General features: G+C 33.2%; 4 protein-coding genes and 2 pseudogenes across 6 annotated transcripts; 4 read left to right on the top strand and 2 right to left on the bottom strand.

The window, feature by feature from the left end:
* Nucleotides 1-7,899: 7,899 nt before the first annotated feature.
* On the top strand, nt 7,900-9,294 carry LOC145570904 (zinc finger BED domain-containing protein RICESLEEPER 4-like). Its single transcript, XM_081630027.1, has 2 exons — nt 7,900-8,162; nt 8,703-9,294. The coding sequence occupies exon 2, from the start codon at nt 8,713-8,715 to the stop codon at nt 9,292-9,294; it is 582 nt and encodes a 193-aa protein (XP_081486153.1). The 5' UTR covers nt 7,900-8,162; nt 8,703-8,712.
* Nucleotides 9,295-12,517: 3,223 nt separating this feature from the next.
* On the top strand, nt 12,518-20,540 carry LOC145570370 (nuclear transport factor 2-like). 2 transcript variants are annotated; one of them, XM_081629425.1, is made up of 9 exons: nt 12,518-12,815; nt 12,947-13,081; nt 14,523-14,829; nt 15,196-15,473; nt 15,776-15,962; nt 17,277-17,401; nt 17,486-17,551; nt 18,554-18,635; nt 20,033-20,540. In XM_081629425.1, the coding sequence occupies exons 1-9, from the start codon at nt 12,786-12,788 to the stop codon at nt 20,158-20,160; spliced, it is 1,338 nt and encodes a 445-aa protein (XP_081485551.1). In that variant the 5' UTR covers nt 12,518-12,785; the 3' UTR covers nt 20,161-20,540. The 2 variants fall into 2 exon arrangements, with proteins under 2 accessions (XP_081485551.1, XP_081485550.1); XM_081629424.1 differs by having other exon boundaries at nt 12,519-12,815; nt 20,027-20,540.
* A 145-nt stretch (nt 20,541-20,685) lies between these two features.
* On the bottom strand, nt 20,686-22,176 carry LOC145570371 (uncharacterized). Its single transcript, XM_081629426.1, has 3 exons — nt 21,308-22,176; nt 21,053-21,222; nt 20,686-20,974 (listed from the first exon to the last, which is right to left on the bottom strand). Exons 1-3 carry the CDS (start codon nt 22,082-22,084, stop codon nt 20,866-20,868), a joined length of 1,056 nt encoding a protein of 351 aa, XP_081485552.1. The 5' UTR covers nt 22,085-22,176; the 3' UTR covers nt 20,686-20,865.
* Nucleotides 22,177-26,753: 4,577 nt separating this feature from the next.
* On the bottom strand, nt 26,754-29,185 carry LOC145572051 (putative inactive receptor kinase At1g27190 pseudogene; annotated as a pseudogene).
* Nucleotides 29,186-37,117: 7,932 nt separating this feature from the next.
* On the top strand, nt 37,118-40,600 carry LOC145572050 (hypothetical protein At1g04090-like; annotated as a pseudogene). The gene is made up of 2 exons (XR_014096677.1): nt 37,118-37,600; nt 38,825-40,600. The product of XR_014096677.1 is annotated as a hypothetical protein At1g04090-like (transcript).
* A 6,348-nt stretch (nt 40,601-46,948) lies between these two features.
* Nucleotides 46,949-51,938, top strand: LOC145572049 (uncharacterized). The gene is made up of 4 exons (XM_081631068.1): nt 46,949-47,093; nt 47,414-47,548; nt 50,739-50,926; nt 51,460-51,938. The coding sequence occupies exons 1-4, from the start codon at nt 47,035-47,037 to the stop codon at nt 51,645-51,647; spliced, it is 570 nt and encodes a 189-aa protein (XP_081487194.1). The 5' UTR covers nt 46,949-47,034; the 3' UTR covers nt 51,648-51,938.
* The last annotated feature ends 20,151 nt before the right edge of the window (nt 51,939-72,089 follow it).

Raw genomic sequence — 72,089 nt, 5'->3', positions numbered from 1 at the left:
ATTTCTTGACAAAAATGGCCTCTGGTGGTCGGATCTTGCTAGTGATTCCAAATTTGACACCACCACGATTAAATTCGGCCATTATGATGTCTGATTTTGGATGGTTGTGTTGGAATTGTTGGGTGAAGGTTAAGGTGAGGTTTTGTGGTTGGGTTTGGATCGAAGTTTGGGTTGCCTATGGTATAAAAGGGATGATATTTTTTATAAGGGTGTTAGGGTGAGGTTTCGTGCTTGGTGGTTGACTAGTTGTATTACCAAATCAAAAGTAATCTTAGAGTGCACTAACAAAGTAGTCAGGGTAGTATAGTAAAATCTATAAGGAAATAATCAAGAAACATAACCCCTAACCTCTTTATATCTCTCCCCCTTGGTGCGTACGTGTGGTGGTGGTGTGGTGGTCGGTTTCTCCCTCCTCTTTGTAGAAGGTGGTTCAAAGGTTCTTCGTGTCTAACTGTAACACCCCCAAATTGCTCTCCAATAATAATTATTATAAAAAATGATTTAGAGAGTAACTTGAAAATATTACCGGCACGTGATTACGTAAGGCTTAACAGAGACTTGCAGCGGAAGAAAAGTACTTATCCTTTATTAATAATAATAGTAATAGTTTTGAAACACTTTTGGAACAATTAAACACTGATGCTATGTTTACTAAATCAAACTAGGTGATCACCGCCCATCATTCTCAATGCAGCACAAAATTCACGTCGTCAGTTCGCCATCACCTATCTACTCATCATTTATGATAAGTAGGGCCAAGCCAAAACAAAAGGAGAAATACGTATTAGCCAAAATGCTAAGTACATATAAATGCTAGACATGTAAAATCAATTTAGTTAATTAAACATGCTTTCGAAAAGATCCGACTTTAATAAATCATAATTTATTCAAACCACTCTTGAATAAAAATTCCACAATTGACATCTTTCAAAGATAGTTCCGAATAAAATATAATATAGGTTCAAACCTCATTTTCGCAAATCATTTTTCCACCTAAGTGTGCATACTCCCCAAGCTAGTAACTCCTTTACATAGTGCTATCAAGGGGAAAGACTAGGTCATACATAGTCCATAATATTCAATTTTATCTCCGCATAGTGGGAGTCATAAATCCAAAGTCCAATAAATAAATCCGATAGGTAAACCTTCCAATATCCCATACTCGGGATAATTTGAACAATAAAACTTTCCTTTTTAAACATCTTGAATATCAATACAGTTTATAATCAACCATATAAAATATTTAAACATTTAAGATCAAACAATTAAAAACATGTTTCACCGAAATATATTTCGTAATCATTTAAACATTGTTCGAAATCACTTAACATGTAAATCACGTTGCATATAAAAGTCACTTTAAAAGATCTAGCCACATGTACATACCTTGATCTTTGCACACAAGTATGGAACTCCTACTTACGAACTCCAAATTCTTCCTACAACAAACCAATAATCGTAATCAAATACTTTTCAACTTATGGACACAAGACTTAACATATCGACTTTACTAGTTGTGCATGGACAATTTATTATTTTAACCGCCTTTTTAAATTTAATACTTAATTTTATAAACTAATCTTTAATAATCCATTAAAGATAATAATAATAATTCTAATAATAACAATAATAATAATAATAATAAAAGTAATAGGAAGTACATAGTAGTAGTAATGATATGTAGTTAGTAGTAGATAATGTTTAGTAGAATATAGTAGTATAGGCCATAGATTATAGTATTAGTAGTAGTAGTAGGCCATAATGAAAAGTTTAGCTTACCTTTCTATTACTACCAAAGATCAAAGACCAATTGGTCTTTTGAGTGAAACAAGTGCACGATAAAGAATAGGGGAGTAGGAGAAAGAAAGTGAAAAGAGGAGTTTAGTGAAGGAAATACGGTGAAGCATGTAGTCCACCTCTCATGGATATTTATAGCTCTAACTTAGCACTATTACAACTATATCCATTAAGTAGCTTAAGGCCTGTGCCATGCACGGTTGTAGGGAATATTTTAAGCAATCCCACACTTGAGCCCTACCGTGATCATACACTTAAGCATGGTGGCGTCCAAAGGGAAGGAAGCTAGAGCAAAAGAGTCGCCAACAGGTTTTAGGAACTTGTAAACCGTTCACAGGGTGAAGGTTACACCCCTTAACGATCCATGAGATCGTTAACTCCAATAGGTCTGGAACCATGACTGGTGTTCGGGGATAAAGGTACAAATCCAACCTAAAAGAGATTGAACCTGCCCTAAAAATAGGCCTCTACTTTATTCTTCTCGTATTCATGTGCGCTTTCTGACTAACATGCAATCAATAGGTTAACCCTAAACCTGTTTAGTCTATGTTGGTTGAATTTAATGCACAAACAAACCTATTATTGGCGATCACTTGAATTATAATCATATTAACCCTAAACAAGATTATTAATTATCTTATTAAGCGTAATTACAAGTACAAATTCCCTTTAAACATTCATAAAAGGCATGATCAAGCAATAACAATAAATAAGCATCAAGCGACATGATAATCATAAATCATAATAATTATAATAATAATCATGTTAAAGCATAATAATAGCAAGATCCTAGGCATGATACTAACAAGATTAATAACAAACCCTAGCATGTCACTAAACATTAAAGATCAAAGCTTTATTCCTAACATGACACTAACATGATATTAGGAAAGAAATAGGAAGCATCATAATAATATACATGATATTAGAAATCTTAATTAACCCTAAACATGATACTAGGAATTAACAAAATAATCTAAGCATGATTTCTATATCAAAAGATCAATAAAACAATTAAATTACTTACTTCGATGCCTCGTACCTCTTTCTAATAACAAAATACACACGTTAGTAACTTCAAGGAAAATAATAAAACAATTAAATCAAACTAAATAATTGAAATAGGGATTTGGGACCAAACCCTCAGAAATATCAAACCTTTCACGTCTAGGGCGAAGGCAACTTCGAACTTGGCTAGGTGTGTCTAGTGCTAATGTATGAGGAATTGTGTTCGAGGGAAGGTTTAGAAAAAGAATAGAGAGAGAAAGCTTATAGCTTTTAGGGAGAGAGAGAGAGATGATGATTGTTGATTGTAGATGATTGAAAACGGAGGTCCTGGGACCCTATTTATAAAAAAATAGTCCGGAATAGATAGAAACGAATCAAAGTTCGAAAAGGAATAAAACACGCTTCTGTCGCCAACGACAGGGCTCGTCGCTAGGCGACGAAACTGTCGTTTGGCGTTGCAGAAGGTTTTCCACGCGTTTTCAACGCGGAATCTATTTTTCGATAAAATCAAGTCGTAAAATCCGTACGATGGGTAAAATCATAATTTCATTTAAAACACTTCTTTTATTCCAAATAAAACTCATAAAACATAATTATCAATCCTAATCCCTTCAGGATTCAAAAGAACCTCCTAGAAGATTCTAGAAGACTATAATCAATCCTAATTGCATTAGGAATGATAATTCATAATAGGCCCTCCTCTAGATCATTAGGCCGCATATAAGAACCAAACCGGGCCCAGTTTAGTATTTTGGCCATAACTTCCTCAATATTCATCGGAATTGGGCTTATAATATATCGTTGGAAAGCTCTTTTCGAGCCCAATCCAACCACACCATTATTGGAACCTTGTCATGGACCAAATTAAACTGGATTGGCTATTTTCATAAAAATAGAGCAGGTTTTTGAAAACAGAAAGAAAGATTTTTAAAATAAAAACTAACCACAGCATTAGACTTTCCACACTTTCACCTTATTCGATTATGATTCGACGCGAAAGGCATTCATCACTGGGTTTGGTTTTGGGGAGACATATTTGGGTGTCTACAACGGTAAATCTAGTTTTTGTAAGAATATCCAACAAATAAAATTTGATAAAACACACACATCAAATATAGAAATTATAATGTCATAATCTATCTATATTAATAAGCAAGCAAAATATTAAACAAAAATGGATTTTTTGGGCTGCCTAATGTAGGGAATATTTCAAGCATCCCACACTTGAGCCCCACTGTGATCATACACTTAAGCATGGTGGCGTCCAAAGGGAAGGAAGCTAGAGCAAAAGAGTCACCAACAAGTTTTAGGAACTTGTAAACCGTTCACAGGGTGAAGGTTACACCCCTTCACGATCCATGAGATCGCTAACTCCATAGTGGTCTGGAACCATGACTGGATATTCGGGGATGAATGTACAAATCTAACCTAAAAGAGATTGAACCTGCCCTAAAAATAGGCCTCTACTTTATTCTTCTCGTATTCATGTGCGTTTTCTGACTAATATACAATCAATAGGTAAACTCTAAACCTGTTTAATCTATGTTGGTTGAATTTAATGCACAAACAAAATCTATTATTGGCGATCACTTGAATTATAATCATATAAGCCTAAACAAGATTATTAATTATCTTATTAAGCGTGATTACAAGTACAAATTCCCTTTAAACCTGCATAAAAGGCGTGATCAAGCAATAAAAATATATAATATCAAGCAACATAATAATAGCAATCATCATCATAATATTCTCAACAAAGCATAATAATATTATTAACAAGATCCTATGCATGACACTAACAAGATTAATAACAAATCGTAGCATGTCACTAAACATTAATGATCAAAGCTTTATCCCTAACATGATACTAACATAATATTAGGAAAGAATAGGAAGCATCATAAAAACATGCATGATATTAGAAATATTAGTTATTACCCTAAACATGATACTAGGAAGCAATAAAACATCCTAACATGATACTAGGAATCAAAATAATCAAAGCATGATTTCTATATCAAAATAATAATAATTAAATTACTTACTTGGATGTCTCGTATCTCTTTCTAATAACAAAATACACGCGTTAGTAACTTCAAGGAAAATATTAAATCAAACAATTAAATTAAATAATTGAAATAGATATTTGGGACCAAACCCTCAGAATTATCAACCTTTCACGTCTAGGGCGAAGGCAACTTCGAACTTGGCTAGGTGTGTCTAGAACTAATGTATGTGGAATTTTGTATGAGGGATGGTTTAGAAAAAGAATAGAGAGAGAAAGCTTCTAGCTTTAGAAAGTGAATAGAGAGAGATGATAGTTGTCAATAAAAACGGAGAGATACGACCTCTATTTATAGAAAAATAGTCCGAAAACGATAGAAAATACTTCAAGTTCTATATGGAATAAAACTGGCATTTGTCGCCAGGCGACAGACATCAGCCTTGGCGACAGGATTAGCGCCAGGCGACAGACATTAGCGTCAGGCGACAGACTTTGTCGTCTGGCGACAAACTCTGTCGTTTGGCGACGAACTCTGTCGTTTGGAATTAAAAGATAAGACACGCTTTATACGCGGAATCCTCTTCTTAATATGATTAAGCAGCAAATTCCGTGTTTATCAAATTAAAATCGGATTTATCATAAAACACTTATTTTATTCCAAATAAAACTCTTTAAAATATAATTATCAATCATAATCTCATTAGAATTTAAAAGAACCTTCTAGATTACTCTAGAAGATTAAAAACAATCCTAATAACTTTAGGAATAATAATTAATAGGCCCTCCTCTAGATCATTGGGTCACATTCATTTCGGGCCCAAATTTAGTTTAGGCCATAACTTCCTCATTATTCATCGGAATTGGGCTTATAATATATCGTTGAAAAGCTCTTTTCGAGCCCCATCCAACTACACTATTATTGGACCCATATCATGGACCAAACTAAATTGGACTGGCTATTTTCATAAATAGAGTGTAAAAAGAAATATTTTCAAAAAATAGAAAGAGAGATATTTTAATAAAAACAACCACATCACTAGACTTTCCACACTTTCACTTCGTTCGATAATCAAATGACGTGAAAGGTATTCATCACTGGATTTGGTTTTGGGGAGACACATTTGGGTGTCTACACCTAAACTCGAGTATTTTTTCAGGTGAGGCTTGGCTTAATCTAGTCTAGCTAGTGGCTATATTAGTAAATACTTATTTATAAATAAATTTTAATAAACATAAAAAATAATCATACAACATATGATATTTTACCTTCTCCTATAATTAGACTACAATTAATTGATATTTTACCTATTTCCATAATTAGACATATGATATTATTGTCAAACACAACATTTATTTTATAGTTATACTATACTCTATAAGTCCTTAATTTGTAATAATATATACGTAGTAGTAAAATCTCAGAAAAAAAAAATTATAATTAATTTGAATTTATAGTCATATTGACATTGAAATAAAATAGTAGCTTGAGGAATTGGAAAAAAAAAATTATGTATTTTTTAAAGTAATTTCTTTAACATCTTATATGAATCAATTTACTATTACTTTTTTTGTAAAATTTAATAATACTCCATTTGAAAGACAATTAAAAATAATTGTGTATAAAAAAATTATGAACATGAAGTAAAATAAAAGAATATATTTGTCATAAAGACAACATAAAAGATTTAGAATGGTATTATTATAGAAACAAAATCAAATATTGACAAAAAAAAATTATCATAAAAATAACATAAAATATTTGGAATGATATTATTATCGAATCAAATGTGAACAAAAAAAAAAGTAAAAAGGGAAGGGGAGTTTTGGAGGGAAAAAACAGCACCAGGATGTGACACGTGTCACTCTCGATGTCTGTTTAGTATTAAGTTATTGATTGATTGGAATGATATTATTATATAATCAAATGTTAACCAAAAAAAAATGTAAAAAGGGAAGGGGAGTTTGGAGGGAAAAACAGCACCAGGATGTGACACATGTCACTCCCGGTGTCTGTTTTAGTATTAAGTTATTGATTATTACTTTTTTGCAAGATTTAATAATACTCCACTTGAAAGGCAATTAAAAAGGATTGTGTATAAAAAAAATTATGAACACCAAGTAAAATAAAGGAATATATTTTCCATAAAGACAATATAAAAGATTTGGAATGGTATTACTGTAGAAAAAAAAATCAAATATTAACAAAAAAAAAAAATTGTCATAAAAATAACATAAAATATCTGGAATGATATTATTATAGAATCAAATGTTAACATAAAAAAAAAAGTAAAAGGAAAAGGGGAGTTTTGAAGGGAAAAAACAGCACCAGGATGTGACACGTGTCACTCCCGGTGTCTGTTTTAGTATAAGTTATTGATTGAATATAATTAATTTGAATTTATAGTCATATTGAAATTCAAATAAAATATTAGCTTGAGGAATTGGAAAAAAAATTAAGTATTTTTTAAAGTAATTTCTTTAACATCTTATATGAATCAATTTACTATTACTTTTTTGCAAAATTTAATAATACTCCATTTGAAAGACAATTAAAAAGCATTGTGTATAAAAAAATTATGAACACGAAGTAAAATAAAGGAATATATTTGTCATAAAGACAACATAAAAGATTTGGAATGGTATTATTATAGAAACAAAATCAAATATTGACAAAAAAAATTGTCATAAAAATAACATAAAATATTTAGAATGATATTATTATCGTATCAAATGTTAACAAAAAAAAAAAGTAAAAAGGGAAGGGGAGTTTTGGAGGGAAAAAACAGCACCAGGATGTGACACTAGACCTGGCAATTTCACCCTAACCCAACGGACATCCGATCCACCCGACCCGATTTAATGGACGAAAATCCGAAAAAACGCGGATGTTAAACGGGTGGCGGGTGGGTCGGGTGGTGGATCGGGTCGGATTCGGGTTGAGCTTCATCCGACCCACCACCCGACCCACCACCCGACCCATCCATCCATCCATCTAATATATATATATATGTTTTTTTTCCTTATATTTCTAAAAAATTAAGGTTATTTTTGTAATTTTAATTTATTAAACCCTAAGTAAACTACCCAAACCCAAGTACCCATTACCCAACTACTCATCTCAATTCCCAAATCTGAATTTGCAAAGCCCTCAAGGCCTCAAGCAGTCAAGCCCTCAACCCCTCATTTCTTCTCTCTCTCGCTGCTCACTGCCTTCACTGGAGGTCTGGAGTCACTGCCCTGCTGCGACGCCTGCTGCCCTGCACTGCCCTGCTGCGACGGACCTCCGCGAGCCGCGACACCGGCGACCAGGCTGCTCCAGTGCTCCTCCGGCGACCAGCAGCGATTTCCTGAGGTATTTTTTTTTTTTTGCTGTAAATCAGAAATTTTTGCGATTTCCTCTTGTTCTTTAGGATTGTTTGTTGAATATTGATATAAATTACTTGTTTTAGTAGATTAATTGTTCTTATGACTTGTAAATTTCTAATCTCATATTACTTAGGGTTTTAGGGTTTTTTATATGAACAATTAATAGCTTGTTTCAAAGTGATTATTTCACTTATTTGAATGATTATGAGTTTATGACTGTAATATGTATAATTATTCTTGATTTACTGTTTTTTGTCATTGTAAATGAATTATTTGAATGAAAATTAATGTTTGTTGTTCTATGAGGTTTGATTCTCTGATTAATCTATAAAAAATAAGTTACTTGTTACTTTAATTTGATATTTTTAATCTAATTCATTAACAAATTAACAATATAGGGTTTATATCAAAATTGTTTATTTGTAGCATGAAACTGTTACAGTGTTAGTGTGTTACTTGTTACTTTATGTATTTTTTATTTTTATCAAAATTTATGTTAATGTGTTAATTACTTAAATTGTTTTAGAAATGGAATAATGGATGGAGCAAGTAGTGCCGGATCTAAGTCATGCTCTTTCTCACCATCTCCCATTACTCCTGAAAATTCAACTCCTAATGATCAAACCAATGCTAATGTCCATGAACATGAGGGAGATATGCCTCCACCTCCACCACATCCTCCACGATCTACTAGACGAATGAAGTCGGAAGTGTGGAATCACTTTGAAAAGTTGACTATTAATGGTGAGCAAAAGGCCAAGTGTCTACATTGTAGTCATCTTTTTTCTGGCAATAGCAAGAATGGGACCTCTCATTTGAAAGACCATTTGGAACTTAGGTGCACTAAGAAGAATGTCAAAATTGATGTTCGTCAACAATTGTTGTCTTTTAATCGCAAACAAGATTCAAGTACAAGGTTGGAGAATTATAACTTTAGTCAAGAGGTGTCTCGTAAAGAGCTATCAAACATGGTTATTCTTCATGAGTATCCATTGTCCATAGTTGAACATATTGGATTTCGGACATTTGTTAATAGTTTGAATCCAAACTTCAAGATTATGAGTCGCAACACTTTAATTTTGAGACAAGCTTTGAACTTGCTCAACATCATTATGTAATATTATGTAAACTTTTAGGCTTTCAAGTTGCCCTTTTTGGACTTTGGCCATTGGCCATTTCTTTCATTTAGTTTAGGCATGATTGGGCGACGGCTTGTACGAGTATTGAATGGCTTATAATAGTCACAAACAATATCGTTTTATCGTATGAATATTTGAGTTGTACAAAGTTGCTTTTCATGTGAAAATCCATACAAATTATGATGCAATCCGCTAAAAATCCGATCCATCCGCTTCACCCGCGGATGACGGATGGATCGGATCTGGATGACGGATTTGACGGATGACGGATGGGTCGGGTGATGGGTGGAGTGCTAATGGATGGAGGCGGATTGAGCTCCATCCGATCCATCTCCGATCCATTGCCAGGTCTATGTGACACGTGTCACTCCCGGTGTTTGTTTTAGTATTAAGTTATTGATCGATTGATGATTGATGCAAGGAGTTGGACTTATTAATACAATTAGAAGACTTCTTAGTCTCCTACTTGCCGACATGAGTTTTTTTTTTTATTTATTTTATTTTTTAAGTATTGAAGAAGGATGCTAGGTTGACATATACTTTAGTATGTAGTACTAGTGTACTAAAAATATGATTTGGACTTGAGTATGTCAAGAATTAAATTTGATACTTTGTTGTTTGAATCGTGTACAAAGTATAAGTGGTTGAAAATCTGATTTGGATACGACAAATTTTAACTCAACTCGTATAATTAAAACCTTTATAAAGTATAATTATAAAATTATCTTCGTAAAATCATATAAATATTTTTGTATAATAATAAAATATTTCGGAAAAATCCATAGTTAATAATAAGTAAGTGGCTTAAAAATACGGGGTATTACACTAACTATCTAGAGAGGTTTAGTCCTACCATCATGTGGACTAAGGGCATGTTCTGTTCAAATTATTTTCAGTTCTTAATTTCCTTCTCTGATAAAATATTTAGTTCAATCAATCAGAACAGGCCCTAAGTAGAGGAATCAAGTCAATCTCACGTGGAAATCACATTTCAAAGGTACAATTATGTGAATCTTTATGTGTTATGCATGTTGATCCTAATTAAGTGCGAACAAATATAGTACCTAGATCCTTACATTGGTATCAATTAGCCTTTATTTATTTATTTATTTATTTATTTATTTTTGTGAAAATCAATTAGCATCTTGCATGTACGCATATTGATTATAATAATGTGATTGTTTTGATGTCCATGTTAATATATATATTCAATTAAAAGGGAGACTAATTTTTTTATAAGTCAATTATTTTTTTAAATGGTGATTTAACGATTGGAATCATTAAATACTATTTAATTTGCTCAAATTAGACCTAATTTGGACTGAAATTTTGCCCTATATTACTCGAAAAATTCGAACCCCAACCCTAATTTCAAAATTTTTGATGCTTTAACCCCCCAATTTTGATTTTGATGTTTTTGTTTTGATTAGTTTCGAATATTGTATACTTCATGATTTTAATTGGATTGCTTTAATACATAAAAAATTTATTTTATTTTTTTATTTTTTTATTTTTTTTTGTGTCACCAATGATTAAATCCGAGGGTTAAATTAGATTAGAATTAATTTCATGAAAAACCCTAAAAAATTTAAAGTTGTGTTGAGATTAATTTGATAAATTTAGCATAATTGCTATTTTAATTTATAGGAGTTTATAGGTACTATAATGCGGAAAAACATGAATCATATTCATAAAACACCTAATCCCAAGATTGCATACATAACACACAAGACACATAATCATACCTTTGAAGCGTGAATTCCACGAAGCTAATCGACTGGCAAATCAGAGAGGGAATAGAGCTCCAAGCGTTGATCTTCTACTTAGTCCACGGGATTTGAACGAGTCGTCCACCAATACTAGATTGGTCGAGTGAAAGAGGAAAACCGCGATCACCACCTTTAATGGACTAAACCGACCACCACGAATCACCACCACCACGAACCACCACAATCGGCGCCGAGGAGGAGAGAGAGAGCTGTGAGAGAGAGAAAGGAGTTTGAGAGAAGCTGATTTCGTGTTTGCTAATTAGGGTTTCAACTTAACAGTAGAACTACTCTATCTAATTACCCAGGCACCTAGTCTACTTATAATCATATTATAATTAGACTAGGTAAGGAAGCCCGAAACCTCTCTAAACCCTCCTTATGGTCGACCACTATAAGGGATGAGGCCCATCATGGGCCTCGTCCTCTCGTGCTCGACCTAGGCCCTTTGTGTGACCTTATATGATCCGTCCAATTGTGCTTCGGCCTATTTTACTAGCCCAAAGATGGTTAGTACCTCTAGTTATGATATAACGACGACCCAAATGAACGAACTTAATTATCTCTATAATTTGATCCATTTATATATTTAGTAATTGCACATGATGAAGACATAAATCCTTCATAATTCATAACCGACCAAATTATTTTAATTTAGCAATTGCTACTTATTAAATTAATAATCAAACTAAAAAAATGGAAATATTGAGGGCGACAGCCATGGCTGAGTGGCATGTTTTGGTCTGAGAGGGAGGGGCGGGGGGTTGGCCTGGGACGCTGGCTGTCTTGATCCAAGGAGAGAGCAGCAACCACATGGAAGTGTTGTAAGGCTGTTGCTGCAAGGTGCCCAGGCACCATGGCCAGCTTCGGTTGGCGACACATAAGTGGCTCTGCAACCTTGAATTTTAAAATAAATAAAATAAAATAATACTTATTTATTTTTTTTATCTCGATAAAATCAATACGAGTATTTTATTTTAGATAATTTCAAATTATTATTTTGAGTAAGATTCCAAATGGATAATAATTGATAAATTAATGGTAATAATCTCATAATTAAATTAGGATATAACTGATTTAAAATTTTTGATTAAAAATAATTTCAATTCAATAAAAATAATTTAAATTCATTAAAAAAATCAGTAATTCGAATTATTGACCGACCATTTATTATTGATCACCTAAGCACCTCTTATTTAAATCCGTATATTTTGGCCCAAAATTTCTAATGAAGTTAACTTTTATTTATTTATTTATTTTTTTTTGACCCGAACTTTTATTTTTATTTTAAGATTCTAGAAATTACCATAAATTGGAGTGTAGATACACAAAGTACCAAACTCCCAAAAATAAATGTTACCATAATTGTAATTTCCCCTTATAGAGTGTGACTGACTAGGAGGCGACTTTTACCATATAAATTGCTTACGAAACACTCTCCTCACTTCAGCAGACATTTAACACTCTCTCTCTTTCTCTCTCTAGATCTGAACTCAATTTCTACTTTCTCTCTCTTCCCAATCTTCAAGATTCTCAGCAAACTTGGACTCTTTATTAACAGAAAATTTTATTTATAAATATCCCCAAATTTTAATATTTTTATTGGGAATAAATTTTATATATTACAATCTATCTTATTCTGCAGATTGATTGAATTTGATTGAATTAGGGTTTTTTTTTGTTTTATAGCTTGAACCTTTAACTATGGCGGCTGGTTCTGCCTCTGCCTTTGAGGTTAATTTTTTTATTTAGTTAATTGTTTTTGGGTTTTATTCTAATTTAAATTTGAAATTTTGGGTATTATTTTAGCTTTTTACTCTGTTTTTTTTTTTCCTGATTTTTTTGATGGGGTTTTGAATTATCAGGTTGGTTCGTTCTTTATTACGAAATATTATCATGTGCTTAAAGAATCGCCGGAGTTTTCTCATCAGTTTTACAATGATGCTAGTACTTTGACTCGAGTTGATGGTGATGATACTCAAACTGTTTCTACTCTCTTGGTAATGATTTTTCTATCTCATCCTCTGTTTAGTTTTTATAAGAAGTAATGATGTAGATGGGATTCGATCTTATATTCCGAGGTCACGGGTTTTGTCCCGTGATTTTACTGAGTGTGATTGATTGTATAGTTTTGGAACATGCTTGGTTTTATATTTATATGATACGGTAGTATGAGTACGAGTTTAACTGGTGTGCATTCTTAGTTAAAAGTATAGTATTCTCAATTCGATTATTGTCACTTTGTATTATGAGTATATGTTTGTTGAGAAAGATTGAATTCTTAATGATTAAAGTGTTTAGAGTGGCTTAAAGGGTCATAATTCCTGAAAATATACTGTAATTTAGGTGAATTAGTCCTGTTTGAGACACTAAGGGATGGAGGAATTATGTGAAGAAATCCCAAATACAACCCATCACTTGATTATTTAGCTCAAAAGCTAATACGAGCAAGTTTAATACGGAACTCTCAATGATGTCCTGTCCAGCGTTTTAACGAGGAATGGACATCATGTAGATTTATGTCAATCATTGAGAAGTAATGGGATTTTGCTTTATAATACGAAGAATTCATCTTGGTAATAGTAAAGGTCGCTTTAGGTCAAGAAGTACTGCAGGAAAAAGACCATCCTATATTTAATGTTTGAGCCAAATTTTGGTATAATGCTATCATGGATACCCACCTAAGCGAACGGCTTAGTTTGGGCTTCTTAATGACCTAGCTTCGTCATCTACTCCTTATCAGTTGTCGGATTTGTCATTCAGTACTGAATAAGGTCATCTTTGGGTGCCTTAGATGACTTATCCCAGTTGCCCTTGGAGTCCTTAACTCAGGGGATTCATTTGATTAGGAAAATTGTGGATCGTAGAAAAGAAAAAAGAAAACAGGGTTGCAATTTGGTTATCAGGGCCACATTGTTGCAGAGGTGGCATCTTGTGGACTGACAAATTGGACAAAAAATCCAAGTTATCTTGTTAGTTTGTATACACTGTAATATGATCATATTTTAATAACATGTGAATTCAATTGCATCAATGTGGTTTTAATTATAAATTATTCAAATGGTTGACATATTGAAAATGTATGTGCAGCATTTCTGAAATTGCAGAATTCTTAAATTCTCATTTGCTGTTTAATCGGTTTGTTTAAAGAATTTATGATTGTCCTTTCATGACTATCCTTTTACTCTTTTATCAAATTTTCCAAAATTTACATCGTTCCTTCTTTCCCACCCCTTGTGTTATTGTGCTTTGTATTTATATAGATGAGTTGTTGCATTCATATTCATCAACAGATACATTCATATGTTCCCAAGTTCCTGAAGTACATTTCCTTAACAAAAGTTAAACTATGAAAGCATATATGGTAGTAAAGTTAAGTTATGCTTCAAATTTTTTTATCGGCCATTTGTCTTTAACAAAACTGTTGCAATTATTTGGCAGGATATCCATTCAGTTCTAACTTCTCTAAATGTTAGTGGAGTTGAAGTGACAAAACTAAATTGCCAAGACTCTTTGAATGGGGGCATTCTGGTTATTGTGTCAGGCTATGTGAGGTCCAGAAACTTCGGTGGCAAGAGGAGGTTTACACAGGCCTTCTTCTTAGCTCCTCAGGAGAATGGTTTTTACGTCCTAAATGATATTCTTCAATTTAATGATGAGGTTCTAGTCAACCAGCATCCAGTGCCAGAACCTGAAATCAAGGTTGATTCTGAAATTCCTGCATCCAGCCCTCGCTTAGACCAGCCAGGTACTGATGGAAGCTGTTATGTTTGTGTTCAGTCTGAAGGAAGCTTGACGTATTCTTGCTATCTGGATGTGATGAGAATATAAGTGACCATTTTTATATTGTTATTAAGTGCATGTGATTTTTTCTATGTATTGTTTAAATTGTAAATTACTGCTGCAAAACTGCGTAATATGCATATCAAAATTCTTGTTATATCACTCAGTTATTCCATGTCACAAGCAGTAAAACTAGAAGGAATGTCATTCATGTTGTATTTTTCGATGTTTTTTGGTTTATATAATTTATGGCCCTTCATTTCTGGATTTTATGTCAAGTATGGATTCTTGTTGCTTTTAAAACTTTGGGCAATCATGTTTTCTGCTGCAGCATCTAATTTCGAGCTGGAGGAAGAGACCAGGGAGTATGTGAATTCAATTCCCATTGAAGAAGATTATCCTGTGGACAAATATAGCCTTCCCGATGAAGAGCAACATGAAGAGTCTCATGTAGAAACCATTGTCCAGGAAACCCCTGTTGAAGAGTCTGCTCCACCTGAAAGTGCTGTGAACCATATGAACTATGTGGAGGAACCGATATCTGTTCCAGCTGATGAGCCTGCTGGGGAGCCCGCCGGGGAGCCTGCCAAACTATCATATGCTTCAATCGTAAGCCTTCTAGTTTCTAGCCATCTGTTTTAAGCTGTTTAGATCACCTTGACAAGTTGGTTCTTTTAAGTGTCTGTTTGAAGTATGCTTGTTTAAAAAATATTTTATTTCTGAATTGAATTTGATGCGTTATAAAAGTTTGATACAATAGAAAGTGATCTGATTTTGTGAAACTCCAATGTTATTAATTTTTGTCTGATCTTTTAATAGATAAATTATTTGGCCAATCTTATGATTTAGAGATAACATTCTGCATATAATAAAGTATCTCATTTATGATATTCTATTGTCAAATTTTGCAGTTGCGAGCATCAAAAGGGCACTCCTCACATCCAGTTGTTTCTAAACCTGCTGCAAGGCCTCGCATCCCACCTCCATCGGAGCAGCAACAGAAAGTGCAACCGATTGCTCCACAATTAAATGCATCAGCATCATCATTTGTTCCCGAGACAGCTAGTTCTGGGGCTGATGAAGGTTCTATTCAAGAAGGTATGTGTAAACCAGTTATCTACTTTGTATATGCCTCTTGTAGTCTTGTCTTATGTGGACTCGGGTTTTTTTTTGTGGCATGCATTGATAGTTGGGATCTTTAATTTTAATGCTGGCTGTCACACAACAGTTTGTACTATGCATACTTGGGTAGACTGACAACATGATAATTATTGCTGAAAAACAATTAGTGGGATGTTCTTTGGTGGAATGTTGGATGCTACACTTCCCAGAATGCAATAGTTTAGTCTTTAGTTGACTGCAGGATTTAGAGATTCCCTATATCAACCTAGGGTGGACTATGTACGAACTTGCACTTCCCAGTAAATAGTTTCTCAACTCTTTACTTGCAGCCAGGAATTTTATCAACCAAAAAGTTACAAACAAGGTGCTTTATCGGTCTTATTAGTGAATTTTTTTTGTTTGTTTGGACTATGCTTCTCATAATCCATAATTTATTTGTTTGGAGAATATATCTTGGTTTTGGTCTGGCAGCTATGATGTATTATTGGTTGTCAATTTAAGACTTCATGCAATGTATTGTGCGATGTACTGTAATATTTTTTGAGAAAAGTTATGCCATTATACTGTTATGTTACCTGAGGAAGGTTTACCTGGAGTCTTTATAAGTATATTTTTCAAATACATGTGGTCTATTTACAAGTTTCTGAGCAGCAGAACTGATTTTCCAGTACTCAAATGGAGAGTGTGAAGGTATGAGACTCTTGAAACATCAAAGCAGGTTCTCTAAGGAGTAATTGACAGTGCCAAACTCTTTGAAACAATATGGGTTTTGGTTCGACCCTTGTCAAAAATGATTGAATTTTGGTCTTCTAGTCAAAATTTAGTCAGTAATTGAGTGTAGGAGCTCATTGTTGGAGTTGAATATCAATTGCAAAATCACGTACTCCAGCTGAGAGGAGACACCCCTATTTTGGATCATGTATTGAATTTGTTGCAACAGATTTCTAGCACCTTCGTAGCTTTATCTCTGGTATCTCATTGTTTCTGTGGCTGTCATAGGTTGACAAATATCACCTAAATCCTCTTTTACTTTCTATTTTAAGTTTTGCGTACAAAGGCTCTTGCTCTGTTACATTTCCACTATTTCCAAGCACCAATAAAAAGTTGCATACGTCATATCCTGATATCCTCTATAATGAAAATATTTCCTTATCGATGTTTACACAGCATTGCTTGCATTGTCCATTAATTCTATCTAAAATCACGTGGAACATTTTTGTTAGTGCTATTGTTGTTGTTCTACATATCTCTTGTTCTCATCATATTTGTAATGGGAATTGTACAACTCAGGGGAGATGACATCTGTCTATGTGCGAAACTTGCCCTCAAATAATGTTACTACTGCTGATCTTGAGAAGGAGTTCAAAAAGTTTGGTAGAATCAAACCGAATGGAGTAGTCATTAAAAATCGCCAGGTGAGTGATATACTTGGTTTTGTGAAGTTGCTTATTGGATTTATTTGAAAATGCTTACTTGACTTTTTACTTCTGGACACGCAGGATCTTGGAATTTGCTATGCATTTGTCGAATTTGAGGACATTTCTAGTGCTCAAATTGCAATAAAGGTATTATGGCAGCTTCATTGTCATTACATTTACCGTTTTCGCCTAGTTTAGCAAGTATTGGATCATACAAATTTTTTATTTGTGCTGCAGAAACTTACTTATCCCAGTAATGTTAGTAATAAGTGATTTTTAGTACTCATCAGATATTAAATTAAGGTTAATTGTGAGTGTATCTTATGTTTACTGCTATGCTGGCCCTTTAACAACCACCAAAACAATTGTCGACTTGTAACAGTGTCATAATATGCTGAAATGAGTTCTCGACATAATGTGTTGCCATCATGTGTTTTAAAATTCATATTAATAAAATGTTTAATAATAATGCTGTTTCCTTTTACATTTAGACCTAAATTCTGTTGGTGACTTGGTAATTAGAAGTTTCTAATAGTATTTTCCTTCGAGCTGTGATTTTTTTTTTTTTGTCAATTCATCATTTTGAGTAATAGTATCTTATCTGAGAAGTGCGACCAGAAATGTGTTGATGTGAAATAAACTGCAGTGTGCTGTGTTGTTGACTTGTTGGGGAACCAGCTGTGTGCTTTTAGTAAAAAGATAATAAAAAAGGTGGGTTCATGTCCAAGTGTCATTCTGGAATTCCCTATTGTTTTTGGTAAACCCAATTTGTGTTTTATGAATTTATTGATTTCCTTTGCTATAGTTTTCTCAAACCTTTATGTTTTTTTACTCGCACGTATTTACTACTCCCATAAAACTTTCTTGAAATCTGTTCTTTGTCTTTTTTAAAACTCTCTTAATTTTTACTTGGTTGCTACTTTCCTTTTCTCACTTCACAAACCTTTTTTCAAATTCTTTCTACTGATTATCTTGTTACTATATCTTATTACTCCTTTTTTATATCAGACAGTTTCTTATGACGATTCATGTTAGCCGACCCCATATCATTTTGAGACTAAGGCTTTGTTGTTGTTGTTAATTTGTTAGAATTGTAACAATTGTATTTCTGAATCTAATTTTATCGATTTTTTTTTTTTTTTTTTACAGAATTCTCCCATAGAGTTGCTGGGTAGGCCAATCTACATTGATCCGAGGAAACCAGGTGGAAGTAGCAGTTCCCGTGGTGGAGGTATGTGCTATACTCTGTTCTAGTTCTGTTTATCATAAAATCCTTGTTAGGTTTATGTGGACCCCCATTTGATTACTCACGTTATGGAATAGTACAAAAGCATTTGAATAAATTAGTTGCTGACTGTCCGCTAATTAAAAGCGTAGTAACCTATATCTAGGCAAAGCAGCCCAAGAATGACCAGGACAAAGGGTGCTCCAGTTAGTAGCTAGCTTTTAAGTCAACTGAAATGCCATATACTATTTATAATGAGACTGTGAGAGTAGAATTTTTAGCCAGTGGAGCTGTTAGTTAAGTTATTGTGCTCACTTTAATTGTAGAAAAGGAACTTCATTGTCTCATAATTATCATTATCAATAACTTAACTAAAAGCGATACCTAGAGTTACACATGTCATCTCTAGGTTGAAAATATTCCCTCCATTTATTTATTTCCTTTTTTTTTTTTTTTTTTTTGGGCTACATTTTCATTATTTGTTTGTAACTTAAAATATTGTCCTTTCATTTTGAAAATTTTATTTCCAAGTACACTTAAATATAATAATTTGATATATTTGAGTAGTATATTTTAAAGATTAGTATTTTTTGGTAAATTATTATTGTTGAATTAACATTAGCAAAAATTATGCTTTGCACGGGATTTAAACTAGTTAAATTACAATTTTCATAAGTTTAGTCAAATATAATTCCTTTGCGCCATGAACTTTGCTACATTTGGACTTACACGCACTACACTTTAACCATTTATTATAGATTATGCGTGAGGAAAAGAATAGTCATGTGGGATCTCGGTAGAGTTTTCTCTATGTATAGTTTTTAAATTTGTTAATTTTTCTAAATTTATACAACATCTATTTTTTTTTTCTTTTCTTTTTTAATGTACCAATCTGCTTTTTCACACTTTTTATGTTCTTCTCTAATAGTCAATATCTTTAATTTTTATTATCAAATAATCATAAAAAAGTTGCTTTTTGTAAATTACATATGGAGACGGTAATGAAAGGGATTCCAATTGTAGTACGTTATCAATGATATGAAACTAGTATTTCAAAACTAGAAAAGTTCCCTAGATAATGCTTACGTGAAAATTTATAGTGATTGAACTCTGCGAAATAGCAAGGGTTGCAAATGACTTTAAAAGTAGGGGGTGGCATGTTCCAATGAATTACAGCATCAGTCTTGTGCTCAGATCAAAATATTGAATATAATTAAAGTGCATGAATTCGATATACATATATGGATTTCTTTGTTATCACAATATTGCTGTGATGATAGTTATGTGATGATTCAACATTTTGCTTATGTGCAAATGCTTTCCCATTTTACAACAGTGCCCCTTCTGAAAATTATCACGGTTCTAATTTCTCTCTTAATCTCATAAACAATTGGCAGCTGCAGCTAGAGGCAGAGGCCGAGGTGGTTACCAAAATAACACTTCAAGAGGACGTGGTGGGATCAGAAACCCTGGTCGAGGAGACAGCAGCGACTACAATAGGAGTAGAGGCTCAGGGAACGGCTTCTACTAGTGCGTACGCCCTAGCTAAGCGTATGCGACGCAATTATCTGGATCAGGGAGGAAGGGAGAGTGATGCTAAATTATTGCTCTTTCTCTGTAGGTGCTTCTGTCTTATTTGTTAGTGATAAACAATTAGGTCTCCACCCTTGATCTAGGGTATTGAATTATTTACCTGAAGGTCGAGGAATGAGGCGCATATTTAGTTTATATTTCTACAGAAGGTGCATATATGCCGCCTTCGCCCCCATGTGTTTTTCTTCTACATGGGGATTTTTTTGAATTTTCTGCCAAAGGTTTGGTTATTTGGCTGCCCTGAATTGAATTTGTGTTATCTGAATTTTGGTTAATTGAATTATGAGATGATTTCAAGTTTGTTCGGAAATATCAAAATGGCTTTTTTTAATAATTGATCGTATCATTCATTAGTAGTGTTGGAAGATCATTCCATATTGTGCATTAAAAAGGAATTTACATATATTGTATTTTACTAGGTATTTTTCAAGAAACATATAATTAGTCTGTTACATTATGCATATATGATACTGTGGTTTTACTATGAATCTTAAATTTCTTCTGAACATACATATTCTTGTTGAAGGGCATGAAATATATATCAAACAGGGCTCTAGCACAAAAAAAATAAACAGGAAAAGTATTCCCTAGGCTGGTGTTGCCAATACTTCCGTGTTTTTTAACCCTGAATGGATCGGAAAATCTAGGTTATTGCAGCAACCATGGCGCGCTGATGACGAGTTGCAGGCATTGTGCATAGATTTCCTTCTTCTATTTCCCAGAGAAAATTAGCATATGCTGCAATCACATGACTGCAGGAAAGCAATACAGAAAAAAATCAGTTGAAAATAAAGGGACACGAGAAACCAAATGCAGAATTTAATACCAACCTATTTTCAGGGGAAGCCTGAACAGATCTTTGGAAGTAGCCTAATGCTCGTTCTTCATCACCATGGAGCTCCCAAATCAGCTGGGCATATTGTGATAGGATTTCACCATCTCCGGGATCCATTAGTATTGCTCGAGAGTAATATTCTTCAGCCCCTCCAAGATCCTTAGACTGAAGGAGATAGATTAGCAATAAGAATATTTGTGAGTATGACATTGTATGCTACATGAAGAGAATATGAATGTTCGAGGCTAACCTTGTGAAGGAACTCGGCATAGTTTCTCAAGATCATTGGATTTCCAGGATTTTGTTCAACCATATTCTTGTAGTGTTCTGCCATGCTAGCCTTGTTGCTGCCATCTTCGCCGTAACCTACTGGTTTATATTCATTGTGTCCTCCACTGCCTCCTCCTCCTCCGTTGTTATATCCACCGCCACCAGTAACCACTCCGAGTCCCCTTGCAAGATGCATTTTAGAGGGTACATTTTCAATCTCCTCTTGAGCATAGATATATCTTTCTTTTAACCCCATGTTCATAAATGCTATGGTCTTATCTAAGCTTGAATCATCCCTTATTTCCTGTTGAACTTCTTCATCACTTTCTTCTTCCTCATCATCTTCATACCGCCTTTTGGAATTGTGCATCGAGAATGAAGGGATGGATTGCAGAATCGAGCAGCTGGGTTTGCGTGGAAGCTTCTTGGCAGCAGGGATAGAACGGTTGAATTCATCAAAACTGTTGCAGACTAATTCTTCCAAGTTTCCTTCAGATTGTACCCTTCGAAAACCATTGGTTTGAGATCCATCAGATGTGATTTCGGCGTTAATAGAAGGGGACGAGTTGGAGATTGACGAGGGGGGAATGAGATTCAGGGGACACGTAGGTGTTTGATGGAAGGAAAACTTCTTAGGTGGTAGGTGGTGTTTGGGAGAGTTATACTCCGAGTGGTTGCCATGGTTCGGAGATTCCGTGTACGATGACGAAAGAAGTGAGCCAAGAATAGGGGTGGATGAGCTTCTAATGAGCATCATCTTTGTGATATTTTTCTTGTATGAAAAAATATGGAGAAGAATCTGAATTCAAAGGGAAAAAAAGTGCTAAAACTATCCTGCCAGTTGCATAAATGAGATAATGGTAGTATATACTATTATTAAAAGTGATGATAATAGAAAATAATGTAATGAATGGCCTAAAAATGTTAAGAGATATTATAATTTGGGCCTACTATCTAAACAAAATTCAAGAAAAAACAAGCAAAAAATGTCATTTTCTTCTTTTACTAAATGTTGATATTTTGGCCCTTTCGTTGTGAATTTTGCACTTTTTTGGTCTAATTTGTGCATTCAATGAATTCACATGCAAACTCTTGTAATTGTTTGAGTGGGTGGGGTGTTGTTTAGAAAAGGGCAAGGACGGTTGAAATTTGAAAAGTTGAAATATGGCAATTTTATATGATAGACATAAAATTATTTACATATTAATTAATTAAAGAATTAAGATAAGAGGGGAAAAAAGAGGGAAAAAAATTAATTTGAGGTGAACATAAGTTGTGTTATCCGGTACTTGGTGGAGTATATGTGTAATGTGTTTAATAGACTTTCAAATAAATCAAGCAAGGTTAATGACCGCACATTACAAGTATTTTCTAGAATTATCATATCAATCAATGAAAATGGTGAAGGGGCTTAACTCTGCATTCTGCAACCTCTATATTGCCTATATATACTAATGTTGGGCATTCAAGCGTATACATTGTAAACTAGTACATGCATATAAGAAACCACACCCAAGTCTCTTTAAGTATATTTTTTTTTGTTGATATTTCCCCTCATCCTTTGATTTGAAAAACTTAATCACAAATCCTTATTGGCCTAGTCCTATTTCACCTCTCATCCATGTTGCTACCATGATTGCCATGAGAATATTTTTTTTATTATTTGCTCGATTGTTGTCTCTTTTTCTAATTCTACGATTTTTGAAAATAATTAAATCACATTAACAGTCTCTTGTTCTAATTCTACGATTTTTGAAAATAATTAAAAATACATTATTACTCTTTTCACCAAAAGAATTTAGTAATAATCACAGATATATTCATCAAATTACACAAATAATTTATTTAAAATTATTAATTCTAAAAAAAATAAAAATTCTTAAAGAAAATCGATCATAAAAATCATAATTATTATACTTCTGCACAAAAACTATTTTGTTGCTCTCAAAATGGTCATAACAGCAACCCAAAATCCTTCTTAATACCAAATCAACCTCCCTTCACGGAATCCTCATCATCCAAAAGTGGAATGGTTGATTCAAAGATTCCAAACCATATCTTTCAACCCACAACTCTTTACCCTCATTTATTCCGCGCTAATTTTCATTTTTTTTTTCTCGTAAATATTCATATCCTCTTTTTCATATGCTCACCAAATTTATTTTGGTAACTCCAACCACTCATTATTTCTCTTAGTCCATTTCCCAATCATCAAATTCTTTTATTTCTCAAGAACAAATATTCTATCTTTTACACATGTAACAACTAACAACAAAACTTATTAGCTAAAAAAAAAAATCTTTCAATAGGCTCATACGATATTTAAAATCTATGAGTAAATGGTTGATCCTTGGTTTTAGTGCATATTGTTGTACTGTACTTATATTCTTACAATTTTGCAGATTTTAATTGATGTGATTATGATATTATATCGTCAGAATTTGATAATTTTTTTAATAGCGGTACAATATTATTTTCGAAATTGGTGTATCTAAATTAGTTTGTCAAATATCAATAATCAATCAATACGGAGTATATATTAAAAGACACATTAGTAATGACATGTGTCATCTCCTGATAGTCCTTAGTTATTTGTTTTTTTTTAAAAAAAAGTATATAAATTAAGAAAACAAATCACAAGGTAATATTACTTCATATATATATATAAGGTAGGTCCAAAGAGCAAGCCGATGAAAGCTCTCGAAGGGTGTCTGCTCGTGGAAAACAGGAAAAAAGGGACAAATCGGCAAGAAAACCGCAAGAACGGCCCGGGCCAAATACCTCCGATCTCTACCGCAGGTGCCAAAGAAGAATGAGAAAAGGCCCAAAAAAAAGGTTCTCAACCCAATCAAAGCGACGAAAACTCTCGCGAAATTCCCACGGCCGCCCGAGGCTGGAGTACTTCCCTGGTACCTCCGAATAAGTGCCTCACTAAGCTCATAGCTAATAGGTTTTCTTGGTGAGTTTATTTTGATTGATCCATCACAAACAACCTTATATATATATATATATATATAGTTTTTATTGTATTTTAAAAAAATTCACAACTGGACAACTCAATCAATCAAAGCCTTAATCCCAAAAGTGGGGTCGGCTAACATGAACCAAATTTGATTATTCCGTGTAGTCATCAACATAAATCTTTCTCCTCCATCCCTTACGATCCAAAACTTCATCCTCACGTAAATCCATGCACTTCATATCCTTCCTCACTCCTTCCAACCAAGTCATCTTTGGTCTCCCTCTTCCTCGTTTAATCCCTCCATGGTCCCACTCTTCCACTCTTCGCACCGGTGCACCCTCGGGTCTCCGTCTTACATGTCCAAACCAACGCAGACGATTTTCCCTTAATTTATCTACAACTGGACAACTATAAACCAAAATTCATATTCTTAAAATAATTTATAACCTGTTTTACAACAATGAAAATATATTGCTATGTTTTTTGCCTACTTTTGTTTTAGTTGTGTATTAGAAGCTAAATAAAAAATGCAAATATCAAATTAACATATCACGAGACTTTTATTATTCCTTGACTAATTTATTATTATAATACTTAATTATCAATCAATAATCTATAATTATAGATCACCGTGCATGGCACGGGATCTAACCTAGTAAATACATAATAGTGAGTTGTAATTAAATTATGAAATTAATTAAAACTTGTTTAGTTGTGTATACTATATATCCTCCAATAGATTTTAATAAGTTTTGTATTCAGGTGATACTGGATTGTTGATTGAATTTTAAAATAAATTTTTTATTTTAATCAAATGTCAAATCCTAAAATACATCATTTATGTAAAGTTCCTTAAAACTCATATGATCCCTTCTCATTTATAATGTTTTGATGGAGTAGGATATCAATTATAAAAAAAACACGACCCCCATTTATAATGTATTGATGGAGTAGTATACCAATCATAAGAAACACGATTATAATTAGTAAGTTTAACACTTAAAAAAAAACAAAGGGTGTAATAAATTTGAAATATTTGTAAATTTTTTTAAATTTTTTTTTATTATTATTACTATTATTATTATTATTATTATTATTATTATTATTATTATTATTATTATTATTATTATTATTATTATTTTTTATGGTAATAAACAAAAGGGAATAAGAGATGGTAGATTGGTGGTAAAAAGGTTGGAATGTTGGATCTTTATATGGGAAAATGGTGAGCTAGATTGTGTGATGGTAAATGGGCCTATACAAATTGCCAAAAATTTGGCTACCAATGAAAAAAGTCAAAAGTAAAGGACTATAAAGGAGAATTTACCCCGGCTTCTAAAAGTTATGTATAACCTCCGGTCCAAATTACTCGCAACTTTAGGGTATTATTTGTGAGATATAAAATATTCCAAAGTTGCGAGTAATTTGGACCGGAGGTAGTATTAACTTATTTGAATACGAAGGAAGTATTAACTTATTTAAGTACCAATATAAAAATGTCCAGGCCTGGTACATTTTGGTCATTAGAGATCTTACAATGACTAACATGGTGCGTTTCTTAATCCAATGCAAAGTTTAGGGAATTTTAGTCTACATAAGAATGAACTCTAGCTTATAGAAGCATTCGAACTATCAAATTTAGGGAACTCCTAGTTTACATAAGCATCCAAATTCCAGACCATCAAGTTTAGGGAATCCATCTTATATTGTGTGGCGGCAGATGGTGTTGCTCCATTTCCCGGCACTACATATGTTACGCGAGCTCTTAGAAATGGAAGAAACAGTGAGAGAAAGTCGGATGGGTGCTCTGCTGTTTGATCTTGAAAAGAAATTCTCTTACTCCGTACAATCTCGTGATTGTGGCATTATTATATGTTCACTATCAATCATGCTATGATCTAGACAGTATGAACTTGGATGTGAATTACCGAGTTTGAGCTTGGTTTTACAGCTATATCCACTCTCTATCCCGTGGTAACTGTTACATATGCAGATAAGCCATTACATGTTTTCAATAACCAAAGAGGTTTTGGACTTTGGAGTATAGGGAGCAACATGGATCATACCTTTGAGTGGGAAAATCCGTACACAATTACTGCTCTTGTAGTGTTACTAACAACTTCGCAGTAATACATTTGAATGTTCCACTGGTACTTTAGTACAGCAGTACTGGTACAACCGTACAACAGCGTACTTCAAAACTACACAAGCTGAAACAAGGAGAATTCAGGTCAGAGAATTGGAGATGGTGGGCTTGGTGTTAACTGCGTTCACCTGATAATTCTGATCCATTATAAGCAGGACATCGAAAATATCAGATTATAATCTTTAAACAGAGGGAATGACTTGCCGAAATCAAAAAGAGGCAAGACAGTACAACTAGTTCTCAACTCACGATAGGTATAGGAACGATAGAAAGCATACTTGAGACAATCAAAGTGAAACCTGATTCCTGAGAAAGATGTTCTGAAAACAAGCCAATTTTTGCAATTGAATTAAGAGACTAAATTATTAAAGTACATTATATACGGAGTAATAAGCTTGACTAGCACATTTGGACAATTTTCTGCTTCTTTCCTCAAAGATTGAAGGAAAGTTTGATCCATCCTTTGATTTACACATAGTACAATGAAGTATGAAATTACATGCTACAATAAATTTCAGATTATGCATCTCAAAACAAGAGAGCATATCGCAGACATCAAGAGGCTCAAAGGTAGCTTTCCACCAAAAGTTGGGTATCTATTTTCGTTCGCAACATATAAAGTTTCAAAAGGGTTCATTATACAGGTGCATTATACAAATTCAACAGCACAAAAGAACCACGCTCTCAAATAATATCATTGTGAACCTGGGTAATATGCTGGTATAGAGGTGGCTAATCCATATCCTGTCTTCCGAAAATCAATGGAAAGTCATCAAATTGCTCGGAAGGATGGTCCTCAGTCAAGCTGTTTAGTGAATCATAAACCTGCAACATGGAACATCTATCCTTGGGACGAGAAACTATACAATTTGAGGCGATTGTGAAGACCTGAAGGATATCATTGTCATAACCTCTTCCACGTATATCTTTATCAATGGCTTCCACCATTCGCCCAGAGCTTGACAGCAGATTCACCCAATCTACCAAGTTGCCCTTGAACCCTTCCTCTACAGCACTCACTTCCAACGGTTTCACGCCTGTCAATAATTCCAAAAGAACTACACCAAATGCATAAACATCCCCTTTAAGTGACGCCACCATGGTGCTTGAGTACTCCGGTGCTATATACCCAAACTCTCCTAAATCCCCATTAACAAAACTACTCTGATTCTGCGATTCTGAGGCAGAAATAAGTCTTGCTAACCCAAAATCAATGATCCTAGCATCCAAATCTTCATCAAGAAGAATTACATGCGAGCTAATGTTTTGGTGCAAATGCGGAGGCTCCACTCCATGATGAAGCCAAGCAAGCCCTCTGGCAGCACCTAAACAAATTCTGAACCTCATTGGCCAATCCAATTCAATCGTTTTTCCATGTAGCACCGAATGCAAAGTCCCATTAGACAAGTACTTATATACCAAAAGCTTCTCATCTTCCACAAGGCAATAACCCAACAATGGCACTAAATTCGGATGCCTAAGCTTTCCCAACCTATTCATCTCCGTCTTAAATAGCTTCTCACTCAGCTTACACGTATTAAGACGTTTGATTGCCAAAGTAGAACCATCCGCCAACATAGCCTTGTATGTAATTCCCATCCTAGTCGAGATCATAACAGTCTCTACACTAAAATTATCAGTAGCAGCCAACAAATCCGATAATTTAACTTTCACAAGCGGTTTTTGAAACAAGGAAACCTGAGTTAGCTTATGAGCCCTCAACCTATCAATCCAAGTACCATCATCACCTCTCCCTAGCCCATACCCTTCCTTCCTCCTTCGACTCGCCCTCGAAAAATACCACCACCACACCCCAAACCCTACTAACAACGATGCAGCCGCCCCGAAAACACCAGCAGCTATAATAATCGCCAAATTCTTCTTACTCAATCCATTACAACTAGACCCAATTGGATCCCCACATAACCCATCATTCCCTTCAAACCCTGACTTGGCAAAACGAGCAAAAGACTCCGGAATTGGCCCAGATAATCCATTCCCAGCAACAGAAAAGTCATTTAATCGATTCAAACTAGACAATTGCACAGGAATATTTCCAGATAACTGATTATCAGACAAAATTAATTTATTCAAATACTGACATTTACCAAGATCAGGTGGAATTTGACCAGATAATTTATTACTAGACAAATCCAGAGTAACCAAAAAAGGAAGCCATGAACAGATCTTAGAAGGAATAGCACCAGTAAGAGAATTACCAGAAAGATCAAGGTTTTGAATGCTAGAGCAAAACTCAAGAGATTCTGGGATTTCCCCAGAAAGTTGAAAATCTCTAAGTTGAAGACTAATTAATCGATTTTCTTTGTCATTCCAACAAGAAGCACCCACAAATTTGCAGACAAAACTAACTTCAGCTGAAGAATTTTTGAAATTCCATGAATTAAGCTTACTTTGTGGGTCCTTCAAATTGTTTTTTACACCTTGCAGACACTTTACATCATCTTCAGCTGCAAAAGAGAGGGTTAGGAGAGAGAAAATGATGAATTGGAAAGTGGGTAGATCTGAATTTTGCTTCTTCTTCATCACTGAAAATTACCCAGAAAAATTAAACACATATACAGTAGATTGAAATGAAGAAGAAGAAGAAGAAGAAATGGGGGGTTTAGGTTTTAGGTTTGAGGTCAACCGGTTGAGTACTATTAGCTGGAAAATTTGAATGGTAGTAAAGAAGGAAAAGAGTTTCAGAGAGTTGAATGGTCTTTGCTTTGAAAGGAATGAAAGAGCATTTGACTGTCATTTGTTTTCTGTTTTTGTTTTGTATTTTCTGGAAATGGGGTCCCACTGGATGTGGATGGAGTGGGAGGGGTGATATATCTATCACCTTTCAAGGGCAAAACTGTCATTTTTAGGAGGGGAATGGAAAATAAATGAATAATCCTCATTTATAGAACGTGAAAAATACAGTAATATAAATGAGAATTGAAGTAAATGGTCTTGCCTATTATGAAGTATGTAACTCAATTTGCAATAAGATAGTACAAACTCTTAAATAGACCTGGTTCACACTAATTTATTGTGGATCGCTTATAATAGAAATACTATAGTCGTTTTATTTATTTAAAAAAAAAGGTCACCATGTTAAAATAATGGTCATTCTGTTAAAATAAAAGTGATTGTGTTTTATAAAGGTCGTAAGAGATAAAAAATTTTAAATGAAAATTTTAAAATACTAGTCAATATGAATAATATAGGTCACTAGATTAAAATTAGGATCATAACATCATACTTCAGGTTTGCAACAAATATTAAAAATCACACAAATTTTATTAAAGGTTACTATATTTAATATTAGGGTCACTATGTTCAATACTAAGCCAGTTACACACATGTAGAATTTCGGGTCTACAATAATATTATTGTGAACTAGGTTCATACAAGTTTTTTTGATAAGATAGATATATACTCCCAAAATGCTTATAACAAGACTTGAACTCAACACCAACAAATGTTAAGTTAAGAGTTTTACCATCTTAGCCATTCATTATTTGTGTTTTTTATCCAACAAAATTATAATTAACTTAGATAAGTTAATTTGTGTCTTATTATACTATTTGTTTCCATTATGTAATGATTGAGTTTGACAACTAAAAAATATTTATAGCAAGACTTAAACTAGAAACCAACAAGTCTTACTATCTAAACAGTCGAATTTGATTAGCAAATTAAACAAGTACAAACTAGCAATCTGGGGCATCGCTCGAGCCACACATTAGTTATTTTATCATTTCTCTCTCTTCTATGGTCCCCACTTAAATAATAAAAATATCTATCTTCTCTCACATATTTTCTCTTTCATGGTCACCATCTTACTTTTACCATAATAATTTATTCATCCACTCACAATATTTTATTACTCTCCTAAAACTTTGTGCATTGTCAAGTGATGCAAATAAAAAAACGGAGGGAGTATATAACTATATATTACTCCCTCCGTTTACAATTTTATTATTATTATTATTATTATTATTATTATTATTATTATTATTATTATTATTACTTCGTATCATGCTTAACTTAGCATTTACTAAGGCCTTTTTTGATTGGGAGGAATTGGGAGGAAAAGAAAAGAAAGGAAAGGAAAAATAAGCATTCCTATATTTAGTTCTAAAAATTAAATGGGATTTGAAAGGAAATGAAGGGAAATGGAAGGAAAGCTCCTTCACAAAATCTTCCCTTTCCTTTCCTCCCGAAATTGAAGGAATTTGACAGTAAAGAAAGAAATTAAATCTATTAAGCTTTAAATTGGTTTTCTCTTCACTTTCCTTCCTTTATTAATGTTATACGGAGTACCAAATAATAGATTCCTCCCAATTCCCTTTCTTTACTATTATCAAACCAAATATTGGATGATATTGTGTCTTTCCTTTCCCTTCTCTTCCCTTCCTTTCCCTTTCCTTCCTCTACTAATATTGAACCAAACAAAGCCTAAAGGAAAATATGACCATAATAATCTCAATAGGATTTCATCCTACATCCTAAAGTTAATTAGTGACTTTTCCAATCTTTATCCTAAAGGACCTATGGAAGTTGAGGCTCGTCCTAGGGTGACTCACCAATCTTTTAAGTACTTTTCCAAATATAAAGTTGTCATAGCTTTATTTACGATATTATGAATTTTTAACGATATGTAATTTGATCATTACTTAAGTAAGCTAGTATGTGCTTGACAAAGTTTACCTGAAAATAGCCTTACTCATTCTCCCTCTATTATTTTAACGTATGATAATTAGTCTCAAATTACATGCGAATTAATTTCCTAATTTTTCTTCGTACAAATGAAGAGAGAATATATCAAAAGTTCAAACCTCATTGTTTGTAAATACTAAAGATTGTAGTGGGTTATTTAGGGTCATGCCTCGTGTCGAGCTCATATATTTTAGGGTTATCTTGACGCGGGTGACACGACCTACAATCTATGTGTTGTGCCAAAATTTTTAAAAGGTTGGCTCATGTATGACCAAGTCCATATGTCATCATGTCATGCTTGTGTAACTAAGCTTAACGTGCCTTCATTAATTATAGTGTGTTTTTTGTGTCAAATCAGGATGTGCTTCTCTATAATAAAGGTAGTTAACATGTTGTGTAAAAAAAATTAAATAGAGCAACCAATTCTATACATGGAAAAATACAAATAAATGATTTTACTTGATATTATCCAAATAAAGTACTTCGATAATAATTAAGAAATAATTTTGTTTTTCTAAAATATTGATTTTTGACTAATTTCATTTATTACATAACACCCAAGTGTATATACTTTGTATAGCCTTTGAGGTTTAGTGGGTTTTTAAAAAAGTCGTTCATTTGAGGCAAAATTTAAATTCATAAATCCCTTTTTATGATCACACATGATTTCATGTCCACAACAATTATGCTTAGTGCTTAGGCAATCACCATCGATGCTTTGAAGGAAGCACTAGGAATAATGCTAAGTCAATCACTATCAATGTGAGTATCATTTGACGATGATCCCATCAATGACGAACAAAAAATGTTGAGTTGTAATCTTTATAATCATATAGTTTTGGTTGGTTATAAATGATTAAATGTAATATTTATAATATGTTAAATATACATTTTTAGTTGGGGTTACTCGTGTAAACTTCCCACTCGCACATTTGCATTGTTAAGAGTAGATTGTAATTGGGTTTAGGTCCTTTATTAGAATACATAACGTGGCATTAGGATATCAATTGTGAAGTGTTTAATTTCTAGAAGTTTCAAAATGGTTGCAATAATAATGCAACACGAAATTTCATGTGCACTCTATGTTTCCACAAAATTTCATGTGTTTATTTGGGGACCAACGTTGAAGAGCAGTATGTGTCTGGATATGATAAAACTGACTCATATCTAAATTAGGGTTGTTCATTGGTCTAAAATCGGGTTGGATTAACTCAGATCAGATTGAAGGTCGTTCAAGAAACGAAGATTAAATCGATAAGTTGGGACGGAATCGAAAAAATCGGTCCAAAACCCAGATCGAACCGATTTTAGAATTTTTATAAAAAAAATTTATAAATTTCAAATAATTTATGGAAAACTCAAAAAAAAAAATTTAAGGAAAAATAATATTTTAAAGTTTTTTTTTTTTGTATGTTTTGTACAAAAAATCTCATACGATTAAAGTTTTCCAAGCTTGTTAATATCTTAATCATTATGAAAGGTTTTATGTATAATTTTAAACAAAAAACCGGTCCATTCCAAGATCGGACTGATTAATTTGATTTGGTCTGGTCTGGTTCGAGTTCAGTCTTGATTGGTCCGGTCCATTTTTTCAGTCCGAACCAATTTTTGAACACCCCTAACCCGATAATTGTTAATGCCTCTAGGTAACAATGCCTACACTCCCTCCCCTAAATTACTATAATAACCCTTATAAATAAACCCATTAACCAAGTAGTAAAGAGTAACTGCTACTACACTACCCCAATACAAAAATATAAAACAAAAAAATTAAAAAACCATCATTTTCTCTTTCTTCATCAGTCATTTTCTCTCTCCATTTTTGCTTTTGAAATTGCTCAGTTCTGAAGAAAAATCTGTAAATTTGTTACAATATAAAAAACAATGAGTGATATACGAGATGAAATTGCACTAGCTAGCGAAAGAAAAATCTTCAACAAAATCAAAACCGTAAGTCTATTTGATTATATTTTACGATCAAAATTGAGTACAATAATCAAGAAAAATGTGTGATATAAGAGATGAAATTCCGCTAGAATTTGCAAAACAACCATGAAAAATGACGATTTTGGAGACATGTAAGTGCCATTTACTTGATTTGAAAGAGTTTATTTGATTAGTCACGTACAGTATGGAGTTATGTAATTGTTAATTGATTTTTTTTTAAAAAAAAGAAATTGTTTATGAACTGAGATGACGATTATATTCTTATTCAATCATGAGTGGATACGGTACAAAAAGAGTATTAAGCTAATTAAATCTCATGTAGTTGATTCTCAACTTTTAAAAGCTATAATAATATCAAGTAGTCGGTTCTGTTGAAAAAGACGTGTCTGCAATTGCAAGGTATAATGATCATTTATAATAGACTATATGTTCATTTTTACATGATGTTATTCTTGAAATTCTTTTGATATATATTTATGTTTATGGTTGTTCATTTAAGTATACAAAAATGTTCATTTGAATAACACTTTTGAAAATAGAGTTTAATTGTCCTTTTTTTTTTTTTTTTTTTTTGAAAGAGAGTTTAATTGTCCTTATTTTATGGATAATTTGATCTATTTAAGTAGGATTATACATGTAAAGTTAGTTCGTAGTAAAAATTATTTTTTTTATAAATGTTCATTTTCATTTACATAGATGTTCATTTATATATTAGTAAGGGGTCATTCACATATTAATAGACGATCTTCAGAATTCTAATAATGTCTATTTTTGGCGGCCGATTTCTTCACATATTTTTTTTATAGGTATAATTAATTTAGTTCTTAGTGAAACTATTTTTTATGCTCGTTTGAGTTTTAACACTTGTTCATGTTCATGTTCATATTGAAAGATGTTCATTTACATTTTAATAATTGTTCATTTTCATATTGAACTGTATATGATCATTTTCTAATAATGGGTTCATATTTGTATGCGTAAATGTTTATTAATGTTTTAAAAATTTGATCTCTTATTACACATGCCCTATTATTATATAAGAAAGTAGAAGATATCGATGTATATATCGAGAAAAGATATGAATCAAAAACAACACACAAGCTATCGTAACGCTAGAAAAGGATATAACATAACAAGGAACAAAGATGATTTTATGTACCTGTTATTTATACGAAATGTATTAAATGGCAATGTCATTTTGCAAGATGCATATATGTACATCTCAAAAGTTTATGATTTTCACTTTTAATTACAAACTAATATGTGTATTAGTATATATAGATTTGGTAATTGAAGTTCATTTTTATTTTGATATTATGTTTATATTTACAATAATATATGTTCATTTTCATATTGGTAAATGTTCATTCACATATATATATGCACATAATTATTTTGATAGATGTTTATTTAAATTTTATTAAATGTTCAATTGCACATTAAAAGTAATTCATTCAAGTTTAACACTTGTTCATTTTTTATATTGTAAAATGTTCTTTTAATATTAATACCACACATAAAATATAAGAGACTATGTTCATTTTAATAGACAAATTTTGACATTTTGGAAGCTAAATAAATGCTTATTTCTAATTTATGAATTTCATTATAATATTGATAGCTAGATGATACAAAACATCTTGAGTATGCATATGATATTTCTAATATTGATTTTTCTTCCTTATGGTCGTTAATGATCAATAATACAAAATCCAATGCTCATATTAGAAAAGCAATATGTTCATAAGCAAATACCTAAATGTTCAAACCGACTTCGTGTTAGTCTTTCGACTACCCAAACAATAATGTTCACTTTCATGTTTATGAAACAATTACATGTAATAGTATAGCTGTATGGAAATGTGTTATTATTATAATTAAATTGAATTTATTTTATATTGGAAATTATTTAGTAACAACGTTTTATTTATATAAATACAATTCTAAGACCGTATATATTTGCATACATCCTACTATAAAACTTATACATAGCTCTTGAAATGAACATTTGATGGTACAAAAATGAATATCTGTTGAAACAAGAATAAACAAAGATGAACATTGGATGATGCAATACTTCTAATAATAAAAATGATTTGAACACAGTAGTCCTTATAAATAAATTTGCTCTCATTTTTATTTATAAAAAATTCTTAAAATTCAATTCAAAAAATATATTAATTTGAACAAAAACTCCTTATTATAAAAATGAACATCTAATGATTTATAAATGAACATTTACCGATACAAAAATGAACATGTTATAAAAAATTTACAGAAAAATCATAAATGAAAAGGGGCGGGGGCGGGGCACGCGCGTAGGTTGTGGGGGTGTAGGTAGTGTTTCCTGCCGTGGGGCGTAGGTAAAAATTTATACTAACCCGAATAGCCCAACTAGTTTATCTAAAATACCCGATTTAAAACTGAAATCCATTCAAAATTACTCAATTCAATCCAAATCAATTGAAATCTACCTAATAATTATTGTTTGTAATAATGATTATTTTATTTAATGAATCATATTGATAAAGAAACAAAAAGGGGCCAATTTGACCCAAATCGATCCAACCCCGATATCAAATTGAATGAGCCTTAATGCCTTGTCCAAAAATAACATGACCAAAATTGACCAAATTCAAATTCAAATTCAAATTCGATCTAAATGCCCAAATTGTTATCTCTATACGCAAGCATCAAGGAAATGTCTAAATAATTGATTTTTTTTTTTTTTTTTTTTTTTTTTTTTTTTTTTTGAAGAAAGTTTTATATCTAAAGAATAAGTTGGATTTTTTTTTTTCCCCTTAACTAACAACAATAATGAATTGGAACCAATTTCACTATTGTTTTCTCCTGTCGAAAAAAAAAAGCATTTAGGAAATGTCTAAATAGTTGAGTTTTATATCTAAAGAATATATGGAGTAATATTTAACCTCTTGCAGTAAGGGCAAATACAAGTTTATCTGCGAGATAAACGAATTTTTGTTAATATGGTGACATTTCTGTAAATATATTAAAATGCGTGGTTATTTATCAGTACTTTTAGTGAGTTGTCCAATTACTGTTTGCAACTTGCTTTTACTGTTTGGTAAGGAAATTATACATGTACCCCTCAACTAGTACATGAAAAGACGCATGTACCCCTTCATTGGTACTTGAAAGACAATTAAACCCCTAATTTGTTTATCTGGGGAATTAACTGGGTACAGCTCTTGCAGTAATATACCCTAACAAAATAAAAATAATAATAAAAAAAAAAAATCATGCTTCTCTAGTAAATGAAACACAAATTGTTTTTGTTTTTCATTGCAGTTTTCTTTTATAAAAGAGATGGTTTGTTTATTGGACAAGTTTAATTTTTCTACTTCACTTGTATGATTAAAATTTTTAAATAAGACAAATTTTCTTCTTACAAAACTTCATATCATACTTTCTCCAATTTTTATTATTACTCCCTCCGTTTCATAAAGATGTTCCTGTTTCTCAAATCAATGCAAAATTTTACCCATCTTTGACCGCAAATATCTTTAATCTCACACTAGCAAAAATTATAAAAGTTAGATATTAATAATCTACTCACCAAGACGAATCAAACTAGATCCCACATGACTATATTTGCTCTTATAGATTAAGAGAAATTTAGAAGATTCTCTCTTTCTTAAAAAAGTCAAAGATTCAAAACAGGAATATTATTGTGGAGCGGAGGGAGTATTATTTAGAGTTACTAGGGCATGTGATGAGAATTGATCTCAAAATCTCCTAAATTGGAAAAAAATGTCTAATCACTTGAGCTATTTTTTACTCTCAATAAATAACCGTGTTTAAGACCTGTTCTGATTTACTGAAGTGAGCTGAATTAAACTGAATTTTTTATGAGAGAAGAAAATTAGAAATTAAACTAAATTAAAATGAAATTAAGCTAAAGAAAACAGTCAAACACATCGTTAATGCGAAGTACAAAGTATAGTCCATCACAAGTTATATTGGGATAACATTATTAATTTAAAGATTCTAATCATGGATTGGTGGGCATAGTCTAGCATTCTTCTTTACTTTTTGGTAGAGCAGCCCAACAAACAAAGAATCATCACTCAAGAAGAAAAGACCTCAACATGAACAAGGAATTCAATTGATTCCCTTTCCTTTCCTTTACATCCTGCAATTTGAAACCCGGATTTTCATTCGGATCTTCCTTAAACGGTTAAACCCATCTTCCCTCTCATTTCAAAACCAACACAATAATCCTGAGAATTCAACAACAATATGATCAATAATAATCTGGAGAATTCTTGATTGTATAACTTCTTAAACTTATCAGGGTAAATCCAAACCCGATTCCCCGGAAACTCGTTTTGTAAAAATGGGTTTGATCAATTAGAGTTGAGTTGAATTGATGGGGTTGTGGTTGAGCAAGATTATTGGGTATCCCAGAAATTATGGAATTAAATCTGTAAATATGTCCCCTTCTTTAAACACTTTTTTGTTACCAGCTCCATTGCCTAAATGGCCTGAAGGTGCGTTTCTTCTACCTGTCATTTTTGTTCTTATTATTTTGTTGAAGAATGTTTTTGTTGGCGTTGTTTGAATCAGTGATGTAGACGGGATTTGATCTCGGGACATGGCTTTGAGTACTTGGGTTAGGTGGGTGGGTGTATCACTCATATGAGCATGTGGGTGGGTGGGTGTAGTTGAAAATGTGGAACTTGACTATGTTTTTACCCTCTAGGTTGCTTATTATGTTGTTAGGTAAAATCTGTGTTTAATTGGGTTAATTGATCATGATTAATATAGTGACAAAATCTTTCTTTATGATTTAAGTAGGCAGAAAATTTCATGATCATACTAATTTTATCACTATGTCACTATGTACATTGTCAATGTTCATATAAGCGTATTTTACATAATCATATTAGACCGTGTCACACTATAATTCATATACTGTAATACACTAACTCGTAAAATGTTATAATGTGTATAAAGGGGTAAATGGTCGACCATGTTTCACAAGAAATTGTTGTTTGGGTAAATAGTTGACTATGGGTGTCCTTAAATGAAATGTACAGCAATTGAAGAAGCTGCCAAATGACAATACATGTTCTTTTCAAATTTTTTTTTTTTTCTATATTCAATTAAACAACTTGTTCTTTTGCAAATGTCTTCAATTGTTTTGTCAATAGTACAAACTGTTGCTTTCTTTCTGTTTTTGCTCTTACAATTATATGCTTTTTGTTGCAATCATCTAGATTCTAGAGTAAAAGATTTCATATTCAGAAATACATCAGTCAAATTATACTAAGATATGTTTAGTTAATAATTTTCTCGCCGTGCATTTATGACTATTCGAGTATTTGACTGCTTTCTATGATTTACAAAGATTGCTGCTGTTTGTGGAATAGATAATCAATCAGCATGGACTTTTAGACCGATTTTGCATATCGATAGTGATTTATCATGAAGAAAATAGAGCATCTTTTTCTGCCTTAACTCAGCAAAGCAAGGATAACAGGACTTGGCATGCATCATGTAGTTTCGTGTTAGTTGTAGCCCTACCTAGGATGAAAATAACTCAGTTTATTTTGGACATCCTAGAGCATGTTCGTATGGTTTTAACAATCTAGATGTAAGTAATTGAACTTAAGAGACACAAATTTAATTGACACTTTGACAGTGTAGTGTGACCTTAACATGTACCATAGAATCACATATTCACAATTATCACTTGTGTTGATATTCATCAGGGCAAGGATTTGCCACTGGGGTAATAAACCTTGGAGAGATAGAAGTTGCGCAAATAAAGAGGTTCGAGTTTATTTGGGGCTCTCATCTGTCACATGACCGAAGAAAAGGTATTTCTTTCTATAAGCCTGTGGACATACCTGAAGGATTCTTCAGCCTTGGTCATTACTGCCAACCAAATGATAAGCCTTTAAATGGCTATGTTCTGGTTGCTAAGGGATTGGCGTCTCAAGATCCTAGCTTACCAGCCATTGTGATGCCTGTTGATTATACTTTGGTCTGGAATTCAGATGACGGCATGGAAATTTATGATCAACATAGTTACTTCTGGCTGCCGAAACCCCCTTCAGGCTATAAAGCCTTAGGCTTCGTTGTGACAACCCAGCCTGTTAAACCTGATCTGGCTGAAGTAGGATGTGTAAGACAGGACCTTGTCAATGATTGTGAGACTTGTGATTCAATGCTTGAAATAAACTCAAAATTCCGGAATATCCCTTGCAAACTCTTTAAGACTAGGCCTCGTAACAGAGGTATGCAGGGGAGAGGTGTACCTGTTGGAACCTTCTGTTGTACTAGTCTGTGGACTGCAGAAGAAGAAATGCCTGTTACATGTTTGAAAAACAATGACCCCGATTATGCCAAATCTCGATCAGATCCATGCACTGATTCATCACTATGGTCCCACTGTTTTCCTCCACCCTGATGAGGTCTACTTTCCCTCTTCTGTTTCATGGTTCTTCATAAATGGAGCTCTTCTATATAAAGCTGGACAGTCTAATGGTGAACCTATTGATGCTGAAGGCTCTAATCTGCCTCGTGGTGGAGAAAATGACGGTGAGTTTTGGTTAGACCTTCCTGCTGATGAACGAAGGGAAGTTCTCAAGCGTGGGAACCTTGAAACAGCCAAACTTTATGTTCATGTAAAACCAGCTTTAGGTGGCACGTTCACTGATTTAGCAATGTGGCTCTTTTCACCTTTCAATGGACCAGCCACCATAAAGATTGGACCACGTAATATTGCTCTGAGCAGGACAGGTGAACATATTGGTGATTGGGAACATTTTACTCTTCGTATTAGCAACTTCACCGGTGAACTTCACAGTGTATACTTCTCACAGCACAGTGGTGGTGTGTGGAAGAATGCTTGTGATTTGGAGTTCATAGAGGGAAACCGACCTGTCGTCTATGCATCTAAACATGGCCATGCTTGCTACCCATATCCGGGAACCTATCTTCAAGGATCTTCAAGTCTTGGTATTGGGATAAGAAATGATTGTGCTCGAAGCAACATCTTTGTGGATTCTAGCACCCATTACGAGATTATTGCTGCTGAATATCTTGGAGAAGATGTTACTGAGCCTTTCTGGCTGCAGTATATGAGAGAATGGGGGCCACATGTTGTTTATGATTCGAGGAAAGAGCTGGATAAGGTGATCAAACGGTTCCCATTGCTGTTACGTCGTTCAATTGCAAACTTGGTTGGCAAGCTTCCGGGAGAACTTTGTGAGCAGTCTGGACCAAGTGGTCCAAAAGAGAAGAACAACTGGTTAGGGGATGAAAGGTGGTAGAATAACTTGCCAAAAGTCATTCTGTTTAACCTGTTCTAGGATCATATTAACAGGATTTATCTTTCTAGACTTCAATTCAAGCTTGTTGGAAAAAATGGCCAAAGAAAGTGTAAAGAACATGTAAATGGAAGTGTTTTATAAAATTATATACATACATTTATGTATATGTCAAAGGATGTCATAGTAAGCTAGTAAAATTTGATCACCCTCCATACTGTAACTTCTTTTCAAACTAACAATGTGACACATGAACAATATCTAGGGAACATTAGGTTTTTTATGAAGAGGTCAAGAGGATCATATATTGATTACTAGCTCTATACCTCGAGTATGGATTTTTAATATGCATGTAAAGTACGAAGTAATATTTTGGAATCAATATTATAATATGAAAACTTCACATATTTTTCAAAAGTATCCTAATGATTAAAACTGCATCGAATTTTTAATTTGCAAATTTTGTAGTTCTTCAATAATGTTTTTATGAGCTTGGTGAGATTCGACCCATAACATTGGATTGGAAAGCTAGCCAGCTGTTCTAATCTCCTACAAGTATTTCATAGTTAATACTCCATTGATATTATATGCTTCACCATTACCAGAAGTTTATCATTATACCCCTTGAACTCGCTAAAATGATTATGACTACCTGGTATCATGTATGAATTCAAATTGGCTCATCAGTATGAACACAAATTAATGACCCACCGAGCTTGAACTATGTGTGTAGTTGTGTACAATAGCACAAATAGTTAGATCCAAATAATAATATGAGGTGCAACCATGCAAGGGTATTAAAATTTAACCTCGGTTGTCCTTAGTGAAGATGCCTCTTTTACCTCCACAATTCGACATTGAGCAATTACTCTTGTCCCATGAAAAAAAATTGCCATTAATTATACTTGAATTATTGGCTTATTGTAACATTTGACTTACTATAAATCTTGTGTGATTTGACACTCCAATACATTTCTATTTGGCTCGAACAATGTCTCGAATCAAAGAAATTAAAATCGATCTAGTATTCTGGTTAAAAATTTATATTTTAATATATCAAGAAGAATTCTAAAACCGATCTAAATCGATTCAGTTCGAGTTTTAGATCAGTTTTATTAGTTTGGTCTAAGACCAGTTCCATCTCAACCGATGTAGTCTTCGAGTGTTGAATTAATCTTGATTTGGTGAACATCCGTGCTTGCATACAAAATCAATATTTTGATGAACATAAAACTGCTTAACGAACAATTATAAGCCCAAATACGACCTTAAGTTGATTAGTTCTTGACTTCAAGTAGAGCTTGCAATCTCTGACACAACATGACAACATGACCGAAACGGACACGATACTAATACAAAATTAGGCCTTGTTGTTTTGAGGTTCTGGGCAGAGCAGGAGTCAGAGCAAAGAAGAGCAGAGCCGAGCCGAACAGATTTCATTATTATTATTATTATTATTATTACTATTACTACTATTACTACTGCTAATACTACTACTACTACTACTATAATAATAATAATATTATTATTATTACTATTATTATATCTCAAAAACAAAAGTCATACAACCTACAATAAATTAGTGGGAAGCCGAGATACAATCTGAGCTCCCACTCCTCTAGCTATAGCAAAGTCTACCCTAGTGAAGATATGAGCTGCCGCACGAGCTCCAATGTTTTGCGTCGTCGAGAACCTCTGAACCCGTTTTAGCAACGTATTATTATTATTATTAACAAAAACCTACGAAGTCAATAAATTTACAAGAAATTAGTGGGGAGCCGAGATACAATCTGGGCCCCCACTCCTCTAGCTATAGCAAACCTGATCTTGCTGAAAATGTGAGCAGCTGCACGAACACCTATATCCTGAGTCCTTGCGAACGCGTGAACCCGTTTCAGCAACGAAACAACATCATTTTCTAATTCCCCCAAAGAAGAAAAGGACAAAGGAAGAAAACCGTAACCAATAGCCCTGCAACGTGCCCCATACTTGTCCCGTTTTCGCTGTGCAGCAACCGACACAACTCGACCAGGAACAAAGTCTGACAACCCTGATTATGTCATAGGAGAAGATCCCGTCAAGTCAACACACACATCAAGGCCCCTATCCCAAGAATAAAGCAACATATCTGCAGGTCGTAGAACCCCATCGTTGCCTCCAGTCAACCCAACGTTAACCTCCTTTCTTGCAGAAATCCCGGACCGAAAACAAATATCAACAAAGGCGTCACGAACAACACTATACAGACGTTTAATACCCACCATCCCAGCACAGAATACAGTATGATCTCCAAATATATCCCCATCGAAAACCTTAGAGCAATCAGAACACGGCGCCAAAACCGAGAACAATGGAATCCCCAATCTGTAGCAAAGAACAGGACGGTAAGCCATAGCAAAAATAGACAAAGTCATACGACCTACAAAAAATAGACAAAGTCATACAACCTACAAAAAATTAGTGGGAAGCCGAGATACAATCTGGGCCCCCACTCCTCTAGCTATAGCAAATCCTATCCCGGTGAAGATATGAGCTGCAGCACGTGCCCCAATGTCCCGAGTCTTCGAGAACTTTTGGATTCGCTTCAACAATGCAAACAACCTCCTTTTCTAACTCCCCAGGAGAAGAGAAAGAGAGAGAAAGGAAGGAAGTCATATCTAATTGCTCGACAACTGGATTTGTACTTAACCCGCTTCCGATTGGCCGCATCAGTCACTACTCGTCCAGGAACAAAGTCAGATAGCCCATACTGTGTCAAAGGAGAAGACCTTGTCAAGTCAACACAAATATCGCGACCACGATTCCAGGAATAAAGTAATACATCTGCAGGTCCGAGGACCCCGTCGTTCCTTCCAGATAACCCAATGTCCACCTCCTTTCTAGCTGAAATCTTTGACCGATAGCAAACATCAACAAGGGTATCCCGAACAACATTATGCCGATGTTTAATGCCCACAATACCAACACAAGACACCGCATGATCGCCGAAAATATCCCCAGCAAAAACCTTTAAACAAGCAAAGCACGGCGTCGTGATAGAGAACAATGGAACACCCAACCGGTAGCACAACACACAGCGATAAGTTTTGGCATTCATCATCTTACCCAACTCCGAATTAGGGACCGCCCGAAGCCAAACAGAGGTGTGATCTTATTATTATTATTATTATTATTATTATTATTATTATTATTATTATTATTATTATTTCTACTACTACTACTACTACTACTACTACTACTACTACTACTACTACTACTACTACTACTACTACTATTACTACTACTACTACTACTACTGCTGCTTATTATTAAATATTAATTATTATTATTAAATATTATTTAATTATTATTTTTATTATTATTATTTAAAATTAATAATTATTATTATCCTTAAATATTAATTTTTATTATAAAAAAACAATTATTAATAATAATTATTATTAGTATTATTATCACTATTATTATTATTAAATATTAATTATTATTATTATTAAATATTAAATATTAATAATTTATTATTATTATTAAATATTTATTATTATTATTATGATTCAATATTAATTATTATTAAATATTAATTATTTATTATTATTATTAAATATTAATTATTTATTATCATTATTAAATAGTAATTATTATTATAATAATTCAATATTAATTATTATTATTATTATTAAATAATAATTATTTATTATTATTATTATTAAATATTAATAATTATTATTATAATAATTCAATATTAAGTATTATTTTAAGCAAAGCAGAGCAGGAGATTAAAGTAAAGTAGAGCAGCTCTAAAAAACAGGGCCTTAGTGATAGAAAACACGAAATCAATACAACACGACATGAAACTAACCCACACAAAACCTATTTAGATAAATTGGTCAAATTATGCAATTATCTTACTCATTTTACATAGTTTGTTAATAGATTTTGTGGATAACACGAAAATGACACAAGATCAAACATGAACATGACGCAACACGACACAATCGTTTTGCCTAGTCAAACTTCACGTGAAAAGAAAATCATGGCTTAATTTCAACTCGAGCACTCATTTGCCACCTCCGGGCTCCGGCCTTCGAGAGCTCGAGACACAAAACCAATCTGGGCTCTGGTGCACTGCACCCAATTAATTGACAATTTGACAGAAGCAAAATAAGGGAGTTAAGTATACAAATGGTGATCAAGTTTTTGTTTTTTCACCCTTTGGTGATCAAGTTTTTCTTTTTCCACCCAAAGGTGATTGAGTTAGAAAAACCGAGCATTTAACTCACCAGAACACCTTTTTACCTGCTTTGAACTCAGCAAAAAAAAAAAAAAACAGTCACCCAACATAAACTTAATCACCTTCCCGAAACATAATCACTTATCAATAAAAAAATCCTGAAATGAGTTTAAAAGCTGAATATATAATACTAGCCGTTGGGATAAATTACAAAAGTATAAATACAAAATAATTCCAATAGCTATCTATTCCAAAAGGCTACCCAAAAAATTTCTCCTTTGCTGTCACCCTTGCAACAAGAGCTTGAGCGATCAAAACATCTTGAAAAAAAAACCCTAAAAAAAACAATTTATTTAAACTGACATGGAAAAAAAACCCAAAAAGGAACAAATTAGTCAATTAAAAACTATAATAGCTGTTGTTTAACATCAACACGTTGAAAAATAAAACAACTTCCATATAATTCACAAACAAATTAACACATAAATACCACTTTACTCGACATTCAATCCTAAATTCTTTCAATTAAGTACAATTACTCTGTTTCACACTACCCCTTCCAATTACACCAAAGTCAAGATACCCACCCAACTTAACCATGCATTAGCAAATCAAGAGTCTTACGACAATAATCTAAAGGTAAAAAAACGAAATTTTATCATCAAACATACCAAATTCGACCCTAAATTCAGGAAGAATTCCACAATTTTTGACAAAATTTAAACCCTAATTTTTTCGACTTTAAAGAGTATACAACGATTGAGGCAATTATGAACAACAAAACCAAAGAGATGAAGTAAAAATTTACCTTTCAAAGTGCCAAACTCCTTTAATCAAGCTTTCCAAAAGAGCAAATCATCATTAACTCATTAAGAGTGAATTTTGAAGAACGAGCAAAAAAAATAAAAATAAAAAGGAAAAGGAAAAACGTGGGGAAGGGGAAGAAGTGCACCAAAGGGGGAAATTTTGGAAAAAATTGATAAGAGCTGTCATTTTCACAATTGACGTGCCTCGTGCGAATAAAAAAATTTAATGCCGGTTTTTTTCTATTGGTTAACCGCGAGTGACTAAGTTTTTTACCCAATGTATCTGACAGATGATTAAGTTTTTGCTTCCTTTTTATTTATTTTTTTGCCAGAATTATCCCTTCAATTACCAAACGGTAAAAAAAAGGTTAATTTGTAAATTACCACCCAAAAAGGGGACCTGTTTTGAAATTACCACCCGTTAAAAATTTTATTTTAAATTACCACCCATAAAATTAAAAAAGTTTTCAGATTACCACCTTTTTTGGAATTCCGATGGAATCTGCGTTTGAAGGCCCTACCCAACGGCTAGTAATGGCTACATTGCCTCTTCTGACCGTTTTCCTCCCCGATTTTTTTATTTTTAAAGTCTCCAACTTCTATTCACAATTTTTGCCCCAATTTCAGCCAAAATTTCTCAAATTTCAGCAGTTATTGTGTGAAGAATTTATCCAGTGAAGTTCAGACTCTCAATTTGCATCTAAGGTATGAATCCAATACTTCATAATTTTGGGTTTTTGCCAATTTAGGAAATTAGGGTTCCTGGGGCAATTAATAATTTTGGGTTTTTTGCCAATTTAGGAATTTAGGGTTCCTGGAGCAATTAAATTGGGGGTTTTTTGCAATTAGGCTACCTGTCTGAAATTAATTGGTCGTTTCTGTTAGATTTCTGCTAATTCAACTTGATGGTGTCCAATTTTGTTGAATAATTGTTGATTTCTGCTGATTGGGGGTATTTAAATTGGGGGTTTTCGCCAATTTCTGCTGAATTTTCGCAATTTATCAGTGTCAACAGTACATGTAAGTACAATAAACAATTCAATTTGCAGAAAATGGATAAGTTAGGGTTTTTAGGGGTTGTTGGAAATTAAACAGAAAATTAATGGAAGAAAGAGGGAAAAAGATTCCTGATGAGGGAAGGATTTGATGAGGGAAGCTCTCTTTTTTGAGCTTAATACAAAGTCAGAAGGTTAGGTCGAGGGGTAAGAAGAAAAAAAAGGAGGGAAGTTAGTATGGTGGGGCTCTCAAACGGAGATTCCACCGGAATTCCAAAAAAGGTGGTAATCTGAAAACTTTTTTTATTTAATGGGTGGTAATTTAAAATAAAATTTTTAATGGGTGGTAATTTCAAAACAGGTCTCCTCTTTGGGTGATAATTTACAAATTATCCAAAAAAACATAACTTAATCAATAAACGGTGAAAAAATATAAAACATAATCACCAACCTTTTGCTTAATTCCAATTAAGGAGTGTTTAAACAATCAAACCCCATTTGAGTAGGCGTGGCATGGATGGAACCACGTCGTTGCTTGGCTAGTCTATACCGAAAACCCTTCATTTGTTTTTTTTTAGGGTTTAACTAAAATAATAAAATTTGAAAGAAAAATCAACCATGTTCAGAAGAAATTTACCCTCTCTTATTCGGATCTCATCATCAAATCAATTTTCCAGGTACCACTATTTCTCAATTTTCTTCCATGTATTAATTATATAGCTTAATAATCTATTGTTTCTTTGTTTCATTGTATTTGGGTTCTAGCTTTTCAAGTTGTATGATTGATTATTTGATGAAATTTATTGTATTTCTATTTTTAATAATGAACACCCATTTGCTAATTATCGCATTTTAGCTTAAATTTTTGTGCTTTCTTCTTGCCCATTTTGATTTGTGCTGTAAATTGACTTCTTTTTTTTTTTTTTAATATCTTTGAAAATGTTCAATATTTGTTGTCAGATGTATATGTTAATTCTTTGGATTCGCTTTATTATAGTGCTTCTAAGTCTGTTAATGAAGAAAAGACCAGATCATTGGGCCGAAAAGCGGTGTCGACTGCACTGCTTTGTCTTACTGGTGGTGTTGCTTTGAGTGCCATTGATGACCTTGCTATCTACCAGGGATGTAGCAGGTATGATACAGCTCATTATTCGGTTATTCATGCCGGGTTTTTGAATTTAGAAATGGAGTGATAATGACTTGTACATAAAATTTTGCTGTAGAACAATGTGATTCATTTATATGTTTCATTGATTCGGACATTGGCGTATCAAGACTGTTAGCTGTTAGCATTCACAATGCAGAAACTCCTTAGAAATTATTCTTATTGATTTACCTGATCACGAGTCAAGTTATCTTTTTTCGATTCTACATACAACAATTTTTATATTGGTTTTGCCTCCATCTGTGTTATAATTTTATCAGACCGAACCTTCTATTTGATGGGCAGCAGTATCTGATAAAGCCGTTAGTTGAAAGGCTGTCTTATGGGCTAGAAATTTGTAGAATTGTTAGATTTCTGTTGCTATCTGCAACCCTTCGTGCTGCATTATGTGCTTTCTCTGTCTGAATGTGTATATTTTTTTGTTGTGTTGTGTGTCATATGCTTGCTTTTCAATGCCTATTTGGTACTTCAAAGATAATCTTAACAATTTCCAATACACTAATACATTTTTGGTGTTGAAAAAAAATAGAGTGGTGCCAAATAGGCCCAAAATTTGTTGACTAATCATTGGATAAAGTTGCCGTTATAAGGAAGTGAGGAAAAGTTGCAATTATGTTTGTTATATATTGCAAGCCTGCAAGGCTTGTTGATGGACCTAAATGCAAAGGTTTGTATAAGGAGCCAGAAGGGTTGTTGAAGCAATGGAATTGACATTATTTAGTAATGAGTTTCTTAATGCTACAGAATTTGCTAGTGGCAATAACTGCTACTTGTATAATTTAAAGAAAGTGATGTGGTATATTCAGGTATGCACATGCGCATGTCTTAAAGTCCATCGGCAAAACATGTGAGAGGTGAGGGGATAGTAAATTAGTAATAGCTATTTGAGAGTTAATCTCATATAACTGAGAGTAAAATTAATCAAAGGTATCAGTATGAAGTTATTCCTAACAAAACTGTAGTGCCTATTGTTATTGTTGTGGTGGTCACCACTATATTGCAAAGATATTGATAGTGGAGTGACCTCTTAGACTCTTAGTGTGGTTTCAGTTCCTTTGCTCCCCTTAGATTCTCGCCACCATAGTAAGGTGACATAAGTATTTGAAATGTATATGATTGCCTGAAGTTTCTCAACAATTTACCTTCTTACTTCTTCCATTAACTCCTTGCCCCAGAATATATTCTCTCACTTGCCATGTTAATTGGAAAACTGTGTTTGTCTGATTGATAATATCAGTGTAGAGAGGTTGGCTTAACTATTTTTAATATTGATAGTGATCTACTGTTTGATGAGAGGATAGATGAAAAAAAAGTGATTTTAATTGGATGTATTGTGTCTTGCAAGAAGGAAGAAGAAGACCCACTGCAAGATGGATACAGGAGGAACCTGTATGATATTTGTTGATCTCAACTGAAATTTAGAATCAATTCATAACACTGCTTCTCCTTCATTTGTTCAATTGATGATGGTATGGAATCAAAAGAGATCGTCTTGACAAATTTGTACCCAAAGAGAAGAATATATTAGAGGAGACTTTTTGAAAAAGTCATAAACATATGTGCAACTATATCAGGAACAGTTTCTTGTACATGGGATTCCCAAAATTATAAAATGGGTGGCCATCTTTATAGTGCCAAGCATAGCCCTAGTGCCCTTTGTCTATGAGGATATCTATTCTGGCCCATGTATAGTTTGACAACTTGTAACTGTAGTAATATATAAGCATGGGTATTTGGAGTGACAGACTTTGTATTTTGGATAACCAAGTCAACATATGAGACAATCAGGGAAGAAATCATACAGTAGTATATTTTATCAAAGAAAAGAAAAGCACTTTCAGGCTTAAGCTTTGCCACTTTTATAGAGACCGTCTCCTGTGGAAAAGTTTGTGCCCAGCTGCCCTGAATCTGTGTCGGAAAACAAAGGTGCATCAAAACAAAGAAGAGGTGGGTAGCTGTCTAAGTGCATTTGATGTAACAGATAACAAAGATTGATTCAGTAAGGTGCATGCAACATGGATCAATGGTCTAAGTAATACATCGTGTTTTGTTTGGGATTTCTAGATTTCTAGCAGTTGCCAAGAGTTAGTGATTACATGTTCCTGAAATTTTGTTTAAGTGAACAAAGCCTGAATCTTGCTGGGAAGCTGGTGAATCATCAATTGTAGATATGAGAAAAAGATTTTAAAAATCTCTTTAATTTTTTTCCTTGAGATATTTTACTTCTTTTCCCTTAATTTGGGTGAGGTGGGGAGGGGAGTGGTGACTGCCTGACTGGTGACAGCTGACAATATGAGCTGCATATGGATTATTATGATCATATGATGTATTAGCAAATGTAGTCATTTATCTTCGTCTAAAATAACAGTCTCAATGTTCAGTCTCCACATTAAAGTACCGATTTAATGTGAATTAATCATAATATTCTTTATCACTCAAAGTAATTTTGTCAATCCTATAGCATCTCAATCACCTAACCGAATCAATTGAGGGGGGGGGGGGGGGGGGGGGGGGGGTTCCTAGAAGATGTGCTTGAAGTATAACAATCATTTTGCACTACCTACATGGCTACCTTGTCCTTTTCCCTATACTTGATGCATTACATTAGTTTACTTTGTTATTGACCCAAGTCCTAAAAATTGAAGTGATTTTTTTTTCTTTAAGTCGATTCGTGGAATTCTCCTATTTGAAGAAAGTATTTAAATCTTTTCAGAACATCTTAGTGTAGTATATATACTAGTATGTGTAATTATGGCTATATCTTGGTGGAAGGAGAATATTTACCATTAATATACGTAGTAGAAGTTTAAGAGATATTCTGAAGAAAGACCATCCTTGGCGTCTTTAATAAAAATCTAAGTGGGTTTCTGCACAAGCATTTGGCATATATTGTATTGCCTAAATTGACTTTTGTGAAAGGCAGGCTTGATAATATTATTTGGCTGGTGCCTGGTGGCTTCACTTATCCTGCTTTTTTTTTTTTTTTTTTTTTCATACAGTCAAGTGATAATAACTCAGTGCATAGTGTGGTTCGTCTTTGAAATGTCATATGCATCTAGTGGTTATGCAGTATATCCAATTTCGTGATATAATTAAATCCATCTTGAACTCAACTTTCAAACTGCTTGATATTAACTTTTGTCCTCTTTGGTTTCAGCAAGGCAATGGACAAAGCCAGCAAGAACCAGGAAGTCGTAAATGCAATAGGTGAACCAGTAGTAAAAGGCCCTTGGTATAGTGCTTCACTTGCTGTAACTCACAAGAGGAAATCTGTTTCCTGCACATTTCCTATTTCTGGACCTCAAGGCGATGGAGTTCTTCGCTTGAAGGCTGTTCGCGATGGAGGTGAACAAATTATTTCTCTCATCTTTTACCTGATCTTCTTGTACCCCCCCCACCCCCCCCCCCCCCCCCCCCCCCCCCTTTTTTTTTCCCTAACTTTTGTTTGAGGAGATTTGTTAATAAATCTAAGAGGCTGAAAGGGGTAAGAAAAGGGGAAAGAGTAGCTTTTAACATGATAATCGTAGAAAATTGATGCAATGGTTATGTAATCTTCAAGCAATATGTTGCAATAAGATTTGACCAAATCAAAATATTCCTAATTTCTTTTGTCTGAAAATATTAGCCATTCTAGAATGTCTGGAAAAAAAAAAAAAAAAAAAGTTATCACATTCCCAAAAGTAATGAGGGATCAAACACTAAATTCTTGTGACATCGTCATGCACTCTTGGAGTGAATAATATGATAACTAGTTCCCAACAGTGGGAGTAATTGTCTAAATCAACTTGGGGTGGGTAGTCAGTTATCAATTGCTGCGCGCTGCCTATATTGTCTCTCCCTTCCTCTTTGCTGACGTTTTCTCCTGCTGCTTTTGCCAGATGACTCCTGGTCATCATTCTTCCAGCCACGGAACTTCGACATCTTAATTTTGGATGCAGTGCTCTACGTTCCAGGAAATGAAGAAGCACAGAGAACTCTTAAGATTAACATCTCAGATGACGTCCCCTCCCCTGCATGTCAAGCTTGCACTAGGTGTCCAGAGACAAAAAGTCCAGGTAAAGAATGACGACTTAGTGCAGTTTTCATGAATATGCTTAGGAAGAACTTCCTCCATAGTTTGCAGCGGAAGTGAATAATAAATTCATATATTCTTTATACATACATGAGACATTATCGCGATTTTCCTGGAGAGCGTGCAATTTTGAGCATACATAGGAGGAGTACATGTATAATTTCCTAGGTATGTTCATGTATGAATTGAGGCTTATAAAATGTTTTTTCCTCTAGAATCGATAGATGATTTTTTTTTTTTTAGAAACAATTGAGGCTTACAAATTCCTGCATTCAAAATGGACACTATTAGATCTTTTAGATTTAACTTCAAAAATTTTCTATTCCTTAAGTTGTTTTATTATTTTCATTCATATTTCTGTTATTTGACATTGAATCGAGATCAGTTACAGCTGTGCAATTGATGATTTGTACGTTTGTAATGGATAATCACAATGCCATGGGTAGTATTATGACTATCATCTTATGCCTATATAACTGGTGAAGGTGAATGACAAGCTTATGAATGAACTTTGACCATTGATTGTTCAAATATATATTGTTATAATTATTTATTATTCCGTATTAGGGAAATTCTCTTTGGTAACACTATATTTTTTAATTTTCTTAGTGGTAAATCGTAAAAAAAATTATTATTTTTGGTAAACTTTAATCAGCTATAATTATCCAATGGTACCTTAATGAAATAAAGTAGTAAATACTTAACCATGGTTAATAATTTTTTAAAATAAAAAATAAAAATAAAAATCTGATACCTAAAATACCCTCACTTAATGCACTCAACCAATTAAAATGTTTTTTTTTATATATATAATTTTAACAATATACAAGTACTAATTTTAAAAATAATTATTAAAAAAAAAAGCACTTTCTCTCCACCAAACCCGACACCCCTTTCCCCCACCAGCCCAGCTCCCCCTCCCCGCCAGCGGCCTTGCCCAGCCCCCTCCCTCGCCGGCCCTCCGGAGTTCCCCCTACTCTTGCCGTATCCCCTTCCCTTCCTCTTCCCAAACCACCATCCTCTAAATGCACTTCTCTCACCCCATCTTCCCAAAAACCAAACTGCCAAACTCATTTTCTCTCTCCTATTCTTCATTACCCTCTGTTTGCAAGGCTTGCACCTTTCTCAATTCTTACAATTTTTTCAATTGCAAATTTGCAACACTTTTTGTTAATTACCTTAAATTTCTCAGATTCTTAAAAATTTGTTTTGTCAAGGCTTGAATTTTTGCTTGATTAGCGCATTTTTGTTTAATTGTTCGGCGAATTGAAGCGCCAAAACTTTCATTTTGATGAGTTCTTGTGTTGGTGTTGCATTTTATGCTTGATAAATGCATTTTATTAAACTTTTGATGCAATTTTCTATTAATTTTAGTACGGAGTATCGACATTGGTGTTTATAGTTGATTAACACGATTTCGGAGAAGCATTTGATGCTTAGAAGTTGCGAATATATACCCCTCAAATAGTACATGAAAAGACGTATGTACCCCTCCACTGGTACTTGAAAAGACGTTTATAAACCCAGATAAACAAATTTTGTTTTTTTAGGAAATCAATTGGACATAACTCATTATTAGTAATTTGAATCATATTTAAAATAGGAGTATATCTGTATATGTTACTTTATTATTATTATTATTATTATTATTATTATTATTATTATTATTATAGTGATGAGAATTATTGGTCAAAGTTGATAGAATTTGACCATATATGTGAATTGTGACTAATTGACGATATTTTGAGTTTAATACGAGTATAAGAGTATTACTATCTTAATAAGGTTTGCTTGCGTGCATTCTTTGTAGACAGTCCAATTTTTAAAGACAGTTAGAGGGGACTTGGGGATACACACTTGCTTAATTAAATGGTTTTAATAACTTGTAGAGTAGTTCTATATACAATTATACATTATATTTGTTATATGGCACAACATTTTTTTTATTTTTTTTTGTACTTATTAAAAGTCAAATGCTTTGCATTTGGGCAATTGCATGTTTCACTAGGATTACCAATTGATGATATCGACAATTTTCTCTAAATCTCCCTTTTTTTTTTGAAGTCCTTAAACTCTAGTAGATAAATGATTTCTTATCAACCAAGTCATCTATCATTCTAGCTAAATACTTGGGAATAGATACTTCTCGGCCTAAAGCTCTTTCATATTGCTCCATCCTTAGCTTTACAATTTACAAACGTCTCTTAAACGTGGAGCTGATCATATGTAGCTTGGCTCGCTGGCCTGACCTGACTTGGTCCGATTTTGGACAGCCTTTTTCGGTCCGAAATCGGCCCGGCCTGATTTTTAAATAAAATGGACGGGCTTGGGAAAAACATTTGAATTTGAATTTGAATTTAGTTGCTTTTTTTGGCCCGGCCTGAAAAGCCTACACAGCCCTGCCATTTGGATGGGTTTGGGCACAAATTTTTGGCCAGGCTCGAGAATTGGGCAAGAATTTTAGACCTTGGCCCGGCTCGGCCCGCCCATGATCATCTTTACTTAAATGTACTTTCAAGGGATTGTTTGAAAATTCTCATTTTTCACCTGTACTTATTATGCAACACCTTCTGAGTAGGCTTTAGGCTAATAGAGTTACTTTGGAATTGGGCATTTTACTCTCAGACCATCTTAACCATCTTTGCGGTGCTATGCTAATTTAAAAAGGGCCCTTGTATACACTCCATAAGTCCATATCATATTTGCAATTACGGTTAATTGTATACACTCCATATCATGAGCCCTTGTTGCTAACTCCTTGAAGGATATCGGCTTTATTTCATTACAAAGTTTTTGCCAAGGAAAATAGTTTGGATAAATAATATTCGGAGTTAAGTTGGTTAATTAGAAAAGGAATGATGCTTTACTTTATACTGTAGATTGTGTTCCTCTTTCTTTGGTCGTCCCCTTTCAAAGCCTATACCTTGTCTCACTAGTGGCTTCATTTTCCTACTTTTATTCTTTCTAGCCCTAATTATTGCTCTATGGAATTTTTCATCTTTCAAGGGTCCAAAAATCAAAATATTGCTGATTTATTCCCTTCCCCCTCTTTTTTTTTTAAAAAAAAAAAAATTACGTATTTTTTCACTCACGGAGTACAGTAGAATTCCTCGATATGGGTAAGCAAAAATCCTTTACCCTGAAATCGTAGATCTATAAAATGAGTATAGTGTTGAACTCTTTTGAGATAATCGTCTAGGACACTAGGTCTTATTGTGAAACAAAAATGCCCTCTCTGTCATCACCAAAAAAAATATTTTCACTCTCTAATAATACTCGTAATAATAATAATAATAATAATAATAATAACAGTCGGACATTCAGTCTATACTTCGTGTTAATGTTATTATTTTATCATTATTATTGGTGGTCGCCTTAAGTATAACTTAGTCTACCCTCATATTGTGTAATGTGTACTAGAATGGAAAGTATTCATAAAAAAAATTGATTGACAGTAATAAGACTTTAAAAGTATCAAAGTTAATTTGGCATGTATAAACCAAAACCATTAAGTGAATCTAAACCACCCCCTTAATATTATTTTTATACTTAGTTGGACCAACCGACATAAGCAGAATTACTCATACTACATTGTCTAATCCTCATCATTTTAGAGGATTTAGCATGATTTTTAATCATCTTTAAGACATGCATTGTATATAACCTCCCAACCTCATTCTTGCTCATTGTAAATGGTACTAACCATATCATTGCCATTAATAGTTACTAGGGGTATTTAGTTTAAATGGTTAATGTGTGATGTTCCGAATCCACATTATTACCAAAGAAGTCTTGTTTGTTGCCCGTTACATGATTTACAAACTGCATCCTAAAGAATAATACTTCGTATTGTTTAGGAATAACCTACACTCGATTATTCAAAATAAAGTGACATAATATTAAGGTGGTGTTAAAAATATTGTAGGCAACTTGTTTATCGTTAAAGAAATTACTTGTTACATTGTCGATATTTAGGCGAGTTGCTCACATACACTCAGCCCGTAACCAAAAAATAATGACCAAAAGCTCATTGCATATTAAAATATTCAGGATTACTTGAATGAAATTACACTGTTTTTCATACATCAAAATCGTTCCCCCAATATAAAGCATTGGAAAAAAGACACACAAACACACAAAACGTTTCTTTTCATTGCAAACTTTTTGAACCGCGGCAAAAACCAAGTTATGATATTGTGTTGTTAGCTCGAAAATGTTGCCCACTAAATTTTGTCTCTTGAATTAATCATAAAACCTTGATAAACGGTTGAGATTTTGTCCAAAGTCAAATAAGATTAGATTACTGGTCGAATCATAATTAAATTGAGGAAAACACAAAGAATTAGTCAATAAAAATAAAGAAGGGAAGATACTAACAAGAAATGGCAGACAAACGAGGAGATAAAACTTTAAGTGGGTATGAAAAAAAGAGAAAGTGATGTGATAAAAGAGGATAGCCATGTCATAATAAAAAGTAAATAAAAATGTTAGAATGAATGTAACACAAAAATGTTAGAATGAATATAAAAAAAAACAAAAAAAAAAAATTTGAGATTCACCAAACTATAATTACACATGTCTTAAAATATATATATATATATATATATATATATATATATATATAATTACACAAATATAACATGTTTTTGTACAGGGTGATATTTCAATTTTATAGAGTTTCATTTTTAAAAATGAATTTAATCCTTATATGCAAGCATAGGACCGCATATAGCATTAATAATGAATATTATTTATATAAAGTACTTAATCAAATTACTCTCTTTTTGTTATCCGAACTGTATAGTTTGAACTTTGAAGTACTCCGTAGTAAAGTGATAATAATTAAAGTTGTTTGTTTGGAGTAACTCATGTGTTGCACGGGCTTTAATTAGATCATATCACTTATGTCATAATATTGCTAGTCGTTCTCATAATGTTAGAACTTGCTCTCTTTAACTTATTTCAAAATCAAATAGAACTTTAATCCAATTAGACTAGAATAGATCACCTTATTTCGGATGAAGGAAGCAAGTTTAGATCCAATTCTCTCCCAATTATAGACTAGAAGCTCTTGCTTTTACTACGTATTTTAGAGTGGTATGCTTTAACACATCAAAAACAATCTCATTGACATTTTTATAAGGTGTGAGTCTTACTTATATTATACGAAGTATTACTTTTTTAACACAAAAGGAAGCATATATTACTTGGACAAAGCCCTATTAATTATATCATAACATTCAGAGAGTGCATTTTCAAAGAGATGCTAATAGCAAAATGCACTGAAAACCATAGAGACCATAGGATCTTAGAACAGAAATATATAAAGTGTTTACAAACCAAGCTGAAGAAAAACAAAATAGCATGAAAAGACTAGGGTGCTGGAGCATCACGTAAAGCCCTCATATCCTCCTCATAAGTAGCAACCGCACTAGTAGGAACTACATAGTGTGGAGTATGGCCCAAACTCATTTTGTCATAGCATATTTTGCCAAATAGTGAGCTAAGGAATTGAGTTCCCTAGGGATAGTGTTGAAACTATCACCATCTTTTCGTTGTTGAGGGCTCTGGCTATATCAATGATGACTGCAGATAACTCATGATGCATATGATCTCCCTCTCTATTTAAAACCTCCTTATTGCTTGAGCATCACTTTCCACTTCCAAGTACTATAAGGGCATGGCTTGTGCATAGTTTAGGCCTTCCCTCAAAGCATACAATTCTGCACCAAAAGCACTAGGAGCATTGTACTTGCTTGAATAGCCAAAGTACCATTCACCTTTTGCATTTCTAAAAACTCCTCCACCCCCACCTTCCTCTGAAGAAATCCATGCAGCATATGTATTCAGCTTCATCCAACCATTCTTTGGTAGTTTCCAGCAGGGAGGTTTAACAATTGATGGACCTGCACCATCTGAATTCTTGCCCTTACATCCTCTAGTACCCTGTAAAACACAAATGAGTTGATTTGATAATCTATAATGAATCTGTTGAACACAGAATTACAGTTATAGACTTCATCATTAAAGATAAATCCATTTCCCAGCTTCCAAAGATGCCAAAGACCCATGATGAAGATGAACTTCCATTTTAGAGTTTGAGAAAAGTTAAACATAAGCCAATCATTCCAATCAGAGTTCATAAAGATAGAATAGTTGAAAGAGGGTGGTGGTTTGATCTTTTAGAAAATCATTTTCAAGAGAATACTAGAAGTATGGCAATCTCTGAATAAATGGATGAAAGTTTCATTGTTGGACAGACATCTTGTACAAATGGGATCAAAACCAGGGAATTTGGAAGCAAGAAGGGAAGCAGATGGTATTATTGAGTGAACATAATTCCACATGAACATTTTATACTTAAAAGGCACCTTAAGCTTCTAAAAAGACTTCCAAGTAAAAGGAAAAGGGAGGGAAAAGGGAGATGGATTCTTAGAGAGAAAGTAAGCAATTTTTATAGTGAAAACCCCAGAAACATACATGATGTTTCCATCTAAGTTGATCTGGAGAAAAAGAGGGATCAACAGTAGAAAAAGGAGTAATAAGTATCAAATTACAAATATGGACTGGCAACAGATGCTTGATACTATCAATATACCACTTTCCATCTCGATGATGTTAGAAACTCTCCAATGGCACTTAAATTGGGGTATATCTCTGGGAATTATTTTATAAAGACGTTCTTCACTAACCCAGTGATGAAACCATAAGGAAGTATCCTCACCATTACCAATCCTAATGATGATACCCTTAAACAACAGATCTCTACCTTTCAAAATATCCCGTGACATAGAAGATTGTGAAGAATTTGGGAAACAATCCTGAAGGTTAGTTCTTCTAGCATACTTATCCTTTAGAATTTTAACCCAGAGTTTATCAGGCTTAGTTAAATAGATCCAACCTAACTTAGCCATGAATGAAACATTCCATTCTTTTAAACATCTCAATCCCAAAGCCCCCCATTGAAATTGGAATGGTAATGTTATCTCATTTAGTTCTAGGGGTGTACCTAACTGAGTCAGTTCTGTTCCAAAGGAATTTTTTGCAATGCTTCTCAATATCTTGTAGGATAGAGATAGGCAATAAGCTGTGCTGCATAACATGAATAGGATAGGAACTAAGAACTGAATTTATAAGGGTACACCTACCAGCCATATTTAACAACTTAGCCTGCAATGCTTCTCAATATCTTGTACAAAGTATTACTTAGTTTCACATATTTTAGGGAAATGAATCACATGATCCATGGAAAATTCAGCTGCTTGTGGACAAAATCAAACAATTGCTATGTTGTATCACTAATGTCAACTCCAATTTTTTGTCGTAGTGAAACTAACCTTGCATGCATCACGCATGTATTTAATAGAGTATAAAATATATTCTTGGGCCTCAACCATCAGCTTAAACTTTTGGTTAAGTTGGTCCTTTAACATGGTATCAGAGCAGCGTGACACAAAAGTCACAAGTTCGAATCTCATCCACCCCTCCATTCAAAGTGGAATATTAAACGCATGGTATGGTGGGGAACCATGCTACATCCACACTTCAAGCCGAACAGGCTCTCATGTGAGGGGGTGTGATAAAGTATAAATCCTATAAAACATATTCCTAAGTCTCAACCATTATCAGTGTTATCATCAATTTACAACTATTTTAATTAATGTAAAAAATTATCAAAAATTAGTGTGAATTAAACTACCGAAATATTTACTAAAATGAAACATAGTCATGAAAAAACCGATTAGCTAAATATGTAGTATTTTAAATTTAAGCATTTGAGCATATGGTTATTTTATATATTTCGGTGTACTGCGGTATTGTTAAAGTGTTATTTTTCTTGTTAACTAAATGTAAAATTTTAAAGTTATGTACTAACCTTGTGAATAAATCTCTTTGTCACTATTAAAATCACTCTATTATTTCATCCAAAACTGTGCAATCTAAAATTATATTATTACATATCATTCAGACAACATATTATTTTTTTATTAAACTTTTCTCCTGATATGAACTCTAATTAGATATCAATATATTTTAAATTATACTTTGGTAATATTTTATATATTAATTAATAGTTATCAATCAATAAATTATATAGTTATTGATTGACGTTCTTACGTAAATACTGGGTATCAAGGTAATTTACTTAACAAAAATAAGTAATAAAAATCTTTTGTTGATAATTTATTACGTATATGATAATTTTTCTATAGAAGTTTTTGTATTTTAATTAAAGATCTAGATAATAATTATTTTGTTACAATTAAGGTTATTTAAATTTTAGTCAATTTTTTTTTACATCATTAATCTTTACTTAAAAGAAGATTTTCTCCAAGAAAATAAAAAATTAAAAAAAAAATTAAGAACATACTAGGCGATGACATGTGTCATTGATGGTGTATCTTTTAGTATATAGTTATTGATTGATTATTGATACCCAGTACAAATTCATCAAGAAATGATCAATTTCATTTGTAGATGTTGTATGTTTTTATTAATGAATTGATTTGGTGAAAATAAGGTGGGTGGAACAGAGTTGGTAAATTACTAAATTATCTTATTTCCTTCTTTTTGATAAAGTTGGGTTTAGTTTCGGAGAAGACTAGCTAAAATCACGTGCCACTCACGAATTTCACAAAAAAATTGTAATGAATTGTTAATTCAATCCTACAAACCAAAAGAAAAACATATTTTAAATAAAAAAAACCTGAATTTGAAATTATATTTTAATTGAATACTAGATTAGAATCTGTGCGATGCACGGTTAATATGAAATCTTTTTTATAATTTGTATATTTTTTTAAAAAAAATGGATAAGTATAAATAAGAGTTATGCACCTTGTACAAAAATATATGTATTTTTCAAATTTTAGATCTTCATCAAAATTATGATATAATATTTGTTCAACTTCGCCTAATACATATTTCAATGTAGGAGTCTTTTTAGTAGTGTGTTACTTAAAATTATTTCACTTTTTAAGGATAAATTGATAGGTTATAGTTGTAATGTAGAAGCTTTTAATATTCAAATTTCAAAATTATTAAATATGATAGCTCCACACACACACAAAAAAAAAATAAATAAATAAAAAATAAAAAAAAATGACATCATCCTTGCATTTAGGCGAGAAAATTTTTATTATGAGAATGACATGTGGACAATGATTATGTCAGCAACGTTTTGTTTTAGTAATAGTTAATAGATTTATGATAAATATATTATGGATAAATGGAAGGAAAAATTATTATAATATTTTAAATATTCTTTAACGATTTGATCAAGTAAAAGTAAACAAAAAAGTTAAAAAAAATGGAGGGAAAATAACAGCACCAAGAAATGACACATGTCATTCCTGGTGTCTGTTTTATTATTATGTTATTGATTGATTTATTATTATTACAACCGTTTTTAATTTTGTATACTTCCTTCCTTCTCAAAAATTAAAATGAACTATAATAAAATTATTAGCCTTTTATATTAAAAAATACTTAAGCATGATTAATTACATTTTTAAGCTTTAGCTAAAGATTTACGCTTGAATTGTTAAATTAATATTAGAGGTGGGCATCGTGCCGTGCCGAGCCACCGCGGGCCGTGCCGAGCCACCGCCTAGTGGTGGCTCGTGTTGTGCCTGCATTTTGGCGTGCCGTGCCGAACCACCATTTGGCACACCCCAGCCCACGGCACGATACGGGTCGATCACCGTGCTGCCCATATTTTTTTTAAAAAAAAAAAGAAAATCGATATATTTTTTTTGAACAACTTTTAAAATGGATATGCTATTTAAATAATTTTACTAATTTATGTTTATGTTATTTTATTATTATATTATTTTTGTTCTTTTTATTATTCTTATTTTTATTATTATAGTTCTTTATTATTTCTGTTATTTTTATTATTAATTTATTTGAATGAGTAGTCGTTTTGAATGGGCTATGCCTGGCGTGCTGCATACTGTGCTGGGTCGTGCCACATGTCGTGCTCACAAGCCAAAGTACCGTGCCTCTCGCAGGTTCGTGCCGTGCCCGTGCCAAATTTTCGAACTTGTGTTCACGACACGGCCCACTCTTTGGACATCGTGCCGTGCCATTTTCGTGTCGGGCCTGTACGTGCCGCCCGCTGGCCGGCCCGGCCCATGTCCAACTCTAATTAATATCGAGTACTAAAATATAAAGGATCACATTTAATTAAATTTTGATAAGGGGTGGATCCGTAGATGGGATAAAGGGAAAAAAAAAAAAGTAGGCATTTGTTCTTCAAGAAAAGTGGGCTTTGATTGTCTTTTTCTGGGAAAAAATATGGTTGGCATCTGTTGCCCCTTTGCCTTGCATTTTGAAAACACTTTTCATTACTTTTTTGTGTTAGGGAATTTAGAAGAACAAACATAGTGCAATATCTTTTTATAACATTACCCATACTACAAACACCAACTTTTTATAAAAATAGGTTGTACAATACATCCATTGAAATAAAATTGCCATAAAATGATCAAAAGTAATTCCTAAAGCAAATAAATGTTACCCCAATATATATGTATAAGGCCCCGTTCACTTCACCTTATTTTTGCTGCACTGAAATTGTTTTTGCTGAACTGAAATTATTTTTACTGAACTGAAAATTACTCCAATACAATTACAAGTTCGTTATTTATATTTTATTGATAAAGTTACGATCTTTAAATGACTGAAAATCAAATTTTGGTAATTGAAAATAATTATATCACCCTTATAAAACTTATCTGGTTGACTATTTACATTAAAATTGTATCAAGGTTAAAGTTACCCTTCAAAAAAGATAAAAGGTATTGTAACTTAAATTATCTAAAAGTTATCCTTATACGGTTCGATCTACACTAATATTATTGTAAATCGGGTGTATACAAAAACTAATGCCCCCTTCCCCTCAATTTCATTTTTTTGATATTTTTTCAATCTCTCTCCCCGAAATAACCCACTATTGCTTTTTTATTCTATTTTTTTTTTAATATTCAACCTACCCCACTTGAATAATAATTTAATGCATTTAAATTTTTTCTTCTAAACTATATAAAAGTCAAAATGGAGCACTTAGTAATATAATTGAAAGGAGTAACCCTTAACTTTCCCTCATTTAAAACGTGTCATGTTAATTTAATGTTACGCAATTCACACCTCTACTTAATTAGGCTATGTTTAGTTCATCTTATTTTTACTTATTTCAGATCACATCAGGGAAAAAAAAAGTTTTGACATACTTTATCGGTGTACGTGTGGTTTTTAATCTCTAAATATCTTTAATTTTATAATTAAAAAATTTATAAAAATTACATATTAATAATACACATTATTACGTATCTAACAAAATCCAATTTAATATACTTTTTCTTTATAGATTATTGTACACATAAGGTCAAAGTTTGGTCAGACAATTATTAGATTAGATAATATTAAATCTCATCAGACCAATTAGGTTCATTTAAGTCAGATAATACAAAAATAAGTTGAACTAAACAAGCTCTTATTGACTACTCCCTATGTCCTAATGTCCTAGAATAACTATCTCAAACATTCTTTGCACACATGCCGATGCACTAGCTTAGTTTGACCTTAATTTCGTTTTTATAATTAAATTAATATTAATGAAAATTTTATTTAAAAAAATTATATTGCAAAACTTTATATTAACACCTATCTAACAACATATTTCGTATTTTATGATAAAATGTAATTTTATTATGCTAGTAAAAAGTTATAATCAAAGTTTATATATAAATAGTGAAAAAAAAAGTCCAATTTATAAGCTATTCAGGGACGGAGGGCGTATCATATATGTAGTAACTCATCTTAAGGGAAAAAAATCATATCGATCGAAAGGTTATTAGCTAGATTCCTTTGATTCTATGCTTTTAGAATTCCAATATTTCATGATCGTTATTTATTATGATAATAATTAGAGATATTGATCTGACTACGAAATTTATGAATTAACAAGCATGTGTATATAAATAAATAGCTTTGATTGTATCTGTAGGGAATATTTCAAGCATCCCACATTTGAACCCCACTGTGATCATACACTTAAGCATGATGGCGTCCATAGGGAAGGAAGCTAGAGCAAAAGAGTCGCCAACAAGTTTTAGGAACTTATAAACCATTTCCAGGGTGAAGGTTACACCCTTTCGCGATCCATGAGATCGCTAACTCCATAGTGGTCTGGAACCATAACTGGATATTCGGGGATGAATGTACAAATCCAACCTAAAAGAGATTGAATCTGCTCTAAATAGGCCTCTACTTTATTCTTCTCATATTCATGTGCGTTTTCTGACTAACATACAATCAATATATATCCTAAACCTGTTTAATCTATGTTGGTTTAACATTAATGCACAAATAAATCTATTATTGGCGATCACTTGAATTAAAATCACATTAGCCTAAATAAAATTATTAATTATCTTATTAAGCGTGATTTCAAGTACAAATTCCCTTTAAACCTGCAATAACAATAATATTAGCAATAGCAATAATATCAAGCAACATTATAACAATAATCATCATAATAATATTCTCAACAAAGCATAATAATATTAGCAAGATCCTAGGCATGATACTTACATGATTAATAACAAATCCTAGCATGTCACTAAACTTTAAAGATCAAAGCTCTAGCCCTATCATGATACTAACAAGATAGAAGAAATATGAAACAACCTAAACATGATACTAGAAAGCAATAAATAACATCCTAACATGATACTAGGAATTAAAATAATACTACCTCCGTTTCTTATTATGTGCAACAAAAGAATATTTTATGTCTCACAAATAATACCCCTTTGTTGCACATAATAAGAAGCGGAGGTAGTATAAACATGCTTTCTAAAGAAATAGAGTAATAAAACAACTTACTTTGTTGCCTCGTATCTCTTTCTATCAAAATAATACACACATTAGTAACTTCAATGAAAGTATTAAATCAAACAATTAATTTAAATTATTGAAATAAGGATTTGGGACCAAACCCTCAGAAATTATCAACCTTTCACGTCTAGGGCGAAGGCAACTTCGAGCTTGGTTATGTGCATCTAAGGCTCGTGAATGCGGTATTGTATTTTGAAAAGGGAAGGCTTAGAAAGAGGGAGAAAGAACAAGCTTCTAGCTTAAAGAGAGAAAGAGAATTAGAATTAAATGATTATTGATGATTGTTGGTGATGAAAACGGAGAAATAAGACCCTATTTACAGAGAAAAACGACCGCATACGATTAGCAAAGAGTTAGAATTCGAATCGGAATAAAATTCCTTTTGACGCGGCAAGATAAGGACTATCGCGGCGCGATAAAAACAGTTTTTTGCGGATTTTGTTTTTATCATAACTTTTGATCTAGAAGTCCAAATAAGTCATATTTCATTGGAAAGCTCTTGAAGTCTACTTTCCAATCCAATTAGAATCAGATAAAAATCTTTTGTAGAATAAAATATATGGCCGAAATAGTGGAAGGGTGTCAGTTTTGGATAGAGTTTCGTATTTCTTTCATATCTTTTTCGTTATAACTCGGAATTAATATTATAATATACCATTGGAAAGATAATTTCAAGGTCTATCCAATCATATAAAATTAGGAAATTTTCACATTTGCTACCAGCGAAAGCACCCTGCTTCATATTTACTACCGCTTTAATTTTTTCTTTTATTTTACTACCACATAAATCAAAGTTTGTTAAAAATCACTACCACTTAACGGAATCCGTTAAGGTTCCGTTAAATGGGGCCCAATATCTCATTAAATAATAATTTTAAAAAAAAAAAAACTTAAAAAACCAAAACCCCCAGACACCGAAACCAGCAAACAGCCACCTTCCCCCCCCCCTTTCCGGCGCCCCCTGGCGCCGGCGAACCCTAGACCACCACCACCAACACCACTGTAACCCCCCAAACCCGGCAACTCCCCATACCACCACCACGACACCACCCTAACCCCCAAACCCAGACCACTACCACCGAAAGCCCTATACCCAGAACACCACAAACCACACCTCCCTTGTCTCACCACCACGCACAACACCACCGCGGTAGCAGCAAAGCAAATCGCGACCAAACGCAACCAAACCACAGCAGCAGCTGCCAAACGCGACCAACCACCGTCACCAAACGGGTCCATTCGCGGCAGCAGCAACGACAATTGCGGCCGATCGCAACAACCACCCTAAAACGGTGGGAAATCAGAGGAAAGAGAGAGTTGTGGGGTTGTCTACGGCGGTTTAAGGGTGGCAATTGCGGCCAATCGCAACCAACACCACCCTAAAACTGAAATCCTAAAACCCGTTTAGGACGGTTTTAAGGGTGGTGTTTAGGTTCAGGGGCTGGGATCGGGGCTGGAAAGGGGCTGCTGGTGGAGTTCGCGGCGGAAAGGAGCTGCTGGTGGAGTTCGCGACGAAAAGGGGCTGCTAGTGGAGTTCACGACTGCCGTGGGCTGCTGGTGGAGTTCACGGCTGTCGTGGGCTGCTGGTGGAGTTCGCGGCTGCCGTGGGATGCTGGTGGAGTTCGCGGCTACCGTGGGCTGCTGGTGGAGTTCGCGACTGCCGTGGGCTGCTGGTGGAGTTCGCGGCTGTCGTGGGCTTCTTTAGGCGCTAGCGTTGATGGGAAATGGAGGTTGGATGGTGGCAATGAGGGTGGTTGAAGATGGAGTGGTGGCGGTGAAGTGGTTGGACAGTGGTTGGGCTCCACTAACGGAAATAGTAACGGCATCAGGCAAATGGTAGTGATATCTAAAATTTTGGGATTTGGGTGGTAGTAAAATAAAATAAAAAATTAAAGCGGTAGTAAATGTGAAGCAGGGTGCTTTCGCCGGTAGCAAATGTGAAAATTTCCTAAAAATTATAGAGCACAAAAACAATATCTAAACATATTCCATTTCGCACAGAACAAGGACTCTCAAAAAGGGGAGTTTTATTCAATTTCAAATTCTTTAATATTATCTTTTCAAAAAAGGATAATTAACATCTCTTAGAAACTTATATAAGCTTCTAATTAATCTTAATTATTTTAGGAATGGGATTAAAGCCTTTGGACCCTCCACATGATCATTGGGTCGTACGTAAAATCCGGTTTGAGCTCAGTTTAGTATTTTGGTCATAACTTCCTCATTATTCATCGGAATTGGGCTTATAATATATCGTTGGAAAGGTCTTTTCAAGCCCCATCCAACTACGCAATTATTGGACCTTCATGGACTAAACTAAACTAGACTGGACATTTTTCATAAACAGAGTACGAAAAGAAAGATTTTCAAAAACAGAATGAAGTATTTTTATTAAAAACAGAGATATTCACGAGACTCTTTCACATTTCACCTCGTTCGATAATCAATGACGTGAAAGGTATTCATCACTAGGTTTGGTTTTTGGGGAGACACAATCAGGTGTCTACAGTATTATACACCCTTTTTTTTAAACAATGACTATATTATGCACTTGATACGATCGGTTGTACACAAACATTGTCATCGTTAGACCTTGTTTTTTAGCTGAGTTGAATTAAATTGAATAGAAGTAACATAATAGGTTGAAATGAATTGAAATTAAGCCTAAGTAAACAGGGTTTTACCCTTTGCCTCTCTTGATACAAAAATGAAGAGCATGGATCTAATATTGGAGGATTTTGTGAGTTTTGAAAGAAAAGATAAATAAAGGTATGATCTTGAATTAAGATCTAGGAATTAGGCTAAAATAATCAAACACCAAATAGAATTATCTAGCAAAATAACTTGATTCACTAGTCGCTACACAGAAGTATAGAGAAATAAGGGTTCAATCAATCACAAAGTTTGATAAAGATTGATGTTTTACCACAAATAAAAGATCATAAAGAACTCAACAAGGAGAAAAACTCTCATATTTTCAATAATCAACAAAGTCTTAGGGTCTGTTAAGATTTTTTGAACTGAACTGAGCTGAAATGAATTGTTTATGAGAGAAGGAAAGTAGGAACCGAACTGATTGGAGCTGAACTGAACTGAAATTAAGCTAAAGAGAACAGGCCCTTTGTCTTTCATCATAAAATAACTCTTTTATAAGGAGCACTAATACATGAACTAAAACCTTAAACCTAATTAGATCTAAACCATGAAAAATAAAAGGCTAAAATTAATTACAAGGTTATAATTTAAAATAAAACAACCTATGTCATATCCCACATACGAGGAAAATAATCCAAATAAGTCATGTTGAGCCCAAATACGTTTCAACCTTGATCAAGACAACATTAATCAAATTTATATAGCCCAAAAGTAATGTTAATGCTCCTGCATCATCTCTTGTTTGAACAAAACCCAAGATTGAGGTTAAAAACTAAAAGTGATAAAATAATATTCGAATCGGGCCGAACTTTAACATCAAATTTTATATCCAAACTAGCAAAAAGTGACGAACTTGTCAGATCAAAATGAGTCTTTTTTTGGAACAAATTCAGTTATTTATTTTTTTTTTATTTTTTTTTTTATTTTTTTTTAATTGAAGATGTGTTTTTAAGCTTGCTCAAATCCATCCATTTTTGGGCCAAATCAAACTATGATGTAGTTGGTCACCACTCACCTCTACTAAACACATAGGGTAAATTCTTAATCAAATAGACCTAATTAAATAGCCCAGTTCACATTAATTTTTATGAATCACTTATTAGGAACATTATGGTTGTTATATTAATTAAAAAGTTGTCACTATTTTAAAATAAATGTTATTATGTTAGTATAAATATCATAGTAGATTTTTTTTAAAATGAATGTGTTTTATACTGTCAATATGGTCATTTCTCTCCGAAATTGAAATTTTTTGTTTATTTGGCAACTTTTTCATGACGCTCTTCCTATTAGAGCAAATCTTGCACATCTTCAGTTGGATATATCCAGTACATGTCCTTTGTGTAATTTATATGCAAAAATGCAGGATCATTTATTCCTTTCTTGTTCATATTCTAAACGTTTTTAGACTGCTAACCCTACTACTAATTGGCTAGGCCATGTTCCTCTTGATAATATTTTTTTATCATATTTTCGGGATTTTACGTAGTAATTTTTTTTTTTTTTTTTTTTTTTTTTTGTGATTAAGATCAGATTATTACCTCTATGTGGAATATTTAGAAAACTAGAAACTCAATGTCTTTCAAACACATGAATTTCTCTTCTACGACTATCTTGTCCCGTGTCCAAAAAAATCTTCCACGAATGAAAATTGCGTTCTTGTTTGGACTCTATGGATAATCAGTTAGCTCTTCTCCTTCTCTTTCTCTTTCTTCTTCATGTGTTAATCCACGGACCATTCAGGTTTCCTGGTCTCCTCCTCATCTTGGTGTTGCTAAGATAAATTTTGATGGTTCTATGTGTGCCGGCTCAAGTGTTGCAGCCTGCAGGTGTGGTTATTAGAGATCACTTAGGGAATCATTATTTGTAGTCGTTCTTGTAATATCCTTACAAGTACGCCTCTTATTGCCGAGGCTATTGCGCTCGCAACGACCTTCTTTTAGCTTGCTCGGTCCCACAGTTTTTCTTGTATTTTTATTGAAGGGGATAGGTGCCCATGGAAGATTCAGTTACAACTAGTAAATATTAGGGAATTCCTTCATCTTTTCTCCTCCGTTGAATCCATGCATATCTATAGAGAGGGCAATATAGCAACAGATTATGTTGTTTTTTTAGGTCATTTCACGCAAACGAACTAAGATATTGATTCTTTTTTAGATAGTAATTTTTTTTTTTATTAATTTAGATAGGTTGGTTTGTAGTGTTAAGAGAAGACTGATCTAACTTTTTATATTTTTTTTAAAAAAAGAAAAAGTTAAAGAGTCTTTAACCTAAAAATAAAAAAATAAAAAAAAAAACTAGTAGAGAGCCTAGACTCTAGAGATCTAAAGCTGAAAAAGTAGGTAACAAAATACAAAAAAAGGGACAAACAGGAGAACAAATGCCAAAGATTAAGGGGCATGAAATGGTTAAAAAAAGGAAAGCACAATCAACATAAGTGAAGTGAAGGGGTCGCAAAAAAGGCAGATTAATATTGCAGGAATAAAAGGTGCTGTTTGGCTGTCACCAACTACAACTACTGTATTTCATTTTAGTATCCATTTATTTTTAGTAGAAAAAAAAAAGGGGGGGTTAAGAGAGCGTGGGAAACATCAAGGATAATGTGAGATGATTTACTAAAATATAAGGAATTTTAATTAATTTAATAATGAAGGGTGGAGTGTGGTGTGGTGGGGTGCGAATCTAGGGAGGTAATAATGAGCAACTTAGAAGTGAGTAAGAAGATCTAACTTGGCTTCGGCTTTCTTGATTCACTTTGTCCCCCTTTCTTCACTACACTTTTCGCCCACCCCCCCTCCCTCTTGGCCCTCTCCTTTTTTTTTTCTTTTGTTGTCTACTTTTAATTTAATCAAAGGTTTGTAGAATTTTATTGGGTTTCTTCTCTATTGCATAATCGTTTATACGAGTATAAATTATTTACTATTGGTTCAGCCGGTGCACGGGACTATCCCTAACCGATATAGGAATGGTACACTAGATATAAGAGTTAGGGCCTGTTTATATTTATTGAATTGAACTGAGCTGAACTGAACTGAACTGACTGAAGCTGAATTGAGCTGAAGTGAAATGAATAGTTTATGAGATAAGGAAATTAGGAGCTGAAGTGAACTGAACTGAACTAAACTGAACTGATTGAAGCTGAACTGAACTGAAATTAAGTTGAAGTGAACAGGCCCTTAATTTGATCGTTTGGTGGGTGGCCGGTCGTTTTTTAAAAAAACTATAAAAGGAGTATGATAGATGAACTGCGTGACGGTTTGACAATATTTTTTTACTATAATTGGAGGGGTCTGCTTGCATAGTAAGACCACTTGTTTAGATATGAAGGACATTTCATGCCATTAAACATGATTTTGGAATTTGAATTGATAAATATGATTGAGTCGGTGACCTAAACTAACAAATCAGTGAGTCAAGCACAATCTAACTTGTTAGGCGTCTTTTGCCTCGCTCACTATTGATCGTTACTACTTACAAGCAGTAATAAATGGAGATTAAGTGAATTTCTCTATTGTAAATTTCTTTGTTTACGAAGTGTTTCTTTAACATTCATCCCAATTTAGTTTGTCTACTGAATAAAAATTTAGAATTTCGACCAAATTGAATGTATGACTAAACTTTTATTAGGTTTTTCATTGAACACTAAAATTTATCAAAAGGTAGTTTTTCTTCCTTTTTTCATGAGCTTGAATAAATAACAGTAAATCACGCGTTATTAAAGAAGGTAAACTTCTATTAGTCGTGGTCGCGAGGATATGCTCCTTGTCTACTCGTTCCCTCTTAATTTTAATTTGTAGATGCTACACCAAAAAAAGGCCTTACTAGTTCAGCGAATATTATTCATTGTCCATCTAAGATTAATTGTGGCAATTTCATTCCTTAACATCCTAACCAAAGAAACAAAATCCGTGTAAATTGTATTACCTTGTAATCGAAGACCTTCAAGTAAGATAGACATTTATCTTTGTATGTAAGGCCAACTAAGCAAAGACGTGGGTCGCTTGACTCGCTTCCCCCAACCTTCCTTGAATACCAATCTCCATGGTTTCTAGCACCACCCCATCCCCCAACATTGTGTACGTTTATCACGAGCCATCTATTAATATTGGCGTTGTAAAAGTACCAATTCCGCCACCATTATGGTAATATATTTTTTAGGAACGATATTATTTTCTATCTTATGATTGTACTATAACTATTGATGAATATTAATCAAATCATACTATTAGCTATTTACCCTAAATATGTCAAAATATCTATTAGTAAAATAAAAAAGTCATAGAGACAATTCTAACAAGATCGCATGTGACTATATTTTGTCATGATTATAAATATCAAAATCTAGTCAAAGTAAAATTTATAAAGAGTATTGAGTTGTAAAAGTCAAAACGTGTGAACTAAAAACGAATGGAAAGTGAATAGTACTACTACTGTCAATTTAGTGATCGTTTGATTCATATAAGAAGTAGAAGTTCCTATGAATTTCAATTTTATGAGAATTCATAAATTCAATTCCATAATCAAATTCATGGCTAAATTTATTTGGTTAACAATGAGGGAAGTAATTTTCCATTGGAATTTTAACTTACCTTAGGGGGATTAGCCGATTAGTAAATAAAAACCTACATTTTGTGGAAAGTGTATGTTCCCAAGAAATTCCACTTTCCCTATTTTTTTTTACACATACTCCATCTGTTTAATAATAATTGTAACATTTTTTTTATATGTTTCATAATCATTACAACAATTCCTCATTTGGTAAGAACCCATAACCATAACTATCTTATCACTCGTAATTCTCACTCCTACAACCCTACTTACACTGCTTTATTTACTTTTATTATTTTACTTTTATACTAGAGACTTGTTTGGTTCACT

Source organism: Chenopodium album, chromosome 12 (assembly GCF_948465745.1).
Source record: "Chenopodium album chromosome 12, dcCheAlbu1.1, whole genome shotgun sequence".
Lineage (NCBI taxonomy): Eukaryota > Viridiplantae > Streptophyta > Magnoliopsida > Caryophyllales > Amaranthaceae > Chenopodium > Chenopodium album.
The sequence above is the reverse complement of the archived record's forward strand: the minus strand, read 5'-3'. Positions and strand labels throughout refer to the sequence as shown.

Coding starts and splice junctions, on each gene's coding strand:
- LOC145570904 (XM_081630027.1), top strand. CDS start 8,713: ATGGATGGAGCAAGTAGTGCCGGATCTAAGTCATGCTCTTTCTCACCA.
- LOC145570370 (XM_081629424.1), top strand. CDS start 12,786: ATGGCGGCTGGTTCTGCCTCTGCCTTTGAG. Junction 17,402..17,485: donor TAGTCATTAAAAATCGCCAG/GTGAGTGATATA, acceptor CTGGACACGCAG/GATCTTGGAATTTGCTATGC. Junction 18,636..20,026: donor TAGCAGTTCCCGTGGTGGAG/GTATGTGCTATA, acceptor AACAATTGGCAG/CTGCAGCTAGAGGCAGAGGC.
- LOC145570371 (XM_081629426.1), bottom strand. CDS start 22,084: ATGATGCTCATTAGAAGCTCATCCACCCCTATTCTTGGCTCACTTCTT. Junction 21,223..21,307: donor ATGCCGAGTTCCTTCACAAG/GTTAGCCTCGAA, acceptor TATCTCCTTCAG/TCTAAGGATCTTGGAGGGGC. Junction 20,975..21,052: donor CAGGCTTCCCCTGAAAATAG/GTTGGTATTAAA, acceptor GCTTTCCTGCAG/TCATGTGATTGCAGCATATG.
- LOC145572049 (XM_081631068.1), top strand. CDS start 47,035: ATGTTCAGAAGAAATTTACCCTCTCTTATTCGGATCTCATCATCAAAT. Junction 47,549..50,738: donor ATCTACCAGGGATGTAGCAG/GTATGATACAGC, acceptor CTTTGGTTTCAG/CAAGGCAATGGACAAAGCCA. Junction 50,927..51,459: donor GAAGGCTGTTCGCGATGGAG/GTGAACAAATTA, acceptor TGCTTTTGCCAG/ATGACTCCTGGTCATCATTC.